The sequence below is a fragment of the Sesamum indicum genome, linkage group LG12 (assembly GCF_026168435.1).
Source record: "Sesamum indicum cultivar Baizhima isolate 11 linkage group LG12, ASM2616843v1, whole genome shotgun sequence".
In the NCBI taxonomy this organism is placed as follows: Eukaryota; Viridiplantae; Streptophyta; class Magnoliopsida; order Lamiales; family Pedaliaceae; genus Sesamum; species Sesamum indicum.
In genome coordinates this window covers 6166873-6227820 of record NC_142668.1, presented here as the reverse complement: position 1 = coordinate 6227820, position 60948 = coordinate 6166873, and the positions used below count along the sequence as shown (strand labels likewise).

The window sequence follows — 60948 nt, the reverse complement described above, 5'->3', positions numbered from 1 at the left end:
ATTTTGGACTTCCTCTATTTTTAGATCTGGGGGAGTTGGTTTATAATAATTTTTATAAGGTGATAAATGTTGGACAGGGTTAATAAAATTAAAATTTTGTTCATTATCAGAATTTTCAAGATTTTGTTCAATTGCATTAATGACTTTGTCTTTTCCTAGATCTCTCAATCTATCTTGAATTCCTAAGAGAATAGATTTTTCTGAGTTTAATTTTGGTATATAATCAGAAATTTGGAAAGGGAGATTATTAGCATTAATATGAAAAGTTTGGTCTTTAGATGTTATTAGAGAAGATGATGAAGGCTCTTTCTTTTCTAAAGTTTCTTCAATTTTGTTTTCTATTCGATCTAACTGTTTTCCTATGGAATGAAGGATTAAATTTGAAAAATTATTTTGTTTAATTTGTACAGTGCTAGTTTCACTAGTAGATGGTTCACTAACTGGAAGACATTTGATGATTTGGCCTTTTATAGAGATACCGGATTCCTCTAAAGGTGGATGTTCACTCGAGATTATTGACCCATCAAGCTTTGTCCATTTTTTGAGAGTTTTTTGAATGACTGCTAATTTGTCATTTCCATATGTTTGGAATAGATAGGAGAAAAAAGGAATATTTTGTTTAGTATATGAAATGTACTCATACCATTCAGATCTGATGTTTGCTCTTTGGGGTTTCAGAGAAATTATTCATGAACTATTTTCTATTAGAAATATTTTTTTCAGAAAGAAAGTCTTTTCTAAGAAATTCTTTATCTATTAGAAATTCTTTGGTAATGATAAGAATTTGCGATGGTGCGGAATTTGGGGAACCAGTTTCCTCATAATCTTGATATATTGGTTGTGCAAGGTTTTGATCTATTCTTATTCCTTGAAATTTTGAGGTGGTAGGTCTAATTGTTTCAGATGTTGAGTGTCTGGAGGGGGTGATAGGATGAGAGATGGATGTTCTATTTGTTTTTAGTGAATTTTGTCTACAAAATTTTATTCCTACGGATCCATCTTGATGTTGGGTAATTTGATCAATTTTTGAATTTTCTATGGGTTGAATCGGGGGAATTGATCCTGGTGGTAAATTCCATGTTTCTGGTAAAGTAACATTTTTCCATTCTATAGTTTTTGGAACTAAAAGATTAGATTTGGCTCTATTGATTTCCCAAAATACTGTTTGACCTGGTGATTTAGTGTGTGATATGGCTTGAATATCTAGGCCAGTATTAGTAATTTTGTAGTGTAGCCTATAGAATATTTCATAGATATGAGATCCAGATTTCATTTTATAATTATAGTTTTTTACATTTAAAGTTAAAATATCCAAAATATGAGGATCATTAAGAGAAATAGTGAAATTTGGAAAAGAATTGAAATAAATTGGGCCATTACAAAGACTAGTTTCTACTAGACCGAGTAAGGAATCATAAAAATCTAAGTGTCGACAGTCTCTTAAGGCTAGAAACACACTGGTGTCTAATCCTTCTCTTGTTAAAGGTTTTATAGCAATTTGAACAAGACCAATATGCAGAAATTTATATCCATTTTTAATATGTTTAATAATAGAAGATTTTGAAAATAAATGTAATGTTTGTTGGTCAGATACCAGGGGTAAAACTTGTTCTTCTGTTTTTATAGTATAAGCTGACTTAAAATCAATAAACGATTTTTTATAAATTTCTTTAGTATTGATTTTGGGAGGTTTCCAATTGAATAGATCTCTGTCTTCCCACAGTGTCTCTCCTGTGGTAATTATATTCGAATTTTCTTGGTTGCCCCCTGATGATGAGGCTCCAGAATTCATGCTTTTTATGAATTTATCCATAGTATTAGATTTTCATATTTTGATCTTTCGAATCAGACAACGATTTATTGCGGCACAATAAAGTCAAGTAAGCCGACTTATAACGTGTCAAAGTTCGATTCACAAACTATGAACTTCTATATATGGATATACTCAAGATTTGCATGGCTCTGATACACATACACACAACACACATACACACAAACACAAATGCGCATATTTTGGTAAATCGAAATTTTTCTGTCGGGTGGAAAAATAGAGGTATGAAATTTATATTTTATTTTTTTATTAATTTATGTAAATATTTTATTTAATTGGTCAATTTACAAAATATTATTTGTATTGAGCGATGTACTAATTAACTGGAACATTTTATGAGTTTGGCTATTTAAATTAGTGTCGAATTAAATATCAAATTTGATATAAAAATAATATAGTTGGTTAATTAAATTATTAGATTTTTTAGGTTTAAATATTATAATAGTTAATTTACACAATTCCATCGGAATGATTAACCAAATAGGTAATTCTATGTATTGTTATTTAATTAAGTTATATAGTTGTTAGGAATTGATAGAAAATTCATAAAAATATTTTGAAAATTATATTTAAGAAATATTATGTTATTAAAGAGGAAAAATGAGGTTTTTAATGATAATCTAACTTAGGGATGTTATTGAATGTGATAGTTATAAATATATAAGAGGTTTGATTATATGAATTCCTATAAATTAATTGATAAATTATAAGTATTTTTATAAAGCCTAGAGTGTCTAGTTATTAAGATGAACTAGAACAAAGATTTATATTTCTATACAATTGAAATATTAACGAATTATTAGAAATTGTGCGAATAATATTTAATATTCTATTTAAAAATTATGATATTCTCAATATATATTAATTACATGCATTGTAACTCATTATAAGATAGGGATAAATTGAAAGGACTGAACAATTATCTATTGGGTAGATAAAAGTGTTGTAAAGTCGAGGTAAGTAAATAATTAGTGTTATCTATATATATTTTCTTGTTTTGTGATACTATTGTTGTATCAGTCTGTGATTCGTGCCGAAATTGATTTATCTGGAACTGTTTCAGTGATGATTCAATTTGGATGATGATATTGTGAACGTGAAATGGATAAACGCATGGAATACTCCATTGTAGTATGATGTGTGGGTGAGTGGCTGAAAATGAGAATATATTGATATATGGTTTTACATTACTAGTTGCTTATAAAAATGGTGATATGTAAAAATGAGAGAGTGGTGGAAATTGAATATAACTGTGATATTAATACCCCTTGATATTGTTGAAAAGCCTGTAAGGCAAAATGAAGCGAAAGAGTTATGATGTGATATAAAAGAGCTATGATGCGACATAAAAGAGTTGTGATGCGAATAAGATTGATAAGCCGACTGACAAGGGAACTCACTTGAACTTTATATAACGGTGAGATTGAGTTGATGAAAAAAATACTATATCACCTTCTGGTAAGCAGACTAGGAAAAAAAGAGTTTAAATTGATTATTTTATTGCGAGTTGACTATGTGGTACAATAAAGCTAATTATATTTAGATTAAATTGATTAGATCCTATGCATGTTATCTACTTCTCTTGTTTGGGCTATATTTGATATACATATATAGATAGGGTTGGTTATTTACTTACTAAGTTGCAGACTCATTCCTCTGTTGATATTTATTTTTCAGGAGTAGATCTTGAGGTGTCTATCTGTCGAAGGCTAGGTTCAAACTCATTCCTTTGTGTTGTTTGATATATGTGTATGTATATAATATTGTGGTTGATTGTGTTTGTTGTGACGTTGAGGTTACGTATGCATATTGATTACGTGATAGTTATATATAGATACAGGAGTTACTGTAAATATAATATTTAGGGGAAATATAACCATAGTAGCGATAGAGGGTGCTACATCATGACTCTGCCAACAGGGTATAGAAATTGAACAAGCCAAGATTAACACAATTTTAGAATGCCAGAACCTCAAAACATCTATGAGCTTAAGAGCTTGCAAGGAAAGCTAGCATATCTTATGAGATATATTTCATATTTAGCAGGCTGTTGTCAACCATTTAGTCGCCTCATGAAGAATGATGTACCTTTTGAGTAGGATGAAGCTTTTGATAAAGCATTTATAAGTATAACGTCTTACTTAATGAAGCCCACCATGTTAGTTGCACTTTTTTCCTGGGCGTCCCTTAATTCTTTACATTGCTACTCAAGAGTGATTTGTAGAATCTTACTTGCTAAAGAAAAATGATGAAGAAAAGGAGAATGGTGTATAATATTTGAGTAGAAGTATGATGTCAAATAATCTCAAATATTCCCCTCAAAAATTATGTTTGACATTCATCTTTGATATACAAAAGTTGAAGTATTATTTCCAATCTCACAGTGTCCACCTGGTCTCGAAGGAAATCCTTTGAAATATGTCATGAAAAAGCCAATACTTTTTGATAGGCTTGCAAGATGGTATCTGTTGAAAAATAACAATGGATAAGTCATATGATTATCTCATAATTAAGTCTTGCATATAGTAAATGATTACGTGCATACGGATATAAAATCACATAGCTACATAATTATAGATCGAAATAATCTTAAGTAGTAGAAGTATGTCGATCCATGTTTCTAGATCTGACTCGTCTACAAGCCCATGCATTGATTGGATCACGAATACATTAATTCTCTGTTGTCTTGAAGATCATCTCACGAACAACTTCAAGATTCCCCCATGTAGGTTTTTGCTCTAAATCTTGTGCATAACACGAACATACCTTGTTTGCCTTGGTGGATTACTACCAGAGTAAGCCACTAGCTTATACACCTCAAAATTCAAGGAGTCTATGATGATACTTCAACGAAGAACTCAAAATTCAAGAAGTCTATGGTGATGCTCCAAGGAAGAACGCAAAGAGAAAAATAGAGAGAGAAAGAGAGAGAGTATTTGGAGGGAGTATTATGATCAACTCATTTGTATCACACTTGTATTTCTATGTTGTACTTTGACCATAGTCATGTACCCTATTTATAGATTTATTCAATCCTATCCCTAAGATCAGTCCATATCTCAATATATAATTGGAAGACTACAAGCTCTATTTCAGATAGGGTCTATCCAAAAGGAGTCGTTATCTGAACATGTATTTGAGAGACTCAAACTCTATCTTAAATATGGATGCATATTAGGTCACTGGTCCACTAACACTGACCCAATATTCAACATATCACACTCATACATATTGAACTCAATCTCCATGATACTCATCATCTCAACTTCTCAATATTAAGTTCATCCCTTCATATATTTCTGCGTGTGATCAAGCGATAAGGAATAATGAGAAAAGTTATATTAAGTCATCACCGAACAACATAACACCTACAACTCAACAACTCGTTGTGTATCCAAAACTACATGGTCACACTTAATCAAGCATCTTTAGATCCCTCAATAAATAAAGCATGGTTAACTCACTCAAATATGTATCTATGTTCATGACTGGTTGGATATTTTCCAACATAGTTGCATAGGCTATGACAATAGAATACAAATGTATTACCAACTTACTTCTTCCTCAGCCTCTCATACCAATCAATAGTGTCACAAGCTTACACCTCATGAAATGGTCCAGAGTCCCAAGGGTAAAAGGAACAATATGGTTCACATAGTGACGAATCAGGGAGCATTCAGTCACTTCCCATAAAAGTTCGTTTGAAAGCACATGTAATATGAATACATGTTATGATGGAACTCCCACTCAACTTAGGCATCTCACTGTTCTTAACATTATATGAATCTCAATCCATTTGCTATCCAAGCGCCTAACTTGTGCACTACCAGACATTATCTTTTACCACTAACATGCATTTATACATATCAAGGTTAAGTGTAAGAAATAAGCGATCATACAGCTCATGGAAAATGTTAAAAAATAACTTAATTATGCGCACATCTTATTAATAATATATGGAGTCTGTATACTAGGTCCTCCAACGATACTTGGCACCTGAAGGATACAAAATCTCACATTTGTGCATCAAAATATAAATCACGACAAGATAGTCTGCACTTGATCTTAGATTACATCTATAGATTTCCTTTTGATCACTTGGTTGCACCACACAATGTGCATTTAAGTAACATTTTGACACACACTCACCATTCTAATCGTTGAGCACAAGATTAATTGAGCACACATATTATGCATAAAACATTCTATAGCACTTACTCAATTAATAATCATTAGCAGTTCTTTTCCTCTTTCAATTTCAAGGCATCTCATTTAATTAAGAGCAATGTGATTATGGAGTATCAATAAGGATAGTATAATATACATACAACCTTAGTATTTGAACACTAAGTATGTATCATACTTTCTCCTATGTCCATGTGTAAGATAACCACTCTATTTGGTGAAATCTCCATATCGCTGCTAGCTATCAAAATTTTTCCCCCATATAGCAATGAGAGCTAGATTCTCTCACTATCTTAACATATGTGGTGATTATCTCAGTCGTCGTTAAGCCTATAAAATGATAGCTCGATAAAATCGATGTTATCACCACTTGGACAATAATGTAAATTACAAATGGAACTGTCAAGTATCAAATTTACACTTGCCCCACTGCTTGAATTAACTAGAAGATCTACGTTGATCCTAATGTCCATTTCTCATTTGGAAATGTCAACTATCATCAATCTAGATGAAAGTGACGATAGTGGCTGTGGCAAATTCTTACAATTCTCACTCTCATGGAGAATATCTCAAAACTACACATCTTAAGTAGGTGTAAATAGTTCGCCCTCAGTTGACCTTTGTAAACTATCTACTTTTCATTTGTCCTTTAGAAATCACTTGTTTCTAATGATCTTGCACGTAGATAGAAGATCAACCTAGAGCGTTAGCTTCGTTCTTAGTCATTACGGTTGTCATTTCCCTTTATGCAATTGTCCGCTTGAAGTGTTAAGTGAAGTCAATTCTCAAACTTGACTCATCAACATCCACATAATAATTATGGAGGATACCGATTCAATCTCACATAGTCGATGGGGAACATTTTTTATGTTTTCTTCTTATTTGTGGAATTTTGAGAATTATTATTTTAGTCAGACACTCCCACTGGCGATTATCTTTTGCAATTGAATATGAATAAAATATCATCAATGCAAAGAAATGAGTGCCTCTTTCAAGAATCTTCACTCTCATAGTTAAGATTCCTATTGACCTGAAATATCTTAAAGTGGTTCCTTTTCAGGATCTATATTGTGCGACTAATTTCTCCGTAAATTTTAATTTATATCTTGTCAATTAGGTACATGTCATATGCTTGCCACCATATCAACAAGAGTTGGAGAATTTTGTAGAAGCTCTTTTTCATATTGTAGGTTGAACTAAAAAATTGCATCTACCCAAGTGAAACACAAATTAATCTTGCGCCAAACAATTCTAGACATTTCTAGAAGTGTTCGATTCTCCTCTTTTTACAAACTCATATAGCTGCTAAAATTTTAGAATCATGATTAATTGCAGTTTTATATTTCTCAGTATTTGTCTAGCATAATAAAACATGATACTTTCGCGTCCTGTTAGCGTAGAGAACCATAATGCTCATATTCTACAAGTCTCTATCTCGTCAAAAATCGCTAATATTAGCGCTTTTTAATTGGTGAGATGGGATTGCAGTGATCAACAACGTGATGAATATAATTGCATCATCAATGCCTCATACTCATTAGCTCGCATGCATTTAGTGGAGGTTTTGAATAGGCCTATTTATTTTCCAGCGAACGCTTTTCGCTTAGAAAGAATTCCAATGATAGTAACCTTTAGCGAGTGAACCAAGTGGCTCCTCTAGCTAACATAATCTTCCTCGGGGAGGTTGACTTTAACTAGGTGATTTGTTCTAGCTAATATGGTAATTATCAACTTCATATGCTATCATATAAGAAATTAAAGAAGAATTATAAATGCATATAAGTAAAAAAAAATACATTTATTATGGATAAGCTAAAGCGCGCAACAATTGTCCTAATAGTATTTTCAACTCAATTAGAGTATACCATGTTACTAGTGCCTTTTGTACAACTCTTTAGAGTAGTTCCATTGCTTTTACATGACTCTTAAAGTGTAGAGCTCATATCAATTAATGAGTATGGGTTGGCACTCAATGCCTCTTTTTGTGCGCTATGCCACAATTTTCTTTATTAGCGCATAACACTGAAAATAGTAAATTTTGCTCAAATCTTCAATTATGTGCCCAGTCTTACCACATCTACCATCAATCTAAGGGGAGATTTGAAAACTCTAGCAAAATAAATAAGAGAGCTTTTACTTAGTCAAACTTCCTCTCAGTTCAATTACGAATGAAGTGACCAATTTTTCATAACACTTTAATATTTGTTAGTGCCATTTTTCTATACAAAAGTGATACGATTATCACTTTGTTGATTAAGTTCACACTTCTCATATTATTGTCTATTTAATCCAACAACACTTTAGTTGGTTCAATATGAACAACAAGTGCATCAATTTTGTGCTTCAACTCCAAGTTTTTGGCGATTTCTTTAGTTGAAGATTAAAATAGATGTTCATAAGTGAGCTTAATAGCAACTTGAGGATAAGCGAGTTCATATTTAACAATAGTGCTTAACAACTCTCCGATCTAGTTTGTAGCTTAACTAACAAAAGCATGAATTTTACACGATCCATCATTAATTGTCAATGTCTAAATCGCGACAATGTTAAGAAATTATCCATCCCCATCATTAATTGACTTAATGGTGAATAAATCTCAGATCTCCATATTTTGCTCAAAAATTAGTACTGATCTTTAAATTTTATTCTAAATTCAAGTAAATTATTTACTGTTTCTTTATACCCAACGAAATTGAAAATTTTGCAACTCAAGTAGTAATCATCTCCCACTAAAAAAAAGTCGTAATAAACTATCTACTGATCATAAATAAAATAACTTTATGTCCATTAAAAATGCCACATGCATGCAATGTGCAATATGAATAAAATAAAATAAAATCAGCCCGTATGGCTATATACACTAACATTTGGTGCATTATATTGAGATGATTGGCTCTATGGTGGTAAATTACGAAACATATCCCCAATAAAAGTAATAAACGGCCACCCAAAAAATTGGCCTAAGAAATACATTCTTTCAGAAAAAGTAAATTACATTGATATAGGCCTACTACATCAGTCTAAAATAATTACATTATTACAAGGCCTGCTACATTAATCTAGAAAAAATTAGCCATACCACATAATTATCATAGAACTTTTGCTGTAAAAGGAACTATATATTTAGGAAATCTTTAAAAATGAATTATATATATATGGAATCCACCAAAAATCTAGTTAAAAAGTACAATCTACCAGCTTTTTATTCGAAAATTGAAATATATAATAAATATTATTAAGACTTAACTTTTTTAGACTTATACTCTTAAAATAAGAAATTACTGAGTTAGATTCTTTTTATCATATTTTCAGATTAGATAAGTTTTCTAAATACTGAAAGAAATAAGACTATTTATTTTAAGTTAAATAATATATTATTATTTTATTCACTAGAGTCAAAATTTTTATTATTCACATAATATAATTACAACATATTAGCATAAAAAATTTAAAAAAAAATTTGTTGTTTAAAAAAAAAGAGACTAATTTGATAATTTTATAAATTTAAGAAACTAAAGTGATAAAAATAAATTTATTGGCCATTTTATCCTCGAAAGAGTAAAAATTCGATCACATTTCCACCCAAAAATAGTCAGAGGAACCATATTGAGCCAAAAACTAAAGTTTAATAATGCTAAAGTCAAAAAATGAACTTGAGGAATTAAAGTGATTTTGATCTAAAACTTAAAGGATCAAATGTAACATTTACCCTATTTTATATATAAATATATATATAACATAAATATTTATATATAATATAAATTTTTTATTAATAATATTTACTATGTATAACAATACAAATATTCATATTAAAAAAATAAAATTATATATAAAATTAGAAAACAAATAAACCGTCGCCAGCGCCATTGTCGCCCCTCCCCTTACCCTCGACCCCTTCCCTCCCCCAGCAGCCCGTCGATACCTCCCTCTCCTTCCCCTAGTCACTACCCCGCTCCTGATTCCCCTTCTCCTGTCGGCTCCCATCCCCATTCCCCAGGCCCCTGTTGCCCCCATCGCACCCTAGCCCCTCGTTGTTGCCTAGTCCTCATCACTGCCCCTCCCCCCTCCTCTCTCTCTTTATATATAAATTTTAATTAAAAATAAATATATTATACATATACTTTTAATTAAATTTTATATAAGTATATACTATGTAAATATACAATTTTAAATATAGGTTGTTAATTCAAATTAAGTAAAATCTGAGCTAAGGTTATACCGATAATATGCTGGTATTATCAATAAAAGATGGGATAAGATCGATGTTGCGAAAAAATTGCATGTTGTCACATATTATTCGAACCCAACTTTAATAATCTTTTTGTTTGAAGATAAGAGTTTTTGAGTGAGCTCTTAGATTATATTAGTAACAAAGTTGAGAGTGGAAGAACAAAGGGTTACAATGAGATATCACTCTACCGAGATAGACAAAGAAGCTTTCCAAGACCCACTACTATGTCCATTACTAAATCAACTCGACCAAATAATACTTTATTTTTGACAAAAAAAAGAAAAATTTATTTATCTTATCTAATTTGGATTCATTATAGTTTTGTTAATTTTATTTCTTAGTAAAATTTCTCGCTAGATGATTGGTGGAAATTATTCAGGCCTTACAATTATGTTGATTATGAATTCATTGACAAAGCAGAATTTTGGATCATGGAAGATGATAGGTATACATGAAAAATGCCTATAATACCCTTAATGAAGGGTATTTTAGTCTTTTTGCTTTGGATCAATGTTTTTTCTTTCGGTCGGGTCGGAGCAGACTTGACCCAGACCCAATTATCCACTTGAAGACCCGGGCAACGCCAGCTGTCCGATCGCGGACGTAAGCTAGCAGGATAAGGCCACGTGGACCATTCAACAATATCCAGCTAAGTCCTATAAATACCCCAAGACGCCATATTACGAGGTAATTAATGCGAAGCCTTTTCGATCTACACCTTTAATCGCACACATTTACCTCGATCAACCTAATTTGAGCGTCGGAGGGTCGTTGTTGGGGATGTGCCCGACGAGCTCACTTTACTTGTCTTATTCTCAGAAACCCAATACTTAATCTTGATAGAGTTAGCTAACTATTGTGAGGGTGCTCATCCAAATCGTTGATTTCGAGCAAGATCAAAAGAACTTCAAAAGGTGAACTTGATTACGATGGCAGAAAGAAATGCTTGACGAAATGCCAAAAGTCAAGTTTTGATCCATTGAAGTGTTGGTTAAAATAATTATTATTGTTTTAAAAATACATTAGCTCTTATTATTACTTCTTTTTTACTGTTTGTTTATTTCAAATGAGACAAACAATGTCGAGTCATTTGCAAAGGCGGGCTGGTCTTCACCAGTTTAGTTGTTAAAGTAGAAGTACTTATTATAGTGATAACAATATTAATAATAAAGATGAATGGGATTAAGTTAATTATGATTTTACAAATTTATAGCATATTTGACTACCTTTATTTAACAAATTGATTTGGACGGGATTGAAATTGGAGAGTATATTTATTTTAAGTTTGTTTTTATATTTCTCTTTTTTTTGTTTAATGAATTAATATATAATGCATTGATATATTATTTGTGAGTATATGTACATATATAAATATATATATATATATAATAGGGTTCAGTTAATCGATTTTTTTAATTCGATCCTACTAAACCAGTGACCCGATAATTTAATAAATTTGATCTCTGATCCAATTCTAAAAACATTAATGGATACAAATAGATATCTCTTTGTAGTCGAAGTCCCAAATATTTGAGGAAGAGATAAGGATACTTGTTGGAGTTGTGGCTCCTAAGTTCTTGGTAGGGGGTTGAGGGGATATCTGCCCTAGCCAGTGTTCTGGGGTCTTCCCGTAGGAGGTTTTCTCCTGGATGGGGATGCCACCAGTCTGTCTTTACCGGCTGCCACGTTTCTTGTCTTTGATGGTTAGTGCCTATCCGATGTAGCTGACGTGGATGGAGGAGTCCTACGTGGTGGCCACTAAACTCTTCTGAAGGTGAGCTCTAATCTGGGCTTAATTGGAACTAGGCCTCCATCTCCGTCCATGGGCCTTGACCCAGGGACTCTTCTTCGGCCTATGCATATTTCCCTTTGTTTCGGGGCTACATGGGCCTTTTTGGGTTGGTCCCATTTTAGGACATCTATATTTTCAACAAATTCTTTCAATTTGGATCATATTAATTATAAAATTATCATCACTAGCTATTATCTTATAAGGGTTTAGTCTTATTGCAGACAACTTATAATATATAACATACATATATCAAACAGATTAATGTAGGCAGCATAATACCAACCTTTGAGATCAATTGTATGGATTGAATTGTGAATAAACTTCCGTTCTTACATGCATCATACGTACCACAAACTGATCAACCTCCTTTTCAGTTGCAACCATCCTTCATCCGTCAAAAGAAGGCATCCACTGTCTTCTTCAAAATCCATATTTCAAATGTTTCGAAAATCTTTTGGTACTTCGCCTCAGCAGGTACTTTATGTACTTAGTGTTTTTTACGCGACTGAGAAAACGTGTCAATTGATGTCCTAATTGAGTTTGTGTACGGTTCCCTATTTATAATGCAGTCGCAAAAACTTGTAACCCCTCCGAACTCTCTTTTTTATTCTATCATTTTATCCACTAATGACAAGATAAATCGATCTATCACTATTAATCTTGTCATCAACCACATTTTTATCTATAAATGTAGAAAAACAATCAACATTTACTTTATTCGAGTAATTCGCAAACTTATTTTTTAAATAAAAATCTAACATCTTTATATATATATATATGCTTCAAAAGTATATTCCAAGATGTAAGAACTCATGACATCTTTTCTTCAGACAAACTTAATCAGACATCCTCATAGTGAGGTCTAAATTTATGGGAGTTGTAGAGCTGGTAGATTCAGATGTTTGATCGTTGCCTAAACCCAAAAAGTTTATCTCAGAGCTACCAACTAATTCTATGTTCACCCTTCGAATTTCAGCACTTCCCTTTTTTATTGAGCTGCAGGTAGAGCTTTCCTGTGTGCCCAACACCTGCATTACTTAACTCATCACATCCATCACACTATATATATATATATACGGATTAAATGTAATTTACCCTTATTATATGTAAAATGAGCAAATATCCCCTTATAAAAAAATAATTAGCGAATTATCCCTTTATATTTTAAAAAATGAAGTAAGTTACGCCCTATCAATGGTTTAGATAGGGGGTAGTTTGCTTCTTTTTTTAAAACACAGGGGGTAATTTGCTATTTTATTTTTCATATATATATTTTTTTTTTGCTCATTTATCATATCACAGGGGATAAATTGTATTTTTTCCTTATATATACATATGTTTTATGTGTGTCGCAGCAGTAAAAAAAAATAATATTAGTGATAAAATTGTAAATGGTAATTTTAAAAATTATTGCTAAAAATACATTTTAAGTAATTAAAAATAATTTTGATCCTATCAATATAGAATTATTAGTGACGACAAATGTGCATAAGTTACACTATAAATAATTAGTGATAATACAACGATAGTGGCAACACGAATGGAAAAAATGCAAGTCTACTCCTAAATTTGTAGGTGAGGCATTTTTTAGGGAAAAGTATTATTTTAGTCCGCTAAATATGTCTAATTTTAATTTTAGTTCGATAACTATGTTCATTTTTGTTTAGGCCCAGCAACTTACGAAATTGCTTACTTTTAGTCCTCTGGCAGATTTTCGGACAATTTTACCCCTATGAGAGCATATGGACTAAAACTGCCTTTCAAAAGTTGCATAGGGGTAAAATTATCCGAAAATCTGTTAGAGGACTAAAAGTAAGTAATTTCGTAAGTTACTGGACCTAAACAAAAATGGACATAGTTATCGGACTAAAATTAAAATTAGGTATATTTAGCGAACCAAAATAATACTTTTCCCCATTTTTTATCTTGCATGAATTGATTTGTACAATTTAGTTTTGGAACTTTAAAATCTTGGTTTTAGTTTAAAATCGAATGTGACTTGCATAAAATTACTGGACTACATTATGAAAATCAATTTGTGCATGATCAAAAATGTCATCCCCACAACCTCAACTCAAATGACTACAATTATATTTTTTTTCCCAACACGAATACAGGGTTAGAGTTAATTACACTTAAACTACTTCTGAAAATATAAAATTATACTTTCACAAAAAAATTTTGAAATTACATTTACACTCCCTCTGAAAATTTCACCATTTCCACTATACCCTTATGTTATATGGTTTGGATGGAAAAGGCATATCAACTAAAAAAATGCATAAGCTTTCAGTTTTTGCCGTCACTCATCATTTTGTGTATTTATCGACAAAGATCTCCTAGTAACATTTTAAAACCTATAAGGGGGTAAATGCAATATATATAAAAAGTTAAAATAGTGTAAATAGCAAAACATTTCCCGAATTATTGCCATCCAATAAATTAAAAGCAATTGTTGATGAATGAAAAACTAGTCATTATAGTATTAATAATTTGTAATAGATGGATGAATAACGAGTAAAATTAAAAGTTTACGTAATTTCTTTTGCTGAGGTCAGTATTTCTCCTTTTAATTCTACCAAAAGGAGTAGAATTATCGAAGAGGGTAAAAGTGTAATTTTAAAAAAATTAAGAAAAAAATATAATTTTATATTTTTAAAATTGGAAGTTCTGGAACTCACCTGATAGCCCTTCTGTTTAAGTTGTGTTGCAGCTTGGCAAAACAGGAATGGGCCCTCAACTTGTTTTACTGTATGAGGTGGTGGATCTCTCAATCCTTCCCAAACTTGTCTGTCCCAACAAATCAAGGAAAAAACCCTTTAATTACAAATATATAGGGTGAATAGCAATTTATCGCCCGTGGTATTAAAGATGAGCACATTATTCTCTTATGAGAAAAATATAGCAATTTATCTTCATGTACTTTTAAAATGAAACAATTTACCTCTGTATATAGGGAGGTAAATTGTTTCATTTTAAAAGATATAGGGAGGTAAATTGTTGTATTTTATAAAAAAAAAAAAAAGGGGGGGGGGGGTAAATCTCTATTTATTTTTTCATAAGGGATAATTTGCTCATTTGCGATATCACAAGGGGGTTGCTTGCATTTTTTTTCCTATATATATATATATATATAGGCTTTTATACAAATTTAAATTCATAATATGATCATAATTTGACTGCAGAACATATATAATTACGAGTAAATTACAACTACTTCCTTTAAAATTTGACGTAATTATAAATACTTTAGTATTATTTAAAAAATTACAAATACTCCCCTCAAATAGAAAATAATTATTGTAGCTCCTAAACAGTGATGTGGATATTACTATTTTACCCTAATTGAAATTTTTAAAATATCTATATATATGTGTGTGTGTGTATTTGAAAAATATAAAAAAAATTGAGGTTGAGTAAAATAAATAATTTATAGGGAACATTAGTTTATAAAGTCATCTTAAAATATTCTAAAAAACATATAGAATTATAGTTAAAAAATTCTAAAGTTGATCACAAAAATTGGATGAAAACTTAACGAAATGGATCCATTGTAAAACTGTCATTAAAATTGAAATATATTTATAATTTTTTAAACAATAAAATTATATTTATAATTATACCAAATTTTATAAAAAAAATAATTGTAATTTACTATATAATAAATGATGACTTACAGAAGAGGGTGAGGGGAGGTTGTGAAATCAGCTGATCTCATTTGTTGTTGGATATTGGATATCATGTTCAACTTGTTTGAATCCCTCTTCTCCTTCATGCTTCTGTACATCTGATTATCAAACCAAATTATAAATATATGTGTATGTTTGATGAAATTATATAATTTTTGAATAAAGTCGTGACATTGTCGATTTTCCTTTTACTGTATTTCTTTATTATTTAAAAAAAATTAAAAAATCAGAAGGGGTGGATTGCAAATTTCTAAAAATTATTAAAACAAAATATCCACTTGGTCAACAAAAAACAAAAAAAATTAAAAAAAAATAAAATTATAATTCTTAATCCACGAGGGCATTTTGGTTAGTTCACCACAAAAAAAATAGATAGAAACCTAAACGGATTGGGCTAATTGTTAGATGACATTTAAAATAAGGGGGAAAAAGTATTATTTTAGTCCGTTAAGTATGCCTAATTTTAATTTTAGTCTGATAACTATGTTCATTTTTGTTTAAGTCCAATAACTTACGAAATTGCTTACTTTTAGTCATATGGCTGATTTTTGGACAATTTTATCCCTATGCAACTTTTGAAAGGCAGTTTTAGTCCATATGCACTCATAGGGGTAAAATTGTCCGAAAATCTGTCAGAGGATTAAAAGTAAGCAATTTCGTAAGTTATTGGACCTAAACAAAAATGAACATAGTTATCGGACTAAAATTAAAATCAGGCATACTTAGCGGACTAAAATAATACTTTTCCCAAATAAGGGGGTTATAGATAATTTTTCAAATAACAATGATATATTCGTAATTATTTCAAATTTCACAATAGTCGTTGTGATTTTTCCTGTATATTTATATATATATATAGAGAGAGAGAAAGAGATAAGTCAAGTTTTAGTTAATGAATAATAGTAAAAAAGAATGGGATGAGATTCATATTATAACACTATAAAAAAAATTATTATTGCATATAGTTTATTGGTTATGGACTAAAGTCGTGGTAAATAAAACTTATTATAGCAATGATTTTTATTGTAGCAGTGAGTGATATATACCAAAAGTTTTTGCCGTTGCTCTTAAGCATTACAAATGTTTTGATCATACTTGCAAAAATTACGATCGATACTCATTGCATGGCCTTGATCAATAACTATTTATTACACGATTATTTATCTTTAACTATGACGATTAACCATAATTAAATAATATTATTTCTTTTAGTGTAACTTGATTTGGCACGTACCAAAGTCTCCTATCAAAGTCAAGCAAATGTTATAATATTATAGTTTCTAAAATATACATTGAATTATTGATTAATATCAATTGTACATCTAAATATTAGTGAAATGATTATCGTTTCTACTTTAAAAAAATAATAAATAATTATGCAAAAAAGCCCAATATCTCTATTTTTTAGTTAAATTCAAATAAAGCATTTAATTGCAACAATTAAACCTATACATAGGATACAAATTATCTTACACATCATGAGGAAGTACATTTAATAAATATCTAACCGATGCTACATATGTATATATATATGTACGTAAATTAATTGAATTAATATCTAAAATAATTAAGTTTCTAGTTCTAATTAATCTCAACAATAAGGGAAAAGTATTATTTTAGTCCGTTAAGTATGACTAATTTTAATTTTAGTTCGATAACTATGTCCATTTTTGTTTAGGTCCAGTAACTTGCGAAATTGCTTACTTTTAGTCATTTGACAGATTTTCGGACAATTTTACCCTTATGCAACTTTTGAAAGGCAGTTTTAGTCCATATGCACTCATAGGGGTAAAATTGTTCGAAAATCTGCCAGAGGACTAAAAGTAAGCAATTTCATAAGTTACTGGACCTAAACAAAAATGGTCATAGTTATCGGACTAAAATTAAAATTAGGCATACTTAGCGGACTAAAATAATACTTTTCTCCAACAATAAACCCTAATCTATATCTAGGCTTAATTAATATTCCCATATGTATTAATTAAATTGTTGAGGAGCTGTTAATTTTTTTCCACCTTAATAATTGGCACTAATTAATTTGTCAAGACCATACACATCATCTTTTTTATATGTAGGAAATAGGAAAAATTATATTTTTGATCATTAAATAATATCACTTATTCGATTTCAGTATTTAAACAATTATCATTTATATTTTTAGTCTTTAAATTGACACGTATTTTTTTACGATTTTGATCATTTTTGTTAATTGACTGTTAATTGGGTGAAAATAATTTTTTTTTCTTTTTGCCCATCTAATTTAATGATTAATGGATGAAAATTATTAAAATAGTAATATCGGATAAGCGGTATTATTAAAAGATCGAAAGTTTTAAAATATTTTTTAATAATTTCATAATTATAATTTCTTTTCTCACCCACTCTCCGTGAAAATAATTTATATTTATCAAATTTCTCCATATTTTTATTTTTACAAATTTATATAATCTTAATAAAATCGTAATTACAATATATTTTTTCTCTTTCGCCTAACCTCACGTTTCTTTCCTTTCACATATTTTTTTTTCTTTTTTTATCCTCACACCATAATTGCTTCTTTTTATGTATTTCTTTTCCTCGCACCATAGTTTTTTTTTTTTTTAAATGCTCGCAAGGACCGCGTGCATCGACTGGTATTGAATAAATTTGAAGGTATAATTGAATTGTGTTTGAAAAATTTTAACCCAAATCGAGTCTGGCCGAACTTGAGCTAATTACATGGTAAGTGCAATACACTTATCGTGAGATCAGTGTACAGTTCAAGAAAATTAACCAATAACATAACAAGTATATCACACTTGCTCTGTAATTGTTTTAATTCAATCGAATTAGATTTGGGTAAAAACATTTCTATTATGTATTTAAGGCATTAAAAAAAAAAAAAAGACAAGAAGAAAACTTCAACAATAGGTACCTGGAGATGGCTCTTGATGTGAGTAATTTTAAGCCCTTTCACACCCATCATATGCAAAATCTTCTTAGGGGTTGCTTCTGAACATATATTAATGGATTAAACCACAAAAGATTATAATAACTTAATTTCTAAGTACATAATATATATATATATATAAGAAAATATACAAATATCCTCATGTGATATTGCAGAAGAGCAAATTAAGTCTTTATAAAAAAAATAGCAATTTACTTCTCTATATTTTCTAAAAGGGTAAATAACAATTTACCCCCGGTGATATTGAAAATGCGCATATTACCCTGTATGAAAACAATATAGCAATTTACCCCCTGTACTTTTTAATGAAACAATTGTTCTTCTCGTACAGGGAGGTAACTTGCTTCATTTTAAAAAACATAGGGAGATAAATTGTTGTATTTTAAAAATTATAGGGAGGTAAATCACTATTTATTTTTTCATAAGGGGGTAATATGCTCATTTGCGGTATCACAAAGGGGTTACTTGCATTCTTCCTTCTCTAAAATACAATAATTTATTTCTCGAAGGTAAATTGTTTTATTTTAAAAAGCACAAAAAATATTTTTTTTTTCATTGAGATAATTTGCCTATTTACAGTATGCGGACTATTTGCCCTCTTTATATATACATGCATAAAAAGAGACTTACTGAACTTGCCACCAAGAGAGTGAACTGCTTGGACAAAGTGATGATGAAGATGAGGTGTCCATCGGAGCCGTGGAACCGATGATTTTCTATACTGTCGACGACGTCGTCTAACCTTATAACTATAATTACAGCAGCTTTTCTCCTCATTACCATCTGAAGAAGAATTATTACTGTCAAATATTTGCATTGGTTGCTGAATCAATGAATGGAAATGCATGTGGCTATGGGATTGCAGAAATATGCATGCGACTGTGAGAGCTACCTACGTACGTGATTCTTACATATATATATATGCATAGGGTGAATAGCAATTTACCTCCTGTGATATTGAAAATGAGCATATTACTTCTATATGAAAAAAATATAGCAATTTAACCCCCCCTATACTTTTTAAAACGAAGCAATTTACATCTTTATACAGGGAGGTATATTGCTTCATTTTAAAAAATATAAGGAGGTAAATCGCTATTTATTTTTTCATAAGGGGGTAATTTGCTCATTTGTGATATCACAAGGGGGTTGCTTGCATTTTTCCCTATATATATATATATGAACACTTATTCGATCCTCCCCTGAAATTTGGTGTAATTACACATATATATTCTATAATTTGAGAAATTACATCTAACACCCCTAAAATTTGCTTTCGACTAACAAATAAGTCCCTCCATTAATAAAAATTCACAAAATTTGTTGAAATTAATAATAAAAACAAAATTGAATAACAATTGTTATCTTATTATTGACTGATTGCAAGTATTAATTTTTCAATTTTTTTATTAGTATGAACAAATTTATTGAATTAAGCTGATGGACTTATTGGTTAGACGAATGCAATTTCAAGGATATTAAATGGATTTTTTAAATTGTAGAAAATCTAAATGTAATTATACGAATTTTAAAGGTGGGAAGTGTAATTATGTTTTTAATTTAATTATAAAGCTATAAAAATGATCTTCTTGTGTTTCTTACAGTACTGCACAACGCATCCCCTTTTTTCAACAAACATTAATTACTTTTAATTTCTTCCCAATCGTTTCTTAGCTTATTGATTAAAACTAAAATTCTCTGAATAATTAAGATTGGAGTTATGATTTCTAGTCACATTATATCAGTACTTGTCTTATTTTATACAAGTTGATTATAATTTGTTTTATTATTTTTTTATATATTAGTCCTATCATGATGTAATTATAATTTTTATCGAAAAAATTAAATTCTTGAAATTCATTTAATGGATAAAAATATAGGAAAAAATGCAAGCAATCCCCTTCTGATATCGCAAATGAGCAAATTACCCCCTTATGAAAAAAAATAAATAGCAATTTACCTTTCTATATTTTTTAAAATACGACAATTTATCCTCCTATGATTTTTAAAATGAAGCAATTTACCTCCCTGTATAAGGAGGTAAATTGTTTCATTTTAAAAAGTATAAGGGGGTAAATTACTATTTTTTCATAGGGAGGTAATGTGCTCATTTTCAATATCACAGTGGGATAAATTGCTATTCACCCATAAAATATATATGTACATATTAAAACCAAATCAATCAACATGTGGTCGACCCAAATAGATTTAAATTCTTTTTTAATTGTCAAAGATAATAATTTGATCCTTTAATTTGTTCCTTTTTGTATCAATTCCCACAAGAAAAAATATAATTTTTCGCTACAGTTAATTACAGCGGTCAAAAGAAAAAAATCGTGGCAAATACAATTAATCATGATTTTGCAAGTCGATGTTTCTGCAAGTGTTGCCAAAACATTAGTTATGATCAAAATCATGATAAATGTCTTGACTATGACTAGAAATCTATCGTGATTCAAATCGAAAACGCGACTTTACAAAGCTGCCGTCCGATAGAAGGAAGGAACGAGAGCCGTCAGATCGAGGGCGCCAAAGAGATTGGGGCAAAGTTTAAATTGGAAGCTCATTGCGACGTCGTTTCATCACAATTAGGGCGCAATGCGAGAGCAGAGGAAATTGGGGATTTTGGGAAGGTCAATTGTTCCCGATTTGCACCATCATCCGACACATGGACGGTCGAAAAATAGTGAGCCGTTATGCAGTGGCTGTCGCCTCCATTTTGAGAAGCTTCAGGCGTGCCAAGATGAAGAACCAATTGAAGCTAGTAGAGGACAACACAGACTTGCAGTCTGCTTAAGTTTTAATGCAATTTCAGCTTTTTTCTTCCTTACATTTTTGTCCGTATGTTGGAACTTGATTGTAAAAAGGAAAAACCGATTGTAAGGGAGACTTATGTTTTTATCATATTAATGAAATCTTTGTTCCTCTCATCTACTTTTTCTCTCTAATTCTCCTCATCCCCATTCTGTTACATTATCCGGTGAACAAATTATAACTGTGACATTTGGCCTTAGAGCCAGACTTTCCTTGGACCTTAAAGAGCTACAATATTAAAAGAAATGGCTGATGGAACACGTTTAAAGGAACTACAGGAAGCCCAAAAAAGATCAGATCTTATGTTCTTGGATGAAAGGGCAAAGAGAGAGGCTAGTCTTGATGAACTCCATGGGAGGATGGATCAAATGCTAGAAGTACAGGAAGGTCTCCAAGCCTCAATGCTCAATCTGGAGCATAACATGGCTAGTTTGCAGCAACAATTACAAAGCATGGCTGATCAGATGCAACAGTACAACAGGAACAAGTCAATACTGGGAGAAGGGAAGCACACTACTGAGACAGGGCTGGATAAGGAAGAGGATGTCTCTGTATCATTACATGCTATGAAGGGAGACTTTCATTACAGGACCTTGAGACTTAAAGGGATTGTGGAAGATAAGGAGATCCTCATCCTCATTGATAGTGGTAGCACTCACTGCTTCCTTGATGACAAGGTGGCCAGCCTTTTAGGGTGCAAGTTGGAGAAAACACACCCCATGATGGTGAGAGTAGCAGATGGTAGCAAACTCACTAGTCAGTTGGCTTGTCACAGATTCAGCTGGGAAATTCAAGGACACCAATTTACACATCCAGTTAAGGTGATCAAGCTGGGAGGTTATGACTTGGTCCTAGGCTGTGATTGGCTAGGGCTATATAATCCAATTAAGTTTGACTTCCACAAAGGGAGAGTGACCCTTAGTCAAGACTCTAACAAGTTGATCCTCAAGGCTCTCAGTGGTCAGGTAGGATCTAAGGCAGTAACCACTCACTCCCTATCCAAGCTCATGAGAGGGAGGTGCCCGGAGGTACAAGGGGAACTGCTGTTGAATCACAGCACAACAACTGAAGCTGCAGGAAATGATAGAGTGCAAGAGCTATTGCAGGAGTTTGAAGACATCTTCAGCAAACCCTACTCTCTACCCCCTGAAAGAGAGATTGAGCACCGTATAGAGCTGCTACCTGAGGCAATACCTAGGAAGCAACACCCCTACAGGTATGCATATGGACAGAAAACTAAAATAGAAAAGATTGTTAGGGAAATGCTGGACAGTGGCATTATTAGACCTAGCCAGAGTTCTTTTGCCTCTCCTGTGTTACTAGTTAAGAAGAAGGATGGGGGCTAGAGGATGTGTGTTGATTATAGATATCTTAACAAACTTACAGTGAAGCATAATTTCCCCATTCCAGTTATTGATGAGTTATTAGATGAACTGCATGGAGCCTCATACTTTTCAAAAATTGACTTGAGGTCTGGATATTTTCAGATTAGAATGAGGAAGGATGATATACCAAAAACCAGTTTCATAACTCACAATGGTCATTATGAATTTCTGGTTACGCCTTTTGGGTTATGTAATGCTCCCTCTACCTTTCAATCTCTTATGAATGCTATTTTTTAGCCTTATTTGAGGAAGTTTGTACTGGTTTTCTTTGATGATATATTAATCTATAGTAAAGATTGGGGCTTGCACTTAGTACACCTCAGGAAGGTAATGAATCTTCTCAGACAACACCAGTTATTTGCCAAGAAAAGCAAATGTTCTTTTGCTCAAAAGGAGGTTGAATATTTAGGACATGTCATCTCACACCATGGAGTGGCTACAGATCCTCTGAAGATTGAATGCATGATTAATTGGCCTGTACCAACAAATGTTAAGGCATTGAGAGGGTTTCTCGGCCTCACAGGGTACTACAGAAGATTCATACAAGGCTATGGGATCATCAGCAAACCCCTCACGTCACTGTTGAAAAAGGACTCTTTTGAATGGAATGAGGATGCTGAGAAGGCTTTCAACCATCTCAAAGAACTGATGGTCTCAGCTCTGGTGTTAGCTATGCCTGATTTCTCTCAACCTTTCATTGTTGAGACCGATGCAAGTGGGAAAGGGATAGGAGTTGTGCTAATGCAAGGGGGAAAACCTATCTCTTATCTCAGCAAAGCACTAGCTCCCAAGAATCTGGGGCTGTCCACGTATGAAAAGGAATTCCTAGCTCTCCTTCTAGTTGTTACCAGGTGGAGACATTATCTCTTAGGCAATCATTTTATCATAAAGACTGACCAAAAGAGCCTCAAGTACATTCTTGACCAAAGGATAGATTCTATGTTGCAACAAAAAAGGAGTGACCAAGTTACTTGGGCTCAGCTATGAAGTTCAGTACAAGAAAGGCAAGGAGAACAGGGTTGCAGATGCCCTATCCAGGAGAAATTGCCAGGAAGATGCCTCTCAAACACATGCTATATCTACCCACATTCCACTATGGATTCAAGAAGTTTAGGAGAGTTATGAGGGAACACCCTTTTCCAAACCATCCTGCAATCCAAGGTTATTGATAGCACCTCCTTTCCTGATTATAGCTATGAGACTGGGGTATTGAAGAAAGGAGGAAAGATATGTATAGGGAGCCATGGAGGGATAAGAGAGAAGATTCTTAAGGCACTACATGATTCTGCCTTAGGTGGTCATTCAGGCATACATGGGACTTATCAGAGGATCAAATTGTTATTCTACTGGCCTACTATGAAGATGGATGTGCAAGAGTGGGTGAAACGGTGTGAAATTTGTCAGAAGGCCAAGCATGAGAACAACCCATACCCAGGATTGCTGCAACCCCTACCAATTCCTGAACAAGCATGGTCTTGTGTTTCCATGGATTTCATTGAAGGATTGCCTAACTCTGAAGGTAAAGACTCTATCTTAGTAGTGGTGGACAGATTGACTAAGTATTCTCACTTTATATCACTGAGGCACCCTTATGCAGCCACCTCCATTGCTAAAGTGTTCTTTGATAACATTTACAAGCTCCATGGATTACCTGTCAGCATCATTTCAGACAGGGATAAAGTTTTTACCAGCAGGTTTTGGAAGGAATTATTCACCCTTTCAGGTGTCTCATTAGACATGTCATCCTCATATCATCCACAAACAGATGGACAAACAGAGAGGATCAATCAATGCCTTGAGAATTACCTTAGGTGCATGTGTCTGCAAAAACCTAAGAAATGGGCTCAATGGCTCACTTTGGCTGAGCTTTGATTCAATACCAATTACCATACCGGGTTAAAAGCTACCCCCTTCCAGGCCCTCTATGGGTATCCACCACAGCAGCTTCCCATAGGGCCCTATTTCCAGAACCATCACTCTGATGTTGCTGGATTGATGCAAGAAAGAACCAAAGTGTTGCAGTTGCTGAAAGAAAATCTACAACAGGCTCAGCATAGGATGAAATTATATGCTGACAAAAAGAGAACAGAAAGGGAGTTTCAAGTGGGTGATGAAGTATTTCTCAAACTCCAACCTTACAAACAAACTTCTGTAGCTTTGAGGAAACAGCTGAAGCTATCAGCTAAGTATTTTGGTCCTTACTGAGTAATTGAGAGAATTGGGAAGGTAGCTTACAAGTTAGAGTTACCACCGGGATCCAAAATCCACCCGATTTTTCATGTCTCATTGTTAAAGAAAAAGATTGGTTCCAAGTACTTTCCATCTGTTAATCTGCCAGAGTTAGAGGATGAGGTGTTCAAGGTCTATCCCATTGCGATTCTAGGAAGTAGGTTAGTGCCCAGAAACAATGTTGGAGTTCCTCAAGTGTTGATCCAGTGGGCACATTCCACTCCCGAGCTGAGCCTGCCAAGAAACTACGTTGTTGCTGCCAAGTTCCCTAACTTTGATCCTTGGGGACAAGGATCTAAAAAAAGGGGAAGGAATATCGTGATTCAAAGCGAAAACGCGACTTTACAAAGCAGCCGTCCGATAGAAGGAAGGAACGAGAGCCGTCAGATCGAGGGCGCCAAAGAGATTGGGGCAAATTTTAAATCGGAAGCTCATTGCGACGTCGTTTCATCACAATTAGGGCGCAATGCGAGAGGAGAGGAAATTGGGGATTTTGGGAAGGTCAATTGTTCCCGATTTGCACCATCAACCAACACGTGGACGGTGGAAAAATAGTGAGCCGTTATGCAGTGGCTGTCGCCTCCATTTTGAGAAGCTTCAGGCGTGCCAAGATGAAGAACCAATTGAAGCTAGTAGAGGACAACACAGACTTGCAGTCTGCTTAACTTTTAATGCAATTTCAGCTTTTTTCTTCCTTACATTTTTGTCCGTATGTTGGAACTTGATTGTAAAAAGGAAAAACCGATTGTAAGGGAGACTTATGTTTTAATCATATTAATGAAATCTCTGTTCCTCTCATCTACTTTTTCTCTCTAATTCTCCTCATCCCCATTCTGTGTTCTTACATTTTCCGGTGAACAAATTATAACTGTGACAAAATCATGACCAATATTGATTAATCATGATAAAAATTTAAATTTTCGTCTTGATTTTATTTTATCGTGATTAATAATATTAATTTATTATATTTTTAAACTATGGTCACTTATAGTGAGACGAAAACTTAAATTTTTCGTACTGTCCACACATATAACTATTGACTCATTTGCCAGTGTTTGCAAGTGCAGTTGTCTTAAACTTTGGGATGGATTTCCGACAATATGTTTAGCGACAAATTGAGACGAACTTTTACAGTGGGTACCTTGATTATCGATAGATAGAACATTGATAATTTATTTTATTTTTTTTTTATTTTTCAATGGATTGTCTCCACAAGACAGTTGCAAAATGTTATTTTATTTAAAAAATACATATTAATTTTATTATTTTTTAATTCAATTCATTTTTAAATTAAATATAAAAGTTAAAATGGAATATAATTAAATTAAATGCAAAATTGATAAAATATAATATTAATAAGAATGCTACATTAATTAAAAAAATATATAATAAAATTCAGTATAATTTTATTTTGAAATTGCAATTCTAAAAAAAAAGAAGAAGAAAAAGAATCCTATTCTAAAGCTTCGTCATTCTTCTACTCCTCGTGAATCGACTGTTGGCCCTTAATGGGGATGTCTATTGTGGCAAGGTCATCGGATGGATGCTTAGGCGACTCTGAATTTGGTGGGACACCAAAATGTGTCAGCATGTGCTGCAACATTTTCTCCATTTGCTCAATCTGCCGCTCCAGTCCCAGGGTCCAGTGGCATTGGCACACTCCTTTACGATGGTGCTGCAATGGAGGTTTGGGGCTCTGAGCTCAAATCAAAGATCCAACCTTTTTTTAGTCAATTAGCTGCACTAATTCTTTCCTTGAGGCTCAACTTCCTCGTGAAAAATATTCTTTCCTTTCCAACATGCTAGCTCGATATGGCTAGTATGAGCAGAATCACTTTCTTGCTTAACTGCTGGAGAATCATGCGCATTTTTCGTATCAATTCCACCCTTTTGCCGGAAATTTGTGTTCCCCTCCAGACTTGATTTCCTTCCTTATTTAGTCTATATCTCCGTCAGATTATCGTTGGAAAGGTTGCATCTCTTCTAGAAGAGTGTTCATTTGTTGGTGCGAAACTCAACCTATTCAATAACAAACTATTATCTTAACCATGTCCCAAACAAAGTATTCAAACTAGGGTTGACGAACCCCTCTAGGTACTGAAGTTTACAATCTCTATGAATATGACCCAATCGGCCAAAAACGAAACAAAAGTTAGGCAATCTAGCATAAGTGAACCTAATGATAACTTCTTTCCCCTTTGGTGATCGTAGTCACATTATACGTTGAAGGAGATTTTGAATATTGAAAGCCTCTGCCTCCTCTTCCTATTGCCTTGCCTGACTCACGTTAATTCTAAGGCACGGTCTAAATAAAATTGAACTGTTGTCACACTTTGTATCTCTGAATTTAATTAAGATATTTTCAATATGTCTCGCCATATCCCTTGTTCCATGTTCGTACAAGAGGTAATGACAAACACCATGAATTCAAACTAGTCCAAGTTAACCTCGGTTATCCATTGTCCCTCTTCCACCATGTTTACCACAATAGGTTTTTACCAAAAATCCATGGGCCTTCTTCATTGCTTCGTTTCATATCAATCAGGTGAGAAAAAACCAAGAAAAATCTTTTCTCTTTAATCCACTTCAAATCCATTTCTTAAATCGCACTACCCACTTCACCAATCCCAATTCAATTTGCACACCCAGAACAAATCGGAATCTCTGCAGCATGAAAGAAACAAAAAGGTCAAAAAGCAAATCAACAAAAGATGACAAGGGAAGGAAAAATAAGTTAACTAGAAGCTACTAGCAAAACATCAAAGGAGAAAGTAAAGATCTCCTGCAGCTTAACCAATCCCAGGTACATTAAGTTTTGGCATAACGTTTGGTCTGTCTTCATCCACCTCAAGCTCTAGGCAATTACGTAATAACAAATTCTTTCTTACATTCAGATTGTTCTTCATTTTTTCCTTGATGTCCATTACGGTGTTGAAGTGGTTGTCAAACACATTTCTTTAATGTGCAGACATCAAGGTTATGTCATATAAAATGCGCCCCGCAATATGAAAGATCCCAAAAGATGTTTTTTTTTTTTTCGTCCACTTGTGTTCACTGCTGGGGGTGGGTGTGTTAGTGGATGTTCAACGCAGTACTAAATTGTTCCACCTATTGATGGATCTCATCTTTGGTCAGCTTTAGCCTTAAAAGCTTCCTCTCCTGCCACTTTTCAGTCAAGGATCTTTTATTCCTCTACTACAGATTTTTATGGGGGGGAGAAACTATTTGTGGCAATTAAAGTAGCATAACTTTCTTACGTATTGCTAGTGGAATGCCCATGTGTCATCCATCCAAATAGAGCACCCCATAATATCTATTGTATTTCATTTAGATACCATTCCATAGGCAGGTAGGTTATTTACAGTTCACATCAATGTTAGACGCATCATGAACGTCAAGTTCATAGCTTGATCGTGCATCTGCACATCCACATACCACAATTACAGCAAACCCTTGATCAATGACTGCATGCACACATCGATCAAATAGTTCAGATTCGACGGGCTAGGGATCACTAGAGTCAAGAACATGTACTCAGATTTCATACACATTCGTGGTGGGAGATTCTATGGTGTTCGGATAACCAACCAACATGAGTACGTCTGGCCATACTAACCGTGCAGTGCAAACACATCAGTATAGAAAGCTAGACTAACATTACGAGGCTCCACTGGTAAATCTGGGCGGGTCTAATTGAAGTACCTCCATGTCTCAGCATCTCATCTGCTGGTAATCACCCTAATGTGCAGCGTGCAGTTAAGGTTTGTCTGAGAATTAGGGTTGTCACTGATTCACAGTACTCCTGCACCCTATGGAGTGTAATCATAATATCTCCATAAACTCTTTCCTACATAAGTTAAATATTACCTCATATGGTGTTTTGAACCTTTTGTTCTTGTACTTCTGTTACGAACACCTAATCTTCTCATAATCCATACGTGCAGGTTGACAGTTAGTCTATTCTATGAAAGCCTAAACACCATCCTCAAACTTCTGCCTAATATCTACATCCCCTAACAGATCTTTCTCATACATCGGCCTTCTCAATTGTCTTAATATGGTTATTACTACCTACATAGATATATACATATCAATGTCTAACTGCGGTAGACACAACTGACCATTGTGACGCACAGTGTTTGCAATAATTTTGCAATAGGCAGAGAAGTTATTGTTAAATTAAACCGTTACACTTGCAACGATGAATTGCATTGGCGACAGCAAGTGAAAGCAGTAGCAAAAACTAGATAGTTTACGACGTATATTGTATCGGCTGTGCAACGGAAGCTAAAGTTGCAAAATATCTCTCGCAAAACTCCATTGCAAAATGTAGATGAAAAAATAATTGAACTATTTTTTCCGATAGTAATAGACGAGCCTAACACTGCGATGGCCTTTTCTATGGCAATCTATTGATATGCGTCATTATTTGTGAAGCCGTGGCAATAAGCGATACAAACTTGGAATTTTCATTGCATATTTTCTGTTGCAATAAAATAATTTTCCGGTATCGTATTATAAATTCTAACATCTTATTTATATTGTAATTTTTATTTGAAATAAGAAAACAACATCTTATAAATTGTAAAAAATCTTACTAAAATATTTCATAAAATTTAGAAGATGACCCAAACACCTTCTAATTCCAATTGAAGTTTGAACCCAATATTCTTTAATTAGCAAATCAAAAAAATCTTGAAAAATGTGAATTCAAGAGATAAAAAGAAAACTAAAAAATAATAAAAATAAAGGAACTTAACTGATGAGTATTGTTTGGCCATAAATTTATGAAGTATGCCAACTTCATCCCCACCTATAAAAAGGCATTAATTTATTCTAAACGAATTTTGATTCAAATATGTACTGTGTTTGATGTGATGGGGATGATCATAAAATCTAATGAAAATATATATGATGATTGATGATACAGAGTAGGTAAGTTGACAATGATGTTATCATCTTAATACACATTATTAATTAGTCCAACATAAATTTATAGACTTGATAGAGAAATTAATAAGAAGATAAATTAAAATAAAATTTCGTACAAATTATAATAATCAATCATCAATCATTTATATTAGTCAAAAATACACACTCAATACACAAATTATGTGCAGGTGCTATATATAATATTTTTTATTAAATTTCCAAAATATAAATGAGCAAAATAAAAGAGAAAGAAAGAAATGGATGCAAGAAAATTCACATATACAGAAAAATGTGGATAAGTGGGATCATAATTCTGTATAATGTAAAGTTGGATCAAATTCTCAATTCACATTATAATAAAAATAATATTAGCCACAATTTTAAAGTTTTTATCGTATTAAATAAGTGATAATAATTTTGATCTTATCATAATATAATTTTTAACGATAAGAATAATGCATTTTGTTGTCAATATTAACAATAAGTGACACAAATATAGTGACCATTTGTAGTCGTTCACTATTATGTCACTATATATGGGGTTTAATGGAATTTACCTTCCTATGAAAGTGCAAATGATCAAATTACCCTCTTATGAAAAAATAATAACAATTGATCCCCTGTATTTTTTAAAATGAAGCAAATTTACTCCTTAGAATATTGCGTCATTTTAAAAAGGAATAATTATATTTGCACGTATTGCCTTTTTACACAAACCACCTCTGTCTTTTTAAAAATTATAGAAACCATCCCTGCCTAGATAATACAAAAAAAAAAAGAAATTTCTAACTAGGAATAATCTTAACTAAGCATATTTTAACAAAAAAAAAATCATTTATACCCATAAATTTTGATTTTTCTTAAAACGTCGATGTATTTTAAAATTTTATCTGAATATTTTTCTATGTTAAAAAAATAAGTAAAAAATCTATTGTGTTTTTTTAAATAATTCAAACTCTCCCCTTTTGTGAGTTGCGCGTATACCTTTGTTATAATAGGTATTGATTTTCAATTTAATAATTAAAAAATAAAGATCCAAGTTTAATGTAATTTAAAATACATTTTGCATTCATATATATATAAGTATATATACAAAGTATAATATATAATGTAATAGGCATATATACATATATATATAGGCGGGCGACGGCCGCCGCTTTTGTGGACGGTGAGGCCATCGCCGTCCACACAGCACCCACTTTAATCGCTACCACACAAGGGGCAGGCGACCTCACGTGAGCTGGGGGCGAAGAATAAAAAAATATATACTATTTTTAATTATTTTAAAAAAATAAGTGAAAATAAACCTAAATGTATTAAAGTTTTAAATACATTGTAATGTTAATTTAAGTAATACTTATAATAAAAAAATATAACTTCAAAATTTTGATAAAACTTTTTGTATTTTGATATTATCATATATAATTATATTCGTTATATTTATATTTATTTAAATTAAAAAAGTGAGTTTTAGTATATTAATTTATGTATTGTGATTTTTCCATTTAAATTTTGATTTTAAAAACTTATATACTTTAGGTATTTTGATACCTAATTAATATATTTCACAAATAAATATAATTTAATAAAATATATTTAAACTAAATAATATTTTAAATTAATAAAAATTAATTAAATTATATATAAATTATTAAAATATAAAAAAAACAATGGACATTTGCACACTTAAAATAACTCCAAAAATAACAAAAAACGAAGCTCTTTTGCACTATAGGCGCGTGGCAAACACTCTCCACCAATTTGTATTAGAGAGTGGTGTTTCTGTTATTTTTTAAATGATACGAAAATTTTTTTACCTATAAACATACTATAGAGAATTTTACGCTATTTAAAAAAAAAAAGGGTGTCAGGCATTTTTTGCCTATTTCAAAAGTCAAACAATTATTATATGAGTGTATTTAATTTGGGAAAAGTACTATTTTAGTCCGTTAAGTATGCCTAATTTTAATTTTAATCCGATAACTATGTCCATTTTTGTTTAGGTCCAGTAACTTACGAAATTGCTTACTTTTAGTCATCTGACAGATTTTCGGACAATTTTACCCCTATGAGTGCATATGGACTAAAACTGCCTTTCAAAAGTTGCATAGGGTAAAATTGTCCGAAAATCTACTAGATGACTAAAAGTAAGCAATTTCGTAAGTTACTGGATCTAAACAAAAATGAACATAGTTATCGGACTAGAATTAAAATTAGGCATACTTAACGGATTAAAATAATACTTTTCCCAATTAATTTTTATTAGGAATTACAAAAAGCATTTATACTTTCATAAGATAGAGAAAGAGATTTCAACCCTTCATTTCATTTCCAACCCACATAAGTCGAGGGCTTGTTTGGTTTACAATTTATGTCCCAAACAAAATAATTAAAAATGAAAAGAACTTCTCACATAACCAATAAACTTTCTCTTCTTAAAATAAAATTTCATACAAATTAGATCATCTATCGACCATTTATCGTTAAAATAGGGTAAAATACAAATAATCCCTTGTGATATTGTAAATGAGCAAATTATCTCCTTATAAAAAAATATCAATTTACTTTCCTGTGTTTTTTAAAATACATCAATTTACTTCGTTGTATTTTCTAAAATGAAGCAATTTACCTCCTCAGACAGAAAGATAAATTGCTTCATTTGAAAAAGATACAGGAAGGGCTATATTTTTTATTACAGGGGAATAATTTTTTTATTTGTAATATCATAGGAGAGTAAATTGTATTACTATTAAAATACGTATAAAATACAGTAAAAATCTAAAAGAAAATCCCAATACGAGTACATGGAGATGAAGAAGTCAATTTGGAAATAAACATAAGCTTTCATGATAGTCATATTTGAAGGAAAGGATTTGGAGGGAGAGATTTCAAACAACTATAAATTAAATTAAATACTATTCGATACTTTGGGAGGATAACGTACGATTATTAATTACTCGTACATTAGTTTGAAATGTCAGCAACAATTCCTAGTTATAAAGGATTTTTTTTTTTTTTTTCTTTTCTAATATAAAGAAGATCAGTGCTGATTCCTCAACTGCCCCTAAGGAACTTGAATTCATGACTAAAGTCATAGGTGCAATTGCTGACAGTCCTCGTTATCCAAGTTGTATACATGGGTTGTAATTTGAAATTTGGAATTCCCGACTCCATTTCTTTGACTGTGTCGCAAGATTGAATTCTCACAATCTTATGAGTTCGATTCTTATAGATTTAGATTGTTACTCTGTTTTATGTTATTTCTTTATGTAATTTAATTTGTTGGTTAATTTTAAAAAATATTGATGAATTGCATATTGAATGTTGTAATAATAGTATGTCGGTTGATTTAAAACTATCGATATGTTAAAAAAAAATAAAAACGTTAAAGAGGAAATTTCGGACTCCATCGCATTTGGAAGAAATTGTTTGGCTATATTTTTTTAATTTAAAGAAAAAATAAATAAAAATTATCCCCCACTATATATTTTCTTAAAGAAAAAAAAGAACATTTTAGTTGTACATATTTATGTTATGTAATAAAGTCAGTGTTGCTATCATCTATCTATAGAACGTGACAATTCATAATTCATTTGTGTTGTATTTGGATCCGTAGATTTAAATTTTAAATTTTTTAATAATAAATTATTTGAATAATTCTAAATTTAGAGCATTTTAAATAATTTAATTTTAATTTTATTAAAAATTAATGAATCTCAAATTCTATTCATATAAAATCATTTAAAATATTTTTTTTAAATTCTTCCCTTAAATCCAAATACACTTTTAATCCTCTCAAAGCTCCGAACCCCGCCTCTTTGGGGCGGAATCAAGTCGAAGTCCATAACGGATTTCAAGCATTTGGTAAAACTCATTCTGAACTTTCTCCGAATAATATTTATAGATATTATGAATTTATTTATATTTTTTATTTTTATTCAAAATATGCATTTTACAAAATACATTATATTCTTGCTATATTAACAATTTATAGGATATCTACAAATAATAACTTTATTTTTTTAAAAAAAAATTATATCAATTAATTGAAGAAAAAATAAAAACTTAATGATGTAGGTTAGACCCATCAAATCCAAAGATAGTCCGAGACAGAATGGGGTGATTTTCAGGTCCTACTGAAATAGGGACAGGGCGGGGTAGGTATGCGGAGCCTAACAAATCTTGTATTCTGTCAAAAGAAAATAGGGAAAATTCCGAATCTAACAATACTCACCCCAAATTATGGGGTGGCAACGAGTCGAGCTCGCTTCTATAATTTCAAACTCGAGCTCAATGAGCTCACCAGTTCAAGCTCGAGCTCGAGCTCGACTCCTATATGTTGAGCTTGAGTTCAAACTATATTTTTTGTTAATTTTTTTGTTTTTTTATTTATTATTATTATAATTATAAATTATAATCACCAATTTTTTGCACTTATTTATAAGTAATAAAATAAATTGTATAATTCCTACTATATTATTGTTATTATTATTATTATTAGATTAAATAATGAGAATCACCAATTTTTTACATAAATTTATAAGTAATAAAATAGATTGTATAATGTATACTATATTATAAATATACCAAAATATAATATGAAATTCTAATTTATTGTTATAAATATAAACTACTGATTAGTTTAATAGTAATATAATTAGTAAATTGTACAAAAAAAAATCATTCTAAACAATTTAAAGTTATCGGGAAAGTATCAATTATCTGAAATAATACAATTGAAATATATAAAAATATTTTATAGTTGAAATTAATATATGTTCACAATCTACAAAATTTATATATATATAAATGTTAGTATAACATTGATGTAACTATCATCTTACATTGTTGAACAACATGGGTTAATCGGGCTATCAAAATTCAGATTAGACCGTTTGATAAAACTTATAGAAAAATAAATTTTGATAAAATTTTAGATTTATTGGATATATGGATGTCAAGATATCGTGCTCAAAATATAAAAGTAATCATTCAAGACGGTGTATCGTTGAATCAAACCATGTGATTTTAAATCATACTGTCTAATTTGATCTAATAAACACAGTCTTGTATATATTTAAATTTCGTATGAATTGTGCCCGGATTTTTTTAAGATATTGTAATTATTGATTAAACTTTTTAATCTCATTATATATAATAAAATAATAATTAGAATTATTCAACCATCATCATCATCATCATCATCACCATCATCATTATTATTATTATTATCATTTTTAGATTAATTCATAAGAATTACTAAATTTTGACATAAATTTATAAATAATAAAAATTATAAGTGAATTACTTGTCAATTTAAAAAATATATAACGTAATACAAATATATATTAAAATATAACATAAAGTTTATATATATCATATTAAATAATAATTTTAATTATAAAAAATATTATAATTTACTAAGTTGTTTATTAAATTTTTTTTGTATAAAAATTAAATGTATAAATAAAATATATGATATTAATTAATAATTATAATATATGGTCAATTTTGATTATAAAACTGATCAAATATTAAATATATAAAAAATTCAAAAAAAAATATATATATATTCACCAACTCACGAGCTAGCTCGCGAGCTGGTGAACAGCCATAACTGAGCTCGTCGCGGGTCCGGCTCATCTGCCACCCCTACCCCAAACCTGCTTCGTTACCATCCTTTCCGATACATACTTAGGTGAGTATGTACATAAGTGGACTGCCAATCGTTGTCCGAGAATACGATCATATTGTGCAACAAAATCCTAACATTGATATGTATGATTTATAATTCGCAATTCACTTCAAACACACACGACTATATACTCAAGCAGATGATAATATAATACTGTTATCATTGAAAATGCTGATATCGTCATGTATGATCCAACGATTCATGACTCACCGATGTATTTATGCACGTGGGTGGCACGATACGGGTCGTGCAAAAGACAGCACTCGGACATCTATCCAAATGATGAGCAGAAGCTAATCATCGCGAGGATAAAGCTTTACTTCACATGTTAAATAAAGCGCGCATCCTATTGCATGAGATACCTTACAAGTCTAGTACAGTTAAGAGGGTAAAATATAGCTCCTGCTAGTACATAACCACGGACAAACACAAGCCAAGTTATCAGGTGAGAATTATTGCTAGAATCAAAGTAGCTAAGAAGATGCGGATCTCAGCTCTGAAATATCAAGAAAGTTCATAGAAGCATAGCTAACATGTTTCTTTTCGGCAGCCAAGGAATTGAGGTCCTTGTAAGGCATTTGGATTTCAGACCTTTCTTAGGAGAATAAACAACCTTTGGTCAAGCTCAAATCGAGATGCAATTGAAGGGTCCCCCTTAAGCATCATCAAAAGTCCGCCAAATGAAACATAAATATCCCTGAAAACAACCAAAAATAAAGCTGATACCAGAGCTACATATAACAAGCATTCTCAAGATCGACACCCAAAATGAAATAAAAATCAGAAGTACAAACAAGCAGAAGCTACAGAAGCAAAACCAATGGGATGCTATTCCTATATGCTTAAAAAGGAATGGACTAGCGGGACTAAGAACTCGGATAAATGCATGATATGATATAGAGACATACGCTTTAACTTGCTTCTCTCTGGTTTCCTCGGAGATTTTGTACAATTTCCCTTGCATGACATAGTCAAACTTGTCTGCAAGTGATTTCCGGTTTCCCTGGATTCAAATTTGCAATACGAGCTGTCATTCATTAGGCATTGATATTCAAGAAAGCAAAGATTTAAATTATTTAATTAAAACAAAGTTCAGGTAAATAACATGCATTCAATCACCATGAAGGTCATCTACTACATGAAATCCTTTACATCTTTATAGCCTACTAAAAATTAGTGTATGTAGCAAGTGCCAAACCCTGGCTATTACTTTATTCAAGCAGAGATGAACTAGTTCAAAAAGTGAACCCAAACCCAATGCTCAAATAGCTTGATTCTTCTTTTTTCCTGTTTCCCGTTAGTTCAAGGAACTGGGTTGGCTCGCACTATTTGGGACTTCATAACCCAACTAACCATGCACAATTGGCAAAAATGTGCTCCAGATAGGCCTGGTATTCCTGATCCAAGCTTGCACGAAATTTAAACAAGGGAAGACCAAGCTAAGCCAAGCTACTTTCCTAAAAGACAGATACTCTAACTGAATGACCAAGATTAACAACCCCCAAATTAACAATTTCACTCAGCCAATATTGTAGAAGGAACATCAGATGTTACTGCTAGCTCATGTACCACGATGGACCCAACAACATGAGGGGTGTAATGATCTAATTGAATAGACCTACTAAAGATAGGCAACGACTGAAGCGTATTTATATTGGCACTAACAGGACAAGCCAACTTGGGTATTCTTGTGTGGACAAACCCAAAAGGAAAGCTAAGAAATCATAAACTGAACAAAATTAAACAGAGAGAGGAGAGATTACAGGAGTGTAGTAACCAGTATCTGGTGTTCCATCCAGGTTCAGCGTGGACGCTAATACCATCATAAATTTCTCGCCAACACGCATAGGATATATCTCAATATTGACATCAAGGTGCAAAAGCATGTCAAACTGCTCACTCCTAGCAGCAATGCGTGACACTGAAGATACCATAAAGAATGCTTGAAAAGAAGTAACAATTACACATGTTGAAAAACAAGTAAACTCAAGCTAAGATTCAGGTAATCTGCAACCATTCAATTACCAGAGCCAGAATACACGAACTTGCAATTCAAATATGCATGTGAATGTTCAAATCATACTGATTTCTAGTTATGATAACCAGTTCTTCTTTTAATTGTCAGTTTAGTGCATCAGACCAGAGTGTAAGCTTAAACATTATCATTGCCAGCAGTAATTCAGCAATTTCATTAATTGTGAAAACCTTAAAAATTTCTAAACTTCTATTAAGTCTTCGACAACCATGTGACTTTAGAGTAACATGATGAATTAAAAAATTCAGATCTTGGAGAAATGCCTGCTCAGTAGTTCGTATCAGGACCTCAGTTGCCACCTCTCTGCCGCACCTCATGGCCTCATACGAGAACAATAAACGAAAAGGAGAAAGACTAACAATAAACGGATGTTCCTAAACGTAGTGCATCTTTCGGCAGTTGGGTATAATCTACACAATGTTAAATTAGCATATCAATGCCATTTGATACACACCATGTAAAAGACAGTGCCGAGATAACAGCATCAGTACACTGTAACAACATCATAACTAGTTTGGTCAAAATTCACAACTTTCACCTATAAATACAAAACTCCCATCACTGCAAAGTGCAAACATCTCAACAGAACTTGTTCCAAGAGTTTTTCACCTTTTTCAGCTTACACCTCTTTTTTCCCTTTACTTTCTTTCAATTCAACCTTCACCATATCTGCTTATCTAATAAAACCTATTTTCTGCTTTGAAACAACCAAGACTATACAAATTATCAACTACTCAAAAGAACCCATTAAATCTTTTCCCGCATAAACAAAAAACATCATATCTACATCTCTGTCAATAACACACACACACACACAACATACACGGAGAGAATATAGTGCCAAAAAACTGGGGAATGAATTTCGACAAATTATACCTCTATCGAACTTTTTGCCATCTGGGTCTACTGCGTCAACCCGGAATATATCCTCAAAAAGTGTTTCCACCATCCTCGCAGCAGAGAAGAAGAACCTAAGCTCAAAAAATGTATGAAAGAGAAACTAAATCAAATTGACAAATCCTAGCGTTTTGATGATGATAATTCACACTTCACACACCAAAGAGAATCGTCAAGAGTCGCAATGCGCAACTCCGAGAGGGTTGTAGCGTATTTTGAGCTTCAATTTGATTCCAGCAGAGAGAATAAAACCCTTCGAAGTTAAGGATATATCCATCGAACCCCTATATTTTCGTGAAATTGCAAACATGGAAACAAACTTCTTTAAATTGTCATTCCTGAACTTCTATTTTTTATTATGCTGTGAAAGATAAAAGAGGACACATAATTTATACAGATGATTTTCAAAATAATAATTATATTATTACATAAATATTTTGTACAAAATGCATAAAACACTTCTGTGTTTTAAAAAGTTTACAAAAAAAATTGTCCTATTATGAGAATAGGCTAAAAACTCTCATGTGTTTTGTAAGACTCAGCTGAATCGCCCCATTTCCATTAAATCCAACTAACGGTGTTAATTTTTTAAAAAATAACCGTTATACCCTTACTTAATATATATTATTTCTTATTTTAATGATCGTTGGATTTTTTTTGATCAAATATTGATCGTTAGATCTAATTAATTAATCTCAACCGTTAGATTTTAAAAAAATAAAAGGTTTAGATTCAACAAATTATTTAATTTGTATTATATATAAATAATTTGAAATTTAAAAATATATTATTATTATATATTAAAAAAAATAACTACCCCACCCGACTCCCTTACCCCCGTTGCCCCCCCCCCCAACCCCCACCCCCTTCCCCCGACTCCCCCATCTCCTCAGCGGCAGCGCAGTTTTGTTAAAATTCTCATATTTTCGTAAATTCTTTATCAAATTGAGTGAGGCCTGTCTCCTTAGACTCGTCTTAAAGAGACGAGTCTGATGGTGGTGGTCTAAGATCGAGATTCGACCGGACGAAAATGAATCAACGGCAAACACGTTCGGCGGTCGTGGCTTGAGCCCATTCTCTCTAATTGACGAAAACTCAACTTCAAGGTATGAAAATGTTCGTCTTGAAGAGAGGATTCGAGAGGTACTATTGGCAGTCAAAAATTCGTCCGGGCGACGCCGAAAACTTATAAACAAATTTCTGGCAAAAAAGGGGGTGAAATTGCAGTTTTTCTTTTTTTATTTTTTTAATTAATTTTAATTAAATAAATTAAAATATGTTTTAGTTAATTAAGAATATTTTAAATAATTAATAATAATTGTAATAATAATTATTGTAATTAAAAATATATTTAATTAATTAAAATAATTTTAGATTTAATCATTAACAATTATAAAATTATTTAAATTTAATATAATATAATTTAATATTTAATATTAAATAAATTAAATATAATTTAATATTTAAATTTAATACTTATTTTTTAGGGTGAGAAATGGCAAAAGGAATACACAAAACAAGCAAAAAAGCCCTTTGTATGTTATATAGACCTATATAGGGGTATTTTAGTCCAAAGTGTCATTCCATATGAACCTAAATCGCAGAAAGTGACTACAAAATGCAGCAGACGCACGTCTCCTCCACTTCCTGTTAGTTGCTAACAGAATGAGGGTTTTTTGCTAACTAAAACAAAATAGGATGGCGTTTTTAGCCTATTTTGAAAATAGGGGGGGTGTTTTTTGCATATGTTTAAAATACAGGGGGGTTTTATGCATTTTGTCCCAATAACTTAATAAATTAAGTAATACATCAATATCCAATCACTACCAGAGTAATAGTTAAATTAGTCAAAAAAATATCCAAAATACATAGTGATAGGCGTATGCCCCCACTGACCAAGGAAAAAACAGAAATGGCCTCCTTATATTGAAAAATGCCATAAATACCATAGGATACGTGTCAACCCAATCGGATCGGGGTTGCTTTACCAGACCCGCTTTGCTGACCCATTTCAAGAATCTAATCCACATATCCATGATCTCGGCCACATGATCTCTAACAGCTCAGGCCTTAAGATGAAGCCACGTGGCCCAGTCGATGGAATATATATGGGTCTATGAATACCCTCATTAGAAAGCATTTATGGTAAGACATATTTATAACTTTCTACCTCATTTACTAAGTGAGACCGCCTATTTCCATCTCAAACTCAAGTTAATTTAAGTATCGAAGGGTCGTAGCTGGGGACCATCCCGGTTAGTCTCACGTAATTTCTTCTTCTCAAGGACCACTAAGCATTTGGGACCAGTACCATAGATTGCGGATCTTTGTTCTTGGGGAGGTCACGTATTCGACCAGGATCATTTGGCGTCGTCTGTGGAAAACACTGAGAGGAACACCCTTACTGCGAGATGGAAGGAAAGTCCAGAGGAGACCACACCAGGTGTCACTAGCCGCACCTAGCCAAGACGGCTGGCAGTGACTTGCGATGGATGAGCAGGCGGCTAAGGGATGACGGCCGACACGTAGGTGCACAAACGGCTATCAATTAGAGACTCTTACCAAATGGGGATTGCAATACTGTTCATACGAAAACTTCCTTGATGTGTGAGGATGCTATCCACCAAATATGAAGTCATTCCGATGACGTTTCGGCATGCAGATATAAGGGTGATGATCGGGCGCCACCCTACACGCGAGCAGGAGACAAACAAAGAGATTTATCCTTTGAGATTTGCGAAACTATTTCAACGGCGAGATCCAGTTAGACAATTTCGATTGGGTAGGAAATAATGACGATGTTAAGAGTTTGCTAATGCAGTAGTGGGAGTGATTCAGAATATTGCGAAGGGCAATTTCTCAATGATGGATGATCGAATGGGGCTGAAACACTTCAATTATGATGTAGAAGTTGTAGGCTACGCAGCGGTTCAAGCAGCACGTAATTTGGGCGTTGGACGAGGGAGATGCAAAAAAGGTTCACTCCTCGACTATTTCAATATCTATTGCTGGAATAAGGAATAATGTTTTTAAGCCTATTATAATGATGGCATGCAGTGGTGAACTCTAACTAGCCCTCCCCCTACAGCAAAGCACTAAATGAGCATTTTCTTAGGGGCATGTGGGGGTCTTCGAGAGCCGGCTCTAGGCATCTAAAAAGAGTATTTAGAGTCCTCGGAAGGTATGAAAACCGTATGGGTGGAGTAGGGCTAGGATCCTACAGTGGGCAAAAAAGCAGTTGAGAGGTTCCGTGTGACGTGCAAGGTTGCGCGTGGAAAATTAGGGGCAACACCTCTAATATGAATGGTGATCGAGGCAAGCACTCTAATACCTCATGAACCAACTCGTGACATGCGCTATTGGGTTCTAGCCGTGCATGGGGGTTTATTGGCTAAGATGAGCGGGTGTGGGGCGACGCGCGTACTGTAGAAAAATTGTGAAGCCATACCGAAAGGCAAAAATGCATGTTAGGCATGCCGTGTGGGATCAATGCGTGATATTGGCATATCGAATGGGCCTCGAACTTATGATCCGGACCTACTCGGGTGAAGCATAGAAGACGTACACGATGAAGGCGTGCGTCAAGGATGCACCGAGTAAGCATTAGACATGAGAGGGGCATTGCGTGCGTTTGCGAAGCCCGTAATGCCTAGACGGAGCGAGGATGCTCCTTGCCATCTAGAGATGCGTAGGCAGGAATTCAAGATTGTGGGCGAGACGCATGCGGCAGACTAGCTAGTCAGGGTCGGCTGCAAGAACACATGCATGCGAGCTGAGAACCTCCGTGGATATTAGCATTTCGGATAGGCGAGTACACAGGCACGAGGTGCCGCACAGGAGACGTTTGAATGTTGTGCTATCGAACTTCAGTGTTAAAGACATATGATGGACAGTCGGTTAGATTCGAGATGTGCAAAGGTTGGTCGAAGGTTGAGTATAACTTGAGACACTGCACGGGCAAAAAATACATTCTACTGCAAGACAAAAGAGTTTGGCCGTGACACTAGGGAAGGTGAAGAAGATACCCCCTTAAGACAAGGAGACCAAACAATTCAATTGATGGAGGAGGCGGCTAGGAACACTTTAGTAGAATTGAGAGAAGAACCGCCACTACTATAATGAAGAAAACTACTAAGTGACAGTTGTTCAAAGAAAAGGAGATGGAGAGAGATCCCTGAGAGGTTAGAAGTAGAAAGGTGCTTGAAAAAGGGCGGAAAATGGAGTTTTTAGAAGTAGGATCCAGTGAAAGGGGAAGGCAAGGAAAAGAGAACCTGGCATATCGAGAATTGAGGTAGACAATTTGGGACGACAAATAAAACTATTGGGAATGGATATTGACAAGATTAAGAGATGAGGGGAGATAGTGGCTCAAAACAAGAATTCACCTTTCCGTGACCAAAAATACAAACAGAGGTAGTGACCCTAACTTCAGGATGCCAGACTTACCCAAATACGATAGGACAAAGGTCCCACCAGAACATGTTGCGGCGTTTGAACTAGTAATAAATTTATACGATCAATCTGATTCCATTAACACAAAGTTATTTGTTCCACCTTGACATGAAAGCCTCAATATTAGTTTACCAACATGCCTAGTGGAACTACAGAATTGTATGGGCAATTAGTACAGAAATTTGCCTTCCACTTTGCAAGCAAAAGGAAACAAAAATGTTGTGCTACCTACCTATTTACCATACGGCAGAAGGAGGATGAGTCGTTGAAAGGTTTTGTGGGTAGATTCAATAACAAGACTTTAAAAATCCAGCATCATAGAATTGACATGATGATCAACATTCTTATACATGGGATGAAAAAGGGATTGTTCGCGTCAACTCTTGTACAAGATCCTGCTGAATATGCAAAGCAGCTAATGAGAATGGCCCAAAACTACATCGATGAAGAGGAAATGAACGTAATCAAGGATGGAGAGTGGTTACATTCTAGAGGTCGTGTTCGTATGGGAGATGGGCGAAAGAATAGATGCATAAGGCCCAAAAAAGATCATGAGGCACCATAGCAACCAAAATTTTATAAGTATACCCCTTTTTGCACCACAAGAGCATGGGTAATGATGATGCCAGGAACGGCAAACATGCTCCAATGGTCTAAATGCACTAGGTTTACACTAACTAAGAAATGTTCTAGTAAGTATTGTAAGTTTCATAAAGGGAGGGGACATAACACAGAGACTGTTATCAGTTGAAGAATGAAATAGAAAGGTTGGTAGCAGGGTTACTTCAAAGAGTATGTGTTAAGATTTTTCTTTACACTGACACTGTAATATATAGATGATTTCTTTTGTCATTTTTACCATGTTTTGTTTGAGTAGTGTTTTGTTTCATGGAAGTTAGAGAACAGGCCTGGATTGGACCCTACCCTAAAAATTGGGTCTGACTGGATTTTGAGACTCATGGGCCTTAAATTGGAATTATTGAATTCGGTAGGGCCTGGGTATAAATGTTTTTCTTTGGGCTTCCTTTGAGTCTAGGCCTGGGTTGGGTACCCTACCTATTGACATGCCTATTATGAATGTCAAAACAAGTCTATTTTGTGTGACCCATTTTCCCACATTGTTCACAACCAAGAATTTTCTTGTCCTCTGCCCCTTTTCTTTTTTGAGAGCCTTTGAAGTTTTTTTTTTTTTTTTTAACAAGAACCACCTAGAAGTGGGGGGAGCTTTTCAAAGTCCTTTTATATTAAAATGCAACAAAATAGTTACAGCGGGGAGAGCTACCTCCCTAGAATTTCTAGCAAAGCCATAAACAAGGAGTACTAGTCCATTATAAATAGAGCAACATTAAACAAGAGTACGGCTCCCTTGCAACAAAAGACACGAATAGGTGTACTAGAACAATTATGGCAATTATCCGACCACATCGTGGACCGCACAACTCCTTCAAATAAATTTGTGCAAAAGAGTCAAGCCAAAATGTGTGTAATGTTCCAAAAGGATAAATAAATGAACATTAGTATTAGCGTGGAGAAGATGTCTGTATGGCTAACAACCGTTGAACCTGTGAAAGGGGTTCATAAGACTTGTAAAAGATACAATCACAAACAAGCAGATAAACGAGAACGACAGAAGTGACAAAACCAAATGGTATCCAAACAAACATTGGCCACAACGTGAACGAGTAACCTCCAAGGAATCTATATAGGTACAATCACATAAACAACACAGAAAAGCTCAGATAGGACAACAAGTATCAGCAAACAACCAATCAGTAATGAAGTACCCCTAATTTCATAGAATATTTTAGTTGAAATTAGAGATAATAGTACTTCTGATTCTAATAGCAGGGAAGGAGCAAGCGTCAAGTCTAATCAAACCTTTAGGAATGCCTGTGATATTATCAGAGGATAGAATAGTGAGATGTTGATTGAAACACGCTTGGTCAGCAAAATAATCAGCCACTTGGTTACCCTCTCTAAAGATGTGTGATATCTTGAACTCAGTTTGGGATAGAAGATTTTTAATTTGCTACAGCAGATTTTGAAGGTGCCATGGCCCTTGGAGGGGAGATGAAATGAGTTTGAGGGTGATGTTGGCATTTGTTTCCACCCAAATTTTCCTAATGTTGCTATCAATTCATAATTTAACAGCTCTATGTATAGCTTTCAGTTCTGCTGTTGTGTTGGAGATGAGGCTAAGATGTTCCTGAAATGCGAGGACGGTCCGACCTAGATGATTCTTCATGATACCACCCACCCCTGCAACGCTTGGATTTCCTTTTGAGACCCCATCCGTGTTCAATTTGAACCAACCCCTATCTGGCTTAATCCACTTAACAATTGAGATTCTGGATTATATCTTATGAGGTGGGGGGGGGGAGTGAGATTTTAAAAAGAAATGCAACAGATTTGTCCCCTTTCCAGTGTATAGCTCTCATGAGGTTGGTTTACCTAAAAGATGAAGATATTGAGGGTTTGTGAGGTAATATGATTAGCTTTGAAAGGAGTCCCCTCAAATATGGCAACATTCTTGCAAATCCAAGTGTTCCCCATGATCAACGGGGGAAGAATATCTCTGATGTGAAGCTGATTAGAAATATTGCTTCTCCAGGCTTGAAGGATCATGAAAAAATTGTCCGTGATTGGGATATTGAGTTGAAATTTGGAGGCAAAGAAGTTCCAGATTTCAAGGGAAACCTTGTTACGAAGAAAAATGTGAGGGATAGTCTCCTCCTCCTTAAAACAGCAAACACATCTAGAGGCCAGAGAGATGCCCTTTTTTTTTAGTCTGTTGTCAACTGGTATCTAGTTATGGAGGACTTTCCAAATGAAGATAGAAATGGTAGGCCTAACGAGGGGGGACCACAGATTTTTTAAGATGGGTAGTGAAGGTTTGTGATCTCAAGTAATCTCCCGAGCTGATTTTGTAGAAAAGGAACCGCAGGGGGATGGTTTTCGATGCACAAAATCTTCATGTTGAGGATTAATGGGGATCTGCAAAATAAGCTCCATGGTTGGTCCAGAAGTTTTTGACCAGGGCATTTGAGGCTCTGTTGGGGTGAGTGAGGGAATGAAGGGTGCCTGCAGGGAGCCAACAATCATACCAAAAAGAGACATTGTCAGCTCCAAGGCTCCAGAAAATATTCTCCTGAGATACTTATTTAATGCTAGAAATTCTTCTCCAAATGTTAGAAACCTTCGGTTTAGCTTTAATAGAGGCAGGTGTAAACTTTTTACATTATCTACTGATAGTAAAGTTAGCCCATAGAGAATTGTTTTGTCTCAGCCGCCACCAGAGTTTATGGGTGAAGGCTGTGACAGTATCCCTGATGTTTCTGATACCCAAGCCCGATGAAAGCCCATCTAGTCCAATAAATTTTTCTATCGTCACTAGTGGAACCGCGTATAGCCATGAAATCTCGAAGGTTAATCTTCTAAACTAACCTAAATAAACCGCCCTTAAGTGAATTAACCACTAAGTAGTCTCAACTAATTTAACTACTAAGAAGCAACTAACTAAGCTGCTATGGCAAGAAACGTTAGTGCTAGTTAAATAAGAAAACGGGTAACCACAATATTGCCCAAAAAAAAAAGAAAAAAAGAAAGACCCTATGACTAATAAAATCGTATTAGCCCCTAAAAGTCGTGTGCCACCTAAACACGACCTACTGCTGCTACTGCACATGGAACATCCATTCTTTCATATAGTTTCCTGAAATCTAAAAAATAAATATAAAAGTTTTTGAATATTTTATGCTGAACATTAAACACTACGAAAAATTATAGTTAAAATTTCACTTAAATATTTCTTTACCACCGCAAATCATTAATTTTGTTTCAAATATTTGCTATCAAATTTTCAAGTTTTATGAATTCTTATAAAATTTTAGAATTTTTATCTAATTAATTTCATTTTTCTTAGATTTTTAAAAATAAAATGTTGAACTTGTCCTAATATATTCTAATTATGAAAATATTTTCTCTATTAAAAAATAAGACTTCTTTTTATTTGGAAATTTTTCATAATAATCTAAATGTTTGGAGTTCTAGAAAAAAAAAATTACAACTTTCTCGTTATATTTAATTTTATAATATTTTTGGCAAACTTAATTGCCCTTTAAAATATTTCATTTGATAGCTTTTATTATGTATTGATAATTTTGTCCTTAATTTTTTAGTTAAAAATTAATTAAAAGGACTAAAGTGGGATGTAATTTAAACAATAGGGACTTTAAAACTAAGGGTATAAATAAGTCGAGTTTGGTAAAAAATTCTGGCTTGAGTTCGAATTAGAGCTCTAGCTCTATGAGTTCAAAACATTTAGCTAGAGATCGAGCTTTTTTATTTTTTGTATTTATAATTGAAATAAAATTATTTTAGAATATTTATTTATTATGTTAGATTGATAGACACAAATTATTTTTAATAAAAATATATTTTTAATTTTCTTCAACTATTAGATAATTTAAAAAGTTAATAATTAATATAAGAATTAAATATATAATAATAATAATGAACTTACTAACTTGTTCACTAAGATTATTTTTGTGTAGAGACTAAATATATAAATAAAACTATCATATTTTATCATTAACTAAATTTAAAATATGTAATATTACTTATTAATTATAATATATGATTAATTTTTAATATAAAGTTGATATAGTTATTAATATGAAATTAAATATATAAAAAAAATAAAAAAAATTGAAAAGCTCGTGAGCTGGACAGAAAATTGAGCTCGGGCTCAAGCTCATTAAAAGCTCGATCGAGCTTCAAATCAAGCTTCGTGAGCCAACTCGGCTCGTCTGTCACCCCTATTTAAGATCATGAATTAAAAATTATGGTCTAGAATGGTCCAAAATTGAAACTTAAAAGACTATCATTAATATTTACCCCTAAAACGTATTATACTTAGAGTAAATTTAGGCCGTCTTCCCCCTTTCACTTACCATTTTAAAAAAAAAATAGTTTAAGTAGATATGATAAAATCTAAATCAATTAAATAACAAGTGTTACATATTTTTCATATAATTTAATTTATAATTTAGATAAATTAACTAATCACATAAAAATAATATACTTGATACGTAATTAATGTACAATTCAATTAAAAAAGTAAACGATCACATATTAATTATAGGGTAAAAAATATTTTGCCTCGAACTATTACCATTTTTATAATTTATCGTCTAAACTTTTACTTTTTCTTTCAATTTACCATATCAACTATATTAATTTTGCAAATTATTAGTTTCGATCATTTCTCAGTAGAATTTTCGACAAAAAAATGGTAACATGCAACGCGTATGAGTAACTTTCTACTACAAAATCTCAAATCTGGTTCAGAGTCGATATAAATTTTAACAAACAAACAAATGATTTTAAGAAATAAAAAAGATTTTTGCATATGTGCGCTGCATTGAATCATTTTCCGACAGTATTTAATTAGTATAAGTTGTGCAGTTGGTATAACAAATTGAAAAAAAATATTTAAATGACAAAGTATCCATTCCCTCCTAGAAGTCAGGAATGGCTGGCCACGCACTCTTGACTCCGATAGATGTCAGCTTCGAGCTTCTTTTTTGAATCAGCTCTCGCCTCCTCGATCGGAGGCTTTAAGTCCCCATCGGTCGGTAAAAGACAGAAAAGAGAAAGACCTAAGAGCATTCTCTTTTAGGGAACAACAAGAGGAACTCCTTACTAGCATTTTCTCACTGTGAAGGCCCCTGAAAAAATCATTTAAGGTAAAGGTATCACAAGGGGTTTCGAAGAGGCCTTATTTGGCATAAAATACATACTTCTTTTTTCGTAGGTGATCATAGAAACTAGTCGGATAAAAGTAGTCATAGTATAATGTACAAAATTCTTTTTGCACGTAATTATATTATAGTGGATATAATTTACACACCATTCCTATAAGATTTGATGTAATTATATGTAGACCTCTTGTGATTTGAAAAATTACATCTCGTACCCCTGAGATTTGCTTCTATTTAACAAATAAGTCCCTATGTTAGTCAAAATTCACCAAACTCGATGGTATTAACAAAAAAATTAGATAAAAACATCCGTACTTACCAACCTATTAACTTATTATTCATCTACTGCAAGTCAAACAAATCTTTTTATTATCAAATTACTCTTATACATCTTTACATGTTAATACATATGAAGACGTATATTTTCACTGTTATAAGAATTGTTTAATCACAAAAATTTTTTTTAACTTGTAATAACTTAGTACAGGGACGTGCCAATACCCATCGAGTCCTAGCGGTCGACTGGGCTTGGCTTCCTTTTGGGTCTATATTAACCTATTAAGCCATAAGTCTAAACTTATCATGTCTATTAATAAAAATAATAATCAAAGTTTACATTAACGAGCTTAACAAATAATTTTTTTGGCACTCTCAATTTCAGTCTCTCTATTGGTTAGAACTACATGATTTCCATCGAGCCAAGAAGAAATATTTGTTATCATGTGATTTTCTCAAAACCACGTTATATTTCTTGTCAAAATTCCTCTTCCTTATAAATTTCAACCCATCTTCATTGTCCGAATAATAATTTGTAAGAATCAATTGTACTTATGTTATTGTATTTGTTTAATTTGTAATGATTACAATAATAATCTAATTTTTTTGTGAATTGAATATTTTTATTTTACAATCTAATTAATTAAAATTTGATAGGGCTAAGCCAAATTTCTGGCGTCGCTACTAAGTCAGCAATAAGTCAGTCGACGGTAAATATCGATTTTTATTCAGTTTTTTCTGTTAATATCAACAAATCCATTGAATTCTGACTAACAAGATAATTTATGTGTAATTACACCAAATATCAGGATAGGAGAGTATAATTATTCCTATATTAGATTATGTATGATTGGTTTAAACACGACGTAGTCTAATAAAGATTTTTTCCATTAAAAGAAAAGAAAATAGTAATTTTACGGCACGTGTGAAGTAGAGACGTAAATACTGCATTAAATTTCTTTCCCTCTCTATTCGAATTTCAAAACGCAATGGAGCCATCAGCACAGTGACACCACACCTCCCTCTCTCTCTCTCTCTCTCTATCTCTCTCTGCAATAATTCAAATGAAATTCTGATAAATCAATTCAATAATTCAGATTACAATTATGGAGATATACATATAAATATATATGTATATATAGAGTAAACGTTGTGGTGTTGGTTTTCTTCTGTGAAGAAGCAAGGCGGTAGGGTTTGTGGGGAGAACCATGGGCTGTTTTTTCGGCTGTTTTCGATTCAAAGACTCTCGTTCTAACCTCATTACTCCTCCGGTAAGATTGAATTTCTTTAATTTTGTTCCCCTCGTTTTTACATGTTGTGAAGATGAATATCTGATGTTTTCTTCAGTTTTTATGATTTCAGTTTGTGTTTTATTGTTTTCTTTTTATGGAGGATATGGAATTTTTCTTGTTTGACAGGAACCTGTGGTGTCTCGCAGTAGGAATGCATTGTCGTCACTGTTCCAGTGTGATGGTAATTTTTGTTCATCTTGTTTGTGGTAATTAGTGGAGATAAAGTGAATTTCACGAGCTTTGTATAGTGTAATTGCACTTGTGTCGGTTTTTGTTTATCTTTGATCGATCAAGTTCTACCGTAATTTATTGGTTTTGCTTATGGATAAATAGATGAGTCGCTTGGACAGGGAGAGGAAGGTCGAAATCCACTGCCTAAGGAACTTGGTGTCGCGGAGCTCAAGGATGAGGTATATACTTTATTTGATTCTCCAAACATATGTTGGAAAATCGACTTCTTTATGGAATGATCAATATTATCCAACACCATTTTGGTATTCTTTATTCTAGGATTTGAAAATGAATTGGTGTTTAACTAATTTCGAGTTGTTTAACCAGTAGACCTGATGTGTGGGCTTAATTCATATATCGGCTTCAGTCTTAAAAGTTTAGCGCGGGAACCCGTCTTCCTTGTTAATTTTTGAGATTTCATGTAGGATGCCTTGTTACTCTTAAAGAGTAGTATTGAATCACAATTGAGAGTTTATGAGTTTGCATAAATCATTTGTAACTGTTGTCTCGTTGCTTGTTGGTGACGTATGTTAATATTCAGATTGATTTTCATCTTAAAATTGTTGAGTTGTTTGCCTGTGTATATGTGTCTGTGTGTGTATATATATAAATATACAATCTATTCCTTTTATGATTGTTTTCCTGCAGGCAAAATTCCTAAAAGCTTGTGGAACTTTACCTCAGACCCCTATTGAAATTCGAAAAGCCTCAGAGAAATGGCAGGATATACCAGCTCGAATTGGAGAAGAAAAATCTTCAAAACTCATTTCGTGGCTTCCCAATGCATCCATTGAGAAGTTGAAACTGGAGAAGCAATCAGATGAATCTCCAAGACCCGTTAAAATTCATGAAGAATCGCTAACTGGCTTAGGTTATTCACTGGACTCTCCAAGCAGGTATAACTCCCAACTTCCCTCGATGGCTTAGATTTGTATAGATGATGACCCTAATACAACATTGAGCTCTTGTTTGCAAATGAGAGCTTGATGACCATACGACTTTCTCTTCTTCATATTTTGCTGAGTGGAATTTTTAGAGATGGCTTGGCATGCTACACTCACATTACTAGGCATCAAATTCCATTACATCAAAGAACAACTGGGTGTTGGATTGACAGAAATGACATTTTGGGAACACTAAGACTTACTCACAAATTCTTATTCTGTCGTTAGCTGCTTGACTGATGGACACATGGGAAGAGTCTCCAGCAGCTCCATCCAAAGACGTGACATTCAGAATGTTTTTACAGCACTAGAAGTGCGAGATAGTGAAACTCATTCTGAAACTTCATCAATTTCACCTGGGTTCTTTGCTCCCAGTGTACAATGCAAAAATAAATCTGTTCGGTTTGACAGCGAGTCAGATAGGTCTGCCTTTTCATCAAAAGGCTCTTCATCTGAAGGTGCTAGTCAACATTCAAAACAGCCTAGATTTGTGGGCAGTAGGAGTGTAACAAAACCATCACCATATCCCACCCCGCTGAAATTAACTGATGAGATGCAAACCCCTGGCACTGTGTTCCCTGCGTATATGAATGATATTGGTGGTGAAAAGGTTATAAAAGTCAGGTCTCAGTATGTACATCCTGTCTTAGACCCAGTTAAGAATCCTTCCCAGTGGAACGAATTGAAGGATGAAAACTCTGATTCCCAGCACCATAGAGAATCACTTAAGCAAAACGACGAATTAAATCTAATGTCAACCCCAACATCAAAGTTGGCTGTAGAACATCTTTCAGTTGGAGAAGAGATGAAGAATGAAGCAAGCCTGTCTTCTTGGTTGAAACCACCTTCAGCCAAGCAAGATGGCAACAACAAACAGTTTGGTTCAGTTTCTGGTGAAAAAGGTTATTTGAGGAGAACTCCTGCAGATAGGCCTATTTTGGGGATGGTGGCTGCACACTGGAATGATGATGAGGAATCTCATGTTTCACCTAAATGGTGGGACGGGAATGGAATTCCGAATTCCACCAACAAGTATAAAGAAGTAAGTCCTGCCTCTGTTTTAAATTCATTTTTCTTCTTTCAGCCACTTTTCTCTCTTTGATCACCCAATTGAAACTGGCCACCTTTGTTTCGCAGGATCAGAAAGTTAGCTGGCACGCCACACCATTTGAGGAGCGACTAGAAAAGGCATTGTCTGAAGAAACTTTTATATCTCAGAGGTATGTTGTGTTGGTGATGACTTTTTGCTAAACGTCTTATTTATTTGGTTTTAAGTGGAGCTTGTCAGTAACTAATGTGTGTGGCTTCTGTGGTATCTGTTCCTTGCCAGTTTATGTTAACAAGAGCTGCTCTTAGTAACAAACTTTCAGTTCCCATATCCCTTCGGTTTAGGTAGATCATTGGTTTTAATTTACAGCAAACAGTTTAATTGAGCAACACAAAAGCTTTCAAAATGTTACTCTTAGTTGAGAAATGAGAACACTACATGTTGCATACTTCCTCGTAAATTTGCATCTGTGAGGACAAACTTAGAAGGTCAAAGACGAATACTGACGTTTGTATGTTTTACACATGCAACATACTGTAAGCTAGTGCCACCTCTTTGAACATTGGCTTGATTTCTTTAATGAAGTTTTGGGGAATATTATATCTAAACAAGCAATGGATATCTATGGGAAACAAGAAAAACTAATTTATGGAAACAATTTTATGTCTATGATTTTGCCCTCCAGGAAGCAAAGAAATCTAAATTGATATGCCACGTTTCCCTTTTGCAGGAAGCCTGTCAGCAAGACACCTCCAGTTGATTTCAGCGAATCCGAAGAGTCTGATACTGCTTTATCTCATTTGCAATCTCCAGCCCACTTCAAATCTGTTGTTTCATTCTGATGAAGCCCTGAAATCATTGTTTCATTTTTTTTGTGAGTTCACCATTACTGTGCAGCATTCATGTATTTCTTCATCATTGTTCATGAACCATTCCTAAGTTGGTGTTGAACAAATTCTAGGACAGGTGAGCAGAATTTGGAGTGATATTCATGACAAGGTCAATGTTTGATTTCAATGTACATAAACAGAGGGAGTTTACTTTGAATTTGGTTTGACAATGCTATTGCCTAGCTTTCCAATAGTGAAAAATAGCAGAAATTATGGTTAAATTCATGTTCTATCCCTTGCACAATGCAAGGGGGGCATGAATGATTGACATACTCCTCATTTTTAGAATTAAGATATGTGTTCATTATTTAATTGTACCAAATATGCAACATCTACAAGACTATTATATCATGCCTTTGGAAATTATTGGGATGAGTTTTTTTAAATTATAAAATATTAGTCCCATCTTATTATGCCTTTGGCAATTAATAATTTATTAGTTTTCTGCAATCTAATAAATTTTTTTAATTGAAAATTTAACGAAAATCACATGGTTTCGTATGAAGTAAAAATGAATGTATATAAAAAAAATTTAAATTTTGATGATTGTCATATGAGTCTAGCACATGTTTGTATAACATGTGTACTGTTATTAATTTACAATTTTGTATTTGACTGCTACCTGACATATTTATCTACTTAGGTAGATATTAATTGTATCTGTCCAAAAACTAATGTAAAAAAAGAAATATATCTATGTTATAAATTTAGAAAAATTTTAAATTTATTGGCCTATCACTCCTAATAGAATACAAAGAAAACAATAGGATAATCAGAAAAATGAGCCCTCAATTTAAAAATTTGGGCTACCAGTCTTGCAAAAACAATATTTCGTGTTGACAACAAGCTTACATATGACCAACGTGTTGATGTGTCATCAACACCATAAAGTATTTAAATGGCCCACATGACGGTGTTATTGGCCTGCATACGTCTCCTTGAATTTGTTCAAGAAACATAGGAGATTCTACATTCAGTCTTATCATAGATGCCTTTGTAATTAATATTTCAAGAGAACAAGCCGAACATATAAAATCACTTTTAACAAGGAACTTCAGGTCTTTTAGTGGGTGTCCATATGAATTTTCAATAATTCTATACATCATTGTTTTACCTGGGTGGCCAAGTCTATCATGCCACATATAAAAATACTTTGATCGACTAACTTTGGGTTAGTGATACTATGTATTTCAACAGAGCTTATTAATGTGCCATATAAACCAGAAGTATATGTTCTCATTCTTTCTAAAACTTGCTTCTGGCCAATTTTATATGTTGTAAGGTACAGATATTCGATACTATTTTCATTCATGGTTTCAATATGAAAACCATTTTGTCGAATATCCTTGAAACTCAATAAGTTCCTTTGTGATTTACTAGAATATAAGGCATCATTGATATGTAATCTTGTTCCTTCAGGTAACAAGATAGTAGCTCTTCCGAAGCCTTCAATAAGATTACTAACTCCTGAAATAGTACTCACATTTATTTTTGCCACTAACAAACTTGAGAAAAATTTCTTGTTTTTCAAAATTGTATGCGTAGTGGCACTATCAACAAGACAATGCTCCTTGTCATTGAGATTTGTAATGACTTGTCCATGCTATATAAATAAAATAGACATATAATAAGTAAAAGAACACTTCATTCATAAAATATAAAAATATTACAAGATTAAAAGAAATTCCCTACAAATGAAAGTAAACATGACTGAATAATAGAAACATACTGATGACATATGAGACAAAACTAATCAATAAGCATGTTGAAATCCTCAGTAATGTCACCAAACTGTAATGGCAGCTCAGGGAGATTTTTATCATCATTTTCAATGGACTGGAAAAATTTTGAAGCATCCATGTGGGTATTGTCTGAGATTCCAGCCTCAACTAAATTAGTCTCAAATTCTTTACCCTTTGCTTTCAGAAGCCTGGTATAATTTGATTAGATGTTGTGCCGTACGATAGGTACGGGATCAATGTCCAGACATCCCACATCTATGGCAAAGATCTCTATTTGTAGTTTTTTCTTGTTGATTCTTTGCCTTATTTTCATTGTTCTTCTGAATATTGGGATTAATCTATGTATTACCACGACCATTACCACAACCACGACCATAAGAATGGCCCTGCGGTGGGCCATGGTATCGACAATGCCTCTTTCATGAAGAAGTAGCATTTGCTTTAGGCAATGCCATTGAAATTTCAGGAAATGATTTGGAACCAGTGGGTCGGGTGTGATGGTTATTCAACAAAAGCTGATTATTTTCTTCTGCAACAAGCAAGTATGAAATCAACTCTGAATAGGTTTTAAACCCACGTTCCCTGTACTGCTACTGGAGTACAAGGTTGGATGCATGAAAAGTAGAAAATATTTTTTCCAACATTTGTTCATCCTTCACATCTTCTCCACATAACCTCAATTTTGATACAATTCGAAACATCTCATAATTATATTCAGCAATTGTTTTGAAATCTTGCATCGCAATTGTATCCATTCATATCTTGCACGTGGTAAGATTACAGTCTTTTGATGGTCAAATCGATCCTTTAAACTTTTTCAATGTTGAAAAGGACTTTTGACTGTTAAATATTGAGACTTCAGGCTCTCATGAAAATGATGATAAAGCAAAATCATTGATTTGGCACAGTCTTGCTCAGAAGCACTAGTATTTTTTTTTATTGTTTCTCCCAATTTGTTACTTGCCAAATGTAGTTCGGCATCAAAAACCCATGATAGGTAGTTTTTTTCAAAAATATCAAGAGCAACGAAATTCAATTTTGTGAGATTGGCCATTAAGCTACAACAAGTTAATATGCACTTTTAGCATAATATTCAATATATACATAAAAGTAAAATAATATGTATTACACATGATATAAAGTAAAAATGACATGAAATATTACTAACATTAAGTTACATATAAGTTACTATGTAATTAGTTTGAATTATTATGGCATGCATATATACATGGAATTCAATATATTTAAGTTTGGCTTAAAACTTATAATGTTATAAATAGCAATTAATGGTATTCATGCCAAAATTATTTTCTTAACAAATAAATTTTGTTGCATATAAATATATTAGCAAAACATGCAAAATACATACATGGACATATGAAAGAAAACTATGTGGGCAAAGTAAGTTAATAAAATTAACTTCAAGTTAGTCATATTTTAATAACAATCGCTATACTATGTTATCGAAAAAATTATCACGAATCAAATAAATAAACGAAGAAGCATTGAGCTTCTTGATCAAGCCATTATCTCAAAACACTTTCGGTGGTGAGAAAATTAAACATTGTACTTATCTTCGCTTCAGGGATGATATTGCACATAATTGGCACAAAATATTTCACCTACTACTGGAGATGATTTTAACTCATTACTTACTTCAGAAAGTAATGAAATTTTATAGAACACATCCACTTCAGGGGATTAAATCAAGAATTATATGCCTGCTTCTGGAGGCAATATCACATCCACTTTATGGGATAAAATCAAGAATTATATGCCTACTTCTGGAGGCAATATCATATGATAGTACTTATATATATATATGTCCACTTCAGGAGATATTGAAATATATATAATATAATTACTCATATTTTATTATGAAGAATCAAGAATAAAAGTAACTATGATACTGTAGAGGTAAACAAACAAAGAATAAAAATTATACTAGAAAAATTAACATTCTACCTTGATCGAAACGTAACGTCGTGCTGATAACGTGTTATAAACTTAGAAAAATTCTAAGTTTATTGGCCTTCACTCCTAATAGAATACAAAGAAAACAATATATGGATTTCCTCAAATCACTTTCTTATTCTCTCCAAAAGCTATTTACAAATGAAATACATGGTGGTATTTGTAGACCACCAAAATTATGGTTACAAAATACACCATGACTATTATAATTATAAAACATAATGTGGGATACAAAAGGGTATAACATAATGGATATTAAAAATGAATATCAAAAAGTGTATGTATTCATATACACATATTATATATAATAATCTAATATTTTATATGGCTGTATTGATTCTAATCACTCTATCCAAATATGTGTCCGGGGTGGTTATTTGAATGGCTTCACTATTTTTATTTTTAATTATATACAGATGAATTATAAAGATATATGTTAATTTTTTTATATTGTTTTTAAGGGTAAATTACAATGCGCTTATCTGAGTTTGTTTGTTTATTTATTTTTTAAATAAATCGATTACAATAGTTTCTGTCGAATATCGATATTTAATAAAGATCATTACAACAATCATACTTGATTAATAATATCAAATAAATTAAATTTGGCTGATATCTAGTATTACAGTAGACAATATTTGTTGTATTATGTTATACTTTTTCTAATTGACAAGTGATATACTTATGATTTTTTTTATCAATTTTTGAGTTTTATATTTATATCAAGATACATATTATGCATTGTGCAATTTGTTTTATTACTTATAGATTTATGTCGAAATTTAGTGATTTCTATGAATTAATCTAAAAATAATGATAATAATAATAATACTAATAATAATAATAATAATAATAATAATGGTGATGATGATGATGGTCGAATAATTTTAATTATTTTTATTATTATTGATGAAAAGTTTAAACAATAATTACGATATCTTAAAATTTAGGCACCCGATTCATACCAAATTTAAATATATATATATATGTAAGACTGTGTCCATTAGATCACATCAGACGGTATGATTTAAAATCACATGATGTGCTCCAATGATACACTGTCTTGAATGATTACTCTTATGTTTCGAATACGATATATCGATATCTGTATAACCAATAAGTCTAAAATTTTTCCAAATGTTATTTTTTATAAGTTTGATCATATCTAACGGTTTGATCTGAATTTTGATGGCCCGATTAACCCATGTTGTTCAACAATGTAAAATGATAATTACATCAATGTAATACTAACATTTATAAATATATAAATTTATTGCAGATTGTGAACATATATTAATCTCAACTATAAAATATTTTTTATGTATTTCGATTGCATTATTCAGATAATGGATACTTTTCTACAATTTTTAAATTATTCAGTATGAATTTTTTTTGGGGTATATTTTACTGATTATATTACTACTAAACTAATTAAAGTTTATATTTATAATAATAAACTAAAATTTCTTACTATATTTTGGTATATTTATAACATAGTATATATTATGTAATTTATTTTGATGATTCGATCCCATGGTTTAATCTAATAATAATAAATAAATAAATAAATAAAAATTACCAAGCTCGAGTTCGAGCTTGAGCTCGAGTTCATCATGTAAGAGTCGAGCTCGAGTTCATCATGTAAGAGTCGAGCTCGAACTCACCAAAAAAGATCGAACTCGACTCATTTACGCCCCTAGGTATACCTTTTGTAATTAACGATCATTTGATATACTTTTTATAATGGGCTGTCACACGAAGGGATATTTGTTAAATGATTAATAATTTTAGGATAATTATTTGTAATTTTTTAAATAATATAAAAATATTCATAATTATGACAAACTTAAAAAAATACTTTGTAATTACCCTTTTTCAAAATAAAAATTATATGTACATCCACCTTTTTGAGTATGATAAATATATAAATATTTTCCAGCCAAATATCAATCAATATCAATGCAAGTGGCAAATCCTTTTTCAACTAAAACTTGACACCACATATCAGCTAATATATATTCTCTTAAAAAGAGTTTCAAGGGTTATTTTCTATAGATGTTTGAGAAGAAGAGTCACAGTCTACACCAACATTTTTATTTATCTTCTTGTGTTTTAATTTTAAGACCATAAATATATAAATTATTGCCTTTAATATAATTTGTTTTTTTTAATTTTTGGAAAATAAATATCGATTATTTATCATAATTTAATTGGAGATGGACGTTAAGATTTAGAGTTTTAATCATAGTTTCAGCATTATCATTAAATTATGAGTTAGATTAATATGATTGGCAAAACTTTAAATGGTAAAAGTCTTAATATTCATTTTCATGTTTTATAGAAAATATTTTAAAATTCAATAATAAGATTTGAAAAATAAAGAAAAGGTATTTTCAATAATGAGAAATTTATTAAGTATGAGACCTCTGGAATGGTCAAATGGGTTTTTGAAATTAATTGAATTAATCCTATAGAGGTCCAAGTTTATGAGTTTAATTTATTTTGAATTACGCCCAATAGGCTCTCTATATATGCAACCCTAACTTGAATTATATTTATATATATATATATATATATATATATGAGGGTGTAACGATGAGGCAGTTATTGTTTAAGTACTTGTAGTAGGAGTAGGTTGTGTACTATGGGGACACCTATTGTACCTATTTTTGACTTGACATGTAATGTATATATATATATACAACAAGTACATGAGATGTCATTTATATGCGTGTATAGTGTATAGGCATGTGTATGTATCGTTTTGTATATAATACAAAAAACAACATTCCTCCCTCACTCTCACTTCTTTTATTCTTTTTGAATTAATTTCAAGTTAGACCAAGGTCCTCTTGAACTTGATATACTAAGCTAATAGTAAAATTAAATATCTGATACTACATACACCTTACATCTAGCAAGGTTTGGTATAGACTACCTTGTGGTATAATGTGTGTTCGACGTAGAGGAGATCTCGTTGGTCTTTGTGAGAGCATCCAGTTAGAGGATAAAAGCTTAAAGAAAGTCTTCCAATCAGAAATATAAAATTTCATGATTACATTTTATCACTCTACATTACAATGGCCACTTGTTATATTTCAAGCTTCTTTTACACTATTGAATGTCGAACGTCTAGGTTCAAAGGACTAGTTCTCTTTCAATTTAAAATTTGAATATACTTTTTTTCGTACTTCCACTACGTTCTTGTCAATTCCTGGACCATATTAATTCTTTTTACGTACATTTCAGCAAGATTAAATTATGGATAAGAAGAACCATTTCCTCTCCATCAGACACCCTATTTTCATATATGTCACTGCCACCAATCACTTTCATTTGATTCACATTTCACAGGTTGCATCTGAATCTGCAATCTGCAAATAATTCCTCATTGAATATGTCCCTAACATAACATTGTACTCAACATAAACTCTAAATTCTCTCCTCTCCAAATGGTTCAAACTCTGTTTTGATATATCATCGTCACTAAACAGCAACTTGAACCCCCAATTCATTATAATGTAATATACCTTGTACCATTTTCGGTTATCCCACATTTTTCAGCAAACATGTCCAAATTATGCCTGATCATGTGTGTAGCATTTACATAATCAAATTCTTTCACATTGCCACCAATGTAATTAGCTACAGGCACATTTCTACTCTCAGCAT

At 32.6% G+C, this 60948-nt stretch overlaps 3 protein-coding genes across 5 annotated transcripts; 1 reads left to right on the top strand and 2 right to left on the bottom strand.

Annotated features, from left to right (window-relative positions):
- Nucleotides 1-12770: 12770 nt before the first annotated feature.
- Nucleotides 12771-19520, bottom strand: LOC148784796 (uncharacterized). Its single transcript, XM_088876722.1, has 5 exons — nt 19309-19520; nt 18643-18719; nt 15717-15826; nt 14721-14829; nt 12771-13067 (listed from the first exon to the last, which is right to left on the bottom strand). Exons 1-5 carry the CDS (start codon nt 19493-19495, stop codon nt 12876-12878), a joined length of 675 nt encoding a protein of 224 aa, XP_088732848.1. The 5' UTR covers nt 19496-19520; the 3' UTR covers nt 12771-12875.
- A 16541-nt stretch (nt 19521-36061) lies between these two features.
- LOC105178672 (DNA-directed RNA polymerases II and V subunit 8A) lies at nt 36062-38952 on the bottom strand. 2 transcript variants are annotated; one of them, XM_020699331.2, is made up of 5 exons: nt 38826-38952; nt 38645-38739; nt 37497-37654; nt 36642-36736; nt 36062-36430 (listed from the first exon to the last, which is right to left on the bottom strand). In XM_020699331.2, the coding sequence occupies exons 2-5, from the start codon at nt 38715-38717 to the stop codon at nt 36319-36321; spliced, it is 438 nt and encodes a 145-aa protein (XP_020554990.1). In that variant the 5' UTR covers nt 38718-38739; nt 38826-38952; the 3' UTR covers nt 36062-36318. The 2 variants fall into 2 exon arrangements, with proteins under 2 accessions (XP_020554990.1, XP_088732103.1); XM_088875977.1 differs by having other exon boundaries at nt 38645-38894.
- An 11190-nt stretch (nt 38953-50142) lies between these two features.
- On the top strand, nt 50143-53730 carry LOC105178674 (protein JASON). Of its 2 annotated transcripts, none has more exons than XM_011102204.3 (7): nt 50143-50426; nt 50574-50628; nt 50781-50857; nt 51363-51574; nt 51851-52664; nt 52760-52842; nt 53401-53730. In XM_011102204.3, exons 1-7 carry the CDS (start codon nt 50364-50366, stop codon nt 53510-53512), a joined length of 1416 nt encoding a protein of 471 aa, XP_011100506.1. In that variant the 5' UTR covers nt 50143-50363; the 3' UTR covers nt 53513-53730. The 2 variants fall into 2 exon arrangements, with proteins under 2 accessions (XP_011100506.1, XP_011100505.1); XM_011102203.3 differs by having other exon boundaries at nt 51327-51574.
- The last annotated feature ends 7218 nt before the right edge of the window (nt 53731-60948 follow it).

Excerpts from the sequence above, each read along its gene's own strand:
- LOC148784796 (XM_088876722.1), bottom strand. The coding sequence starts at position 19,495 with ATGCAAATATTTGACAGTAATAATTCTTCTTCAGATGGTAATGAGGAG. Across the intron at positions 15,827-18,642 it reads ACATCAAGAGCCATCTCCAG|ATGTACAGAAGCATGAAGGA; the intron begins GTACCTATTGTT and ends TTTGATAATCAG. Across the intron at positions 13,068-14,720 it reads TTAAACAGAAGGGCTATCAG|GTGTTGGGCACACAGGAAAG; the intron begins GTGAGTTCCAGA and ends TAAGTAATGCAG.
- LOC105178672 (XM_020699331.2), bottom strand. The coding sequence starts at position 38,717 with ATGGTGGAAACACTTTTTGAGGATATATTCCGGGTTGACGCAGTAGAC. Across the intron at positions 37,655-38,644 it reads TGGCAAAAAGTTCGATAGAG|TGTCACGCATTGCTGCTAGG; the intron begins GTATAATTTGTC and ends TGGTATCTTCAG. Across the intron at positions 36,737-37,496 it reads ATACTGGTTACTACACTCCT|GGAAACCGGAAATCACTTGC; the intron begins GTAATCTCTCCT and ends ATTTGAATCCAG.
- LOC105178674 (XM_011102203.3), top strand. The coding sequence starts at position 50,364 with ATGGGCTGTTTTTTCGGCTGTTTTCGATTCAAAGACTCTCGTTCTAAC. Across the intron at positions 50,858-51,326 it reads TCGCGGAGCTCAAGGATGAG|GCAAAATTCCTAAAAGCTTG; the intron begins GTATATACTTTA and ends GTTTTCCTGCAG. Across the intron at positions 52,665-52,759 it reads CCACCAACAAGTATAAAGAA|GATCAGAAAGTTAGCTGGCA; the intron begins GTAAGTCCTGCC and ends TTTGTTTCGCAG.